Raw genomic sequence first — 52,831 nt, forward strand, 5'->3', positions numbered from 1 at the left:
GTATTTTTTTTTTTTTTTTTGAGATAGGGTCTCTCTGTGTAACAGCCCTAGCTGTCCTGGAATTAGCTCTGTAGACCAGGCTGGCCTTGAACTCACAGAAATCTGCCTGTCTCTGCTGGGTGTGCACCACCACTGTCTTGTATTCTTGCTGAGGTCAATTCAGGTTTAACTAGGATATCAGCCTTCCTCACGCCATAGCCCTTTAGTACAGTCCCTTGTGTTGCGTTGACCCCAACAGTAAAACCATTTCCATCACTACTTCATCACTGTAATTTTGATATTGTTATGAATCAAATGTAAATATCTGGATATCTGATATTTGATCCCTATAAAAGGGTCATTTGACTCCCAAAGGGGTTGAGACCCCCAGGTTGAGAATGTCTGAGCTAGAATCTAATCTCCTTGATGGAGAATCCTGATATGGGACAGAAGAAAAACCAAAATTAGGGATTATCTATTGCCACTATCTCATAATTCTTTGGTTATACTTAGTTTTTAAAATTTTTTTCATAAGGTATGAATATTATCTCAAAATTTGTGATTAATGCCGGGCGATGGTGGCGCACGCCTTTAATCCCAGCACTCGGGAGGCAGAGGCAGGCGGATCTCTGTGAGTTCGAGACCAGCCTGGTCTACATAGCTAGTCCCAGGACAGGCTCCAAAGCCACAGAGAAACCCTGTCTCGAAAAACCAAAAAAAAAAAAAAATTGTGATTAATATATATTTTAAGCCTTAATATATATATTTAAACTGTGTGTCAAGATATTAATGATCATATAGAGTACTAATTCTAGAGAAAGGCTTTATCTAGCTCCCTGTACATGATTTCAGGCTTGAGTCTCTATCAGGTAACTAGGAATTAAGTTTGTGTACCATGGATGTCCCTGGCAAATATTGATCCTTTAACCTTGTTGAGATCTGCGCATATGACTTTTAAAATGTTTAAGTTTTCTGTAGTGAACCAAGACCAAGTCTAACGGTGACCTTTGAAGACTCCAAAAAAGGATGGGGCCCCACAATGACAATTCCACCAGGACTGTGACAACACCAGTAAGCAGACAAATATCACCTAAAGATCGGCTTTGGGCTACACACTGCTCAGGACAGTTTCAAGGTGGCTGGCTAAGCCCATCCAGCTTCACTGACTACTCTAGTCAGGGCATGAGACAAACCCTGCACTTCCCCATAACACAGACACCAGACACAAATGATACAGCTACCCCTCCCAGGACTTGACAATTAACTTAAAATTTTCTATTAAGGATCCCCTAAAGATGCTATCACCCCCAGACATAGGAAGTAAATTTAAGAACACAAGGCTCACATTCCCAAGAGGTGGGGTGGTGGGTTTTGGTCGTTCAGTGGGTTATGGATATTTGTCATAGTTTAGGGGAGCTGGTTACAAGTTGTTATTGGTAATGATCAGGTAAAAACAAAGGAGATTAGATTCAGAATTCTTGTTTTGAAAAGAGAAAAGGGGGCTATATAGATATAATAGGGTATAAGAGTAGATTGTTGAATCTACTTTTAAACAAAAAAGCACTTAATAGTCTTAAATATTTTACATTGATATGGATTTTTGTATGTTGATACAAATGTCAGGTTATTTTTGCTAAAATATACTGTACAACATTTCTAATTTTGTTAAGCTATTATACCTATACAGTTCATTTAACAATGCAATGCAAATTTCTAGCCCTCAAAAGGTATTATTATAACCTATTTAGGAAAATAAAGAAATGCAGGTTAGTAGTTAGTCACCTATTACAATTAATGTTGTAGTCACATTAGGTATGTTTTCAAGGTCAAACAGACATTTTAGGTAGACAAGTGGTCTTCAAACACTTTAGAGATCTACAGAATAAGGCATTTAAGATGCTTTAATAACATAGGTTTTTTTTGGTTGTTGTTGTTATAACAGTGAGATATGTCTGCTCTTGGTGGCACCAATCTACTTCAGAGAAGATAATGGGCATCGAAGAAACTCCACAGGGAATTTGCTTTCTTTGTGGCAAAAGTTAGCCACTGGGCAAGAGTGCCTTGCCTCTAGGGCCTGGTTGCTCTGCTTCTCTGATCTTTCATCATTACCCCCTAATATCTGACTCTGGGTTTTTATTGATAAGACCAATTAGCACTGCAGAATCCCTTGGAAAACTACCAACTTTATTCTAGGAACCAAAGGTCAGGACACCCTAGCTAACCCATCTCAGCTCAGCTAACCAGTTGTACAGACTGCCCTCTGGCTGTTTATCTTAGCTACCTGTCCGTGAGGAACTCCCTACAGCTGGATAACCACTTATCTCAGCTTCTGTTGAAACAGCTTCAAACTGCTTACTCAGTGAACTCCCCCTGCAGCTGCTTGGACAAAGTCTCTGCCCTTAAAGACTCCAGAGCCACACCTCAGTGGGTAACTGCTGGCTGGAACAAAGACTTTCACTTGCTATTCACTGAGTCTGAGTGTTCAGCTCTTTGTAACAAAGGAATGTGTCTAAGAAAGAGGCGGTGGTAGCTAGTTGTAGTGGCAGTTCATTTGTATTATAATAAATAAACCCAGCGTGAAGGTCAGAGATTAAAACAGCCGCACTGGTCAGTCTCACAGACCAGGCAGTGGTGACACATACCTTTAATCCTAGTAGCCACAATAGTTGCCATAGAAACTGGGCAGTGCACATCTTTAATCCCAGCCCTAGAGAAGATTATAAGACTGGAGAAGGGCTGGAGAGATGGCTCAGTGGTTAAGAGCACTGTCTGCTCTTCCAGAGGTCCTGAGTTCAATTCCCAGCAACCACATAGTGGCTCCAAATCATCTGAAAAGAGATCTGGCGCCCTCTTCTGGCGAGTGGGTATAAATGGATGCAGATAGTTGTATATATAATAAATTAATCTTTAAAAAAAAAAAAAGAAAGAAAGAAAAGACTGGAGGAGACAGCTCTCAGACAGTCTCATTCTGAGATTCCTGGAGGCAGGATCACCATTTTGGACTGAGGTAGAGGTAAGAGTCAGTGTGTAGTAAGAGGCTGCTAGTGTGTTCCTGGCCACTCTCCACTTGTTCGTTTCCTGGCTACTCAGACTACTCAAACTCCCAAAATAACCACACAGAAACTGTATTAATTAAATCACTGCTTGACCAATTACTTAAGCATATTGCTAGCTAGCTCTTACATCTAGAATTAACCCATCTCCATTATTTTATATTTTACCATGAGGTTCCTGGCCTACCAGCAAGGTTTCAGCATATCTGTCTCTGGCAGCGGCTCCATGGCTTCTTTTCATTCTGCCTTCTTCTTCCCAGCATTCACTTTAGTTTTCCCCGCCTAGCTCTACTCTTTTGCCCTATCACAAGCCAAGCCAGTTTCTTTGTTAACCAATGGTATTCACAGCATACAGAAGGGAATTCCACTTTATCAGTGGATGGCTGTTTTGCATTTTGGATCTTCAAGTTGAACCCCAATTTCATTTTCTGAGTTTTTATTCAATTGGCACCCAATGTGAGTCTCAAACCTATGACCCTGAGATTAAGAGTCTCATGTTCTATTGACTGAGCTAGTAGGATTTGCTAGAGGCAGAGGCATGGGGCTAGAACTAATGCTGCTGACTTTGCCTGTTGGCTTCACCCCATCCAACATGGCAGAGGTACGCTCACCACCAGCTCTGTGAGCCATGCTCACGGCCCAGCTCCAGGGACGCAGAGGGTCTTAGGCTTGCATAGCATGCGCGTCGCTGACTGAGTCATCTCCCACCCCTCCATAGCACATTGAAGACTATGGTTTGGATGAATGTCCCCAAAGGTTTACGCATTGAAAGCTTGGTCTTCAGCCCACGGCGCTGGCTGTTGGGGGTGGTGGTGGTGGTGGTGGTGTATGTAGCAGAACTCCCGAGAGGCGGAGCTAATAGGGGATCTCAGAATATTGTGTTGTGTTCTGGAAGGGGACTTTGTGGCTCTCCACTTCCTGGATCATGATGACGTAAGCAGTCTGTTGTGCTACACCTTTCCACTGAGATGTGTCCCGTTTGCCAGAGGCCTAAAGCTGTGGGGTCTGCCCAGTCTTGAGAAACAGGAGCCCAAATCATTTTTTTTTCAAATCAGCTAGTTGGCCCAGTTATTTTTGTTACAGTAATATGAAGCTAAGACCCAGAACTTGTAAAGCCTTAGCATCCCTACCTCATTGTAGAATCAGAGAATCAGCTCCCACCCATCTACACCGCCCTCTCATGGTTAGTCTTGGGAACTAACCGCTTGTCGAGTAAATCAGTGCTGCGTCTTCCAAAGTCTTCCAGTTGCCAAGGGAACACCAAAGCCTCAGAAGGCCTGGTCCCCAAGTGTCCTTCTCCAAGAGAGAAGCTGAGTACGTGTGGGTCTGCAGAGCCATCAAAAGGACGTCTGCTTGTCGGGCAGAGAGGGTGTGTGAGGCTCGGCCGTCGCTCCTCCTTTCGCTTCTGGAAGCTCCACTCCGTTTCTCTTGGCGAAGGCACAGTTGATCTCCACAAATGTCTTGCCCTTGGTCTCAGGGATTATCATGTAGACGTAGACAGCAGTGAGGAGGCAGAGGGCAGCGAAGATGAGAAAACTGTAGGCCCCGATGGCCACCTAAAGCAGAGAGGGGGCGAGGGGGGAGACCCTTCAGGCAACACACTTGGTGCCTCTGCGAGTCACAGGGATTTTCTTCATGGTCACTTTTATTCCACTCCTAGAGGGAAAAACAGCGGGCAAACTGGGCCCATCCCTAACCTCCAAAAGGGACCTTTAGTGTTGGGCTCCCATGGACTTCACAGGCTCTGGGTCCTTCCTGCACTGGAAGACGAGGTCTGGTTGACCCAGGGGAGGGAAGTAGCAGGGGTTTGCTCCTCTTCTGGAACACTACCATTTTTGATCTTTAACAAAGAACCATTTCCAACTCTGAGGGGCAATCCCCTCTGTAAGAGGGGCATGGCATACTAAAGGATTTTGAATTGGGTGCCGTGGTGTGCACTTCTAATTCCAGCACTATGGGTGCTGAGGCAGGGGGACTAAGAGTTCCAGGCTGAGGATACCATGTAGTGGGGAGGCACGGTAGGTTCTGGGTTGAATCGCCAGCCCAGGAAAACAAGCAAATAAAAAGAACCGGGCCGAAGCGAGTCTCATACCGAGCACTTGAGAGCTCCTTATGGTAGCTTTGAGTTGGTAGACGCTGGGGGGATTGTCGCTGTTTTGAGATGAGAGTTCACATATCCCAGGTGGGCCTCAAACTCTCTATGTAGTTAAGGACGGCTCTGAACGTCTGATGCTCCCATATCCACCTTCTAAGGGTTGGTTTTACAGCCCTGTACCACCGTAAGCAGGTTATGCTGTGCTGGGATCCAACCCAAAGCCTTTTGGCAAACTCAGCAGAAACTGAACTACATTTCCCAGCCCCAGGAGGTACTTTTCAGAAAGGAGGAACTACTCATCGTCTTGAGGTAAGGCAGGGTGGCCAAGGACGGCACGAAGGGCCACTCACCTGGATGGATGGGAACGCCAAGCCGACGATGAAGTTGGTGAACCAGTGCACGGCCCCATCTACCGTGAAGGCAGCCGTCCGAGAGGACTGCAGGACGATCTCTGTTCTCACCACCGAAGGGACAGGACCTGGGTGGAAGGAAGGTTCAGATGGCCCTGAAGGGCTCCTAGGACCTCACTTTGAACCTCAGACCCTCGGAGCACCTTACCTCCCTGTGTGGATCACCCTTGCTGGGACTGGGGGCTGAAAAGAAACCCCATTTTACCCTCAAATTACGGCAAAGGGTTGCAGAGTAGGGAGTGATAGCTGGCGCTATTTCTTTCTTTTTTTTTAAATATTTATTTATTTATTATGTATACAATATTCTGTCTGTGTGTATGTCTGCAGGCCAGAAGAGGGCACCAGACCTCATTACAGATGGTTGTGAGCCACCATGTGGTTGCTGGGCATTGAACTCAGAACCTTTGGAAGAGCAGGCAATGCTCTTAACCACTGAGCCATCTCTCCAGCCACCAGCTAGCGCTATTTCTTCAATTGGATGCTAGTGAAGGTTTGTAGCAAAACCCAGCAGATGGAAACTTCACAGTGCAAACCCTCTCCAGCCCTTGCTCCATATTGGCCCCCCATCGAGGTGTGCAAGATCTCACAGGACCCCATGGAATGTCCCCCATCGAGGTGGGCAAGAGCTCACCGGGCCCTATGGAATGTCCCTGTTGAGGTGTGTAAGAACTCACTGGGCCCCAATGGAATGTCCCCATTAAGGTGTGCAAGAACTCACTGGGCCCTATGGAATGTCCCACGATGTAGGCGAAGACACAAATGATGCCAAGGTAAGACAGCTCAGGGACCGTGCTCTGTGGGAGAAGCAGCGCTGTGGGCCTCAAGCCAAGAGCCTCACAGGAAGCTGAGTCCACCCGTGACTCCCACCCTCCTGCTGCAGGAATTCTGAGCCCCACGGAGGCCGCAGAGATAGGATGGAACCAGAACGTTCCCGTTCATCAAGGTTTCCACAGCCTTACCTGACAGTGGTGGGGTTGGAGGGAGAGCTGCCTCTCTGTCATGTTTGAGTCAGGTGGGTTTGTGTTTTAGCTTCATGTCGCCCTCTCTGAGTGTGGTTAGCACTGTTTCTGCCCCACAAATCTTGTCACCCTCTGAGTGTGGATAACTTTATTTCTATCCCACAAATCTTCATGTTGTCCTCTATGAGTGTGAGGGATTTCAACTTATTTGACAATTGTCTGGGGAGAATCCTTATAGGGGTCCCAAGGACAAGGGAGTCCTAGACCTTCTCTCTGTTCCCTGCTCTCGATGACCAAGACAAAACCAGGTTAACAGGCTTAAACTGAACTATATGGCAGGCTCCAAGCTAAGTGGCTAGCTAGTGAGAATTAGGATGGATGCTGAGGGGAGCCACTGATGGCGGGGTAGGATGGATGCTGAAGGAGCCACTGATGGCGGGGTAGGATGGATGCTGCACGGAAGCCATCGATGGCAGGGTAGGATGGGATGCTGAAAGGAACCACTGATGGCGGGGTAGGATGGATGCTGCACAGGAACCACTGATAGCAGGGTAGGATGGATGCTGCACAGGAACCACTGATGGTGGGGTAGGATGGATGCTGCACAGGAACCACTGATGGCGGGGTAGGATGGATGCTGAAGGAGCCACTGATGGCGGGGTAGGATGGATGCTGCAGAGGAACCACTGATGGCGGGGTAGGATGGATGCTGAAGGGAGCAATCGATGGCAGGGTAGGATGGATGCTGCACAGGAGCCACTGATGGCAGGGTAGGGTGCCATGGGGGGGGGCAGAAGATGGACAGTTGCCAGGGCTTCTGACAGAGGACATAATCTTTTCCCTTTTATTACTTCCTTCTGGTTTATATGAGTTCCTGGCCAGCCAGGGCAACATAGTCCCCAAGTATTTATTTATTATTTATATTCTTTTTATGTTTTTTTGAGACAGAATTTCTCTGTGTAGCCCTGGCTTTCCTGGAACTTGTTTTGTAGACCAGGCTGGCCTTGAACTCACAGAGATCCACTTGCCTTTGTTGCCTAAGTGTGGGGATTAAGGCGTGCGCCACCACTGCCTGGCATCCCTAAGTATTTTATAGCCCCTGTTACAACTGTTTCCTTTCCAGGTTTATCCAGCTCTAGTCTCCAAGATATTTTGAACACTGGGATTTGGCGCCCTTGACATCTGGCAGGATTCCAAGAGGGGATCTGGGCCCAGCTGTCCCCATTGCAGGGGATTACCTCAAGACTGCATTTATACGTCAGAGTTCAGGGACTACAGAGATGCCTCAGTGGTTAAGAGCTGTTGTTGCTCTTCTAGAAGACTCCCGTTCCGTTCCCAGCATCTATCAGGTGGCTCCCAACTGCCTGCGGTTCTAGCATCATACTGAGTTACACGCCTGTATTTGTGGGCCCCCGTAGAGCAAAATCCCTCATGGACTTCACATTGGGAATGGGTTTTATGAAGCAGTTGTCCATGAAAGGAGGCAGCTGGAAAGCATTGAGATCCGCCCCTGCAGTTGGGACCTTGAAACCCTATGGCGACACCCCAGCCCACAGGGCAGGACGTGAGAACAGACCTGGAGGAGGAGAGCCACGGTCAGCACCACGCAGGCCAAGCCACAGATGCCATAGCCAGACAGCAGGAGAATCCGCCGCCCCAGACGCTCTACAGCGACTGCCTGCAGGGGAGTGGATGAGGAGGAGGCTCTTAGTACTAAGGATTGACCTCCAACCCCGAACCTCCACCCTCTCCTGCGCGGCCCTTCTTAGGTTCTTCTTATTCACCCCTGCTACATCAGGTGACCTAGTTGGTGTAAGTTACACCTTGGGATTCCACAACACTGTCTTTGTCATTTGCAGACCCCTGCATATCTCCGCTGTCCTTATCATAACCACATTGTGTTTTTATGTGAGCCTGCTTGACTTATGTACTCTATGTGCATGCAGTACCCGCGGAGGACAGAAGAGTTCCTGGAACTAGAGCTACAGTGGGTTGTGAGCGACCCTGTGCTAGAGGGAACTGCTGAGTCATCTCGAGACCAAAATATCCAGTCTCAGCCAGGTGTGGTGTGATGAGTCTTTAATCCTAGCAGTCAGGACGCAGAGGCAGGTGAATCTCTGTGAGTTCAAGGCCGGCCTGGTCTATATCGTGAATTGCAGGACAGCTGGACTACATAGAGAAACCCTGCCTCAAAAAACAAAAACAAACACATATCCAGTCTCTTTTAGAACTCAAAGTCTCTATAAAACTCCAATGTCTTTAAAAAAAAAGTTTAAAGTCTCTCAACTATAGGATAGAGTAAAATAAAAAAAAATGAAGTACTTTATTCCTTCAAAAAGAAAGAAGCGGGTCACAGTCTTCATCTAAACAAAGCACCCCCAATTCCAGCACTGTAAATAACCCAGTGTCTAATAGCTGAGATTTACTCATAACCTTCCGGCTCCTCCATAGGACTTGGTGGCTTCTCTGTCTCAGCCTCTGCAGAACACACAGCCTGTCTTCTAAGCTTGGGCAGGCCTCACTCCACAGCTATCCTGTCCTTGGCAATCAATCATACGACGGTACTGGTACCTCCAAAATGCTGGGGTCACGGCTGCCACTGGGCTGTGCCATCACCAGCAGCCTCTCCTGGGCTTTCCTCATGGTGAAGCCTCGACTTCTCTGCATGACCGCTTCAGTTCTGGGCCTCCAGCTGCTACTGAGGTGGCACTATTGCCATTGGCTTCTCTTGATCTCTCCCAGTGCCAAGCCTCAGCTGCTTTCCATGACCCCCTCGTGCCTTCAAAACCAGTACCACTGCATGACTCTTAACAACTTCAGCTGCTAGCAGGAGGTACAACCTTGGCCACCTGTGGAACACAGCCTCTGCGTGCCGACATTGAGGAAACACTTCCCAGAAGACCTTCACCGCGTTGATGCTGGTCTTTCCTTAACCACAGCTGATTGGTTCAGCTGACCAGAACTGCAGCTTCTCAACCCAAAACAGCCAGCAACTCTGAGAGAGTCAGCAAGTGACTCTCAAGCTTCCCTCTGGAAACGCACGAGCCAGAGGGAAGTCATCTCGAGACCAAATGTCCGTCATCTGCTCTGCTCTCAACATTCTTACCGCCCGAGCTCCCACACAGCTCACCAAGCTTTGAACACTCAGCGGCCTTCCGAGCCCAAGTCCCAAAGTCCTTAGGTCTGTCATGTCAATACCCTACTTCTGGCACCAAAGTCTATATTAGTCAGGGTTCTCTGGAAGAACAGGGTTCTCTAGAATATGGATTTATTAGAATAATCTCACAGGCTGTGGTCCAGCTTGTCCAACAATGACTGTCTACCAACAGAAGGTCCAAGAATCCAGCAGTTGTTCAGTACACAAGGCTGGGTGCCTCAGCTGGTCTTCAGCCTATGCTGGAGTCCTGAAGAAGTAGGCTCTAATGCCAGGAAAGGAATGGACTTGGCAGCAAGGGTGAGAGCGAGCAGGTAGAGAGAGCAAGTTTCCTTCTTCAGTGCCGCTTGCTTACATAGGCTGCCAGCAGAGGCGTGGCCCAGATTAGAGGCAGACCTTCCTGACTCAAAAGATCGGAATTAGAAGTGGGTTTTCCAGCCTGGCAGTGGTGGCGTATGCCTTTAATCTCAGCACTCCGGAGGCAGAGGTGATCTCTGTGAGTTAAAGGCCAGCCTGATCTACAGAGCGAGCTCCAGAACTGGCTCCATAGCTACTAGGAAACCCTGTCTTGAAAAATTATAACACACACAAAAACCAAAACCAAACAAACAAAAAACTCCAAAATCAAAAACAAAAACCCAAAAGCAAACAAACAAAACAATAACAGCAAAACCGAAAAACAAAACAAACAAACAAAAAAGGTTCTCCCTTCAAATGATTTCAAATGATTTAATTAAGAAAACAATCCTTGCTGGGCGATGGTGGCGCGTGCCTTTAATCCTAGCACTGGGAGGCAGAGGCAGGCCGATCTCTGTGAGTTCGAGCCTGGTCTACAGATCTAGTTCCAGGACAGGCTCCAAAGCCACAGAGAAACCCTGTCTCGAAAAACCAAAAAGGAAAAAAGAAAACAATCCTTCATGTGTGCTGATTTGCTTGGGTTTTAGTTAATTCCAGATGTAGTCAAGGGCCAAGAATTGCCATCATAGCTGGCTTTGGAGCATTTGTTAGCTTCTGAGTCTCATGTTGCCCAGGCTGGGACTGAACTCACGATATCATTAAGGATGACTTTGAACTTCTGATCCTCCTGCCTTCGCCTCCCAAGTATTGAGCTGTTAAGTCTGAGCCATCGTGTGCAGTTTGACAGTGGTGCTGGGGATTGAACCCAGGAACTTGTACATGCTAGGCAAGCACTCTACCAACTGAGCTATACCCCAACCCTTGACCACTGGTACTCAAATAGTGCCTCCAGGACTAGGGTCACCTGCATGCTAGCTGGCCTGAGGGGCGTCTGCATTCCAGCTAGGGAGCTGTTTGGAGACCCTGCAATGAGAGAGAGGCTTCTCTCCAGTAACTCACCGAGACGATAGTCATCACTAAGTTGATCACGCCAGAGCCCACTGTCACGTACTGGGACTGGGTGGGGTCCACACCAACCGATGTGTAGATGGTGTCTGCGTAGTAGTTGATCTAAAACACAGACAGGGCTGCGATCAGAGGCCTGAGACTTGTCACTGGGCTACTGCTCTCGCTTTGAATGGTGAACAGTTTGGGGAGCTGGGGTAGGGAAGACTGGGTGGGGAGTCTGGTTTAGGATGGAGGCAGAAGGTAGCAGTGAAATCAGGCATCTTTCCCCACGTGACTTTACACCCTGCAAACTCAGGTTCTCCCTTGTTTGGGGCCAACCCTGGCCCAGTCCTGGGAGGGTCCCTACTGGGTGACTCCCAAGATCATTTGCTAAACAATTCAACTCTTCCTGTTACTTCTCTTAGACACCAGCAGGATCACCTGTCCTTTCTCCAACAGGTCCAGAATGGACATTTGCCATTCTCCAGGTATTTGCCCATCCACAGAGAGAGCATCACAGAACATGACATCATAGTTCCACAGCAAATGAGCCCACCAGGACCTCCTGGCCCAGGATGGACCAATCTATGACCTTTACTGGGACCAGAGGCCAGGCACTTCTCTGCCAGTCAACCAAAACTAGACATACAGATGGTTGTGAGTAACCACGAGGTGCTGGGAATGGAACCAGTGGTCTTAGCTGATGAGCTGTCTACATCTATTTGTTTATCCATCTTTCTTTTGTTTTTGTTTATGAAATTTAATCTCCATTGTAGAAAAGGAAACGATACTAACAAAACAACAAAGACAAAGCAAATGATGCTCAAGACCATCAGAAAGCAGACTGGCAGTGGGGCAGCGGCGGGCAGGGGGCAGCGGCGGGCAGCGGGCAGCGGCGGGCAGGGGGCAGCGGCGGGCAGGGGGCAGCGGCGGGCAGGGGGCAGCGGCGGGCAGCGGCGGGCAGCGGGGCAGCGGCGGGCAGCGGGGCAGCGGCGGGCAGCGGCGGGCAGCGGGGCAGCGGTGGGCAACCGGGTAGCTCTTCCTCTTCCATTTTCTGTCACTCACAAAAGATGCAGATCTAACTTGCTCTGGAGAGGTGGAGGAAGCTTTCTGCCCTGAGGTGGAGGCTTTAAAAGAGGCTGTTGTTCATTTGGTGGGGGATAGAAATGTGTGTGTGACCAAATGTAGCCAGACTTGTGGTGTTTTCACTCGACTGCAACAGAGTCCCGCTTCTGTGCTCTCACCCCAGCCTAGAAGAGCTCCTCAAACAACACAAAACAAACAGACAACCCCCAGAATTTTCACTGTTGTCTGTCAAAAAAATTGTTGAAAAGGTTGGTTGGGAGACTCAGAAGGAAAAGGGACAGAGGTGTTACGGATTCTGCAGAACACAGAGCAGAAGGTAGGGGTTAGCAGTCATTGTATCAGCAGGAGCACAAGGCAGAGTCCTTAAGGTCCATTTGGATGACAGCAAACATTAAATGTCTACTAAGAAGACACAAACATGTGCACTGAGTCTACACTGCCAGGCTGCTGGTGGGCTGGGGAGATGTGAAGGACATGGATCCTCATTCTGCTGTTGGAGGTCCGTGGGTGTCACGCCTCTCCAGCGTGTTTGTGGTCCCCTCATCATGGACCACAGAACGGTGGGTTTGCAGGAAGTTGAGCAGGGGTAACCTGGAGAGGTTCTTCAGACATAGGGTATTGCAAATGACTCCCAGATACCCCAACTTAGCCATAGGTGGATGTCTTCTGATCAAAGAGACAGGGATGGGTGCACTCAGGAGGCAAAAGCAGGTGGGTCTCTGTGAGCTGGAGATCAGCCTGGTCCACAGAGCAAGTTCTGGGACAGCCAGGGTTACACAGAAAGTCCTGCCTTGAAAAAAGAAAACGAGATGTGCCCTCGATCATGCCGCTCTGCGCTATCTGGTGTTTCTGCTCTACTTGGAATTCTTCAGCTCCTGTTTGACCTCATCCACGAAGTCCCCCAGGACTTTCTTTGTAAACCACGGCTCATCAAGTAACATCATTGAAGAGCTTCACGACACTAGTACCGGCGGCAGCTGAGGCAAAGTACAGGGGCAAGGAGAACGTCTCGGCAAAACCAAAGTTCATTTGAATCATCTCCACGTCTGCATCAGTTTTATTGGCCACCAGGTTGTATGGGATCTCCAGCCTGAACTCCTGAAGTTCTGCATACCAGGTACCCAGGTTCTTCTAGGTGATTCTCCTCTAGACATCAAAGACCCCATGCAGGCGTGAACCTTGGGGTAGGAGAAGGCATGCGAGCTCTGGAATTGCTCCTGGTCTGCTGTATCCCAGAAGTCCGCAAGACCGTGTTCTGTGTACTGTGGCTGTGTGCTTATATGGAGTCAAAACATCCATGGACAGATGCTGTGGCTGGAATCACCCAGGAGAAACCTCTACATGAGTTTGGAGGTGCCCACGGCACTGTCCCCCAGCAGGTGACCTTCATGTTATCATGAACCATTCATATTTCTCTTGGTCCAGCTCATAACGCTTGGTTCTGTCTCCTGCTGTTAGCTCTTGGCGGTGGACAAGAGCCGACCTTGGAGTCTTGTCCCTGTCGGCTTACAGGCCACTGTGCTCTGGTAGCAGCTTGGCCAAGTCTCTCCATCTTTATTGTATTCGTTTATTCTCTCTCCTTCCCTTTGCTGCCATCCTGTGTATATATGTGTGTGTGTGTCTGTGTATGCATGTGCAGGCAACAGAGCAGCGGCGGGCAGCAGGGTAGCTGCAGGAATCAGGGTGGCAGCGGCAGGCTGCAGCCTGCACACATTCTATGGCATTTGAGTGGAGGTCAGAGAAGTTGTTTCTCTCATTCCGCTGTGTGGGTCTCAGGGACCAAACTCAGGTCGGTCACTCTTGGCAGCAAGCGCCTTAATACTGAACCGCCTTGCAACCTAGGTCCTGTTTCTTGCACAGGAAACACCCAGAGTAATAACATTCACTGTGCTCCCTGAACCCCTCCACCCAGCCTCAACTTTGCAGCTCATCCCTCCTGAAGGCCAGACTGAGTTTCACAGGCGTCAAAATGCAAAATATTACTCTTGAGCCTTTTGTGAATTCCTTTAAAAAAAAAAAAAAAAAAGACCCAAGGGGACCCAGACTCTGGGAGAGGTGGTCCCGCGCACCGCGTTGATCCCGGACAGCTGCTGGCCCGCCATGAGCACGATGATGGAGATCAGCTGCCAGCGCAAGGGCCGAAAGGTGAAGAGGTTGAGCACCGATAGGCGACCCTCTGCTTGCTCCTTGCGCTCCTCCTCGCGCATTTCCTCCAGCTCGGCCTCCACGTCGTAGCTGGAGCCTCGCAGCCTCCTTAGAGCTACAGGGCAGAGAGGCAGCATGCCACACCCACCCGATGCTATTATTGTACAGCAGCCAGGCCCTTCTCCAGAGCCCAGGCCTCGCCCCAATCGCTCTGTCCACCCAGCACACGCTCTCAGCTCTCAAACCCCGTCCACCGTGACCCTGACCCCGATCGCGATCTCGCCAGATGGCATCTGCCCATTTCGTGCCGTTTTGTGCACTGGGGGCTGATGTGGGTGAGTAGCCCCCAGTACCAGTGTCCCAGTACCTTGCCTCGCTGTCTCTTCGTCTCCTTTCTCAATCAGAGTGTAACGGGGGCTCTCGGGGAAGAAGGGCAGCGAGAGAAGCTGAATCAGTGCCGGGACCCCGGTGAGAGCCAAGAGGATAGGCCAACCTGGACAGGACAAACATGACGGCTTCAGATTTGAATCTGCTGCAGGGGCCCCACAGGGGCACAGATGTTTCCCCTCCTGCCTCGGCCCCCACCTTGCCCAACCAGGTGATAAGCGAGGGTAGTGGGCACCTAGTCCTTGCCAAAATGTGGCTGCCCACAAAGGGCATACCTGTTAAAAGAGAGGAGAGTGCTTGGTGGGTAAGAACACTTGCATAAAGACCCCAGCTGCCTTCCCAGCACCTTCCTAAAAAACTGTGTCTGGGGGGCCGGAGAGATGGCTCGGTGGTTAAGAGCACTGCTTGTTCTTCCAAAGGTCCTGAGTTCAATTCCCAGCAACCACATGGTGGCTCACAACCATCTGTAATAAAATCTGGTGCCCTCTTCTGGCTTGCAGAGAGAATACTGTATACATAATTAATAAATAAATCTTAAAAAAAAAACAAAAACTGTGTCTGTGTATGATCATGACCCCAACATTCCTGCTGGCGGTTGGGGTGGAGGAGCTGTGACAAGCAGATCGAGGGAGCTCATTGACTGGCCAGCCTAGCCTCACTAACATCTGAGCCTTCTGCTATCTCTAGGGCTCAGCCCCACTGCCCTGGGCAAGGTCTTATATCCACAAGCTGACCTAAAGGTCACCAAAACCCGTCCTGTTTGGACCGTGGGTAAGTTTGGGCTCAAATGAGCCAGGGCTGCACTCATGTGCTGACTATTTACCGCTCCCCACCACACCCCACATGCTGCTGGTTACCTGTGGTGTTGCCCAGGATGGCCTGCAGACTGAAGATCTGCGCCAGGAGGACTCCAATGATGACGAATACCTCAGTCATTGTTCCTAAGGTGCCCCTCAGGTTCTTGGGAGCCAGTTCTCCCAGGTACATGGGAAGAGCGCTGTAGGAGATGCCTGGTTCAGACAACACGGGAATTGGGGTCACCAGGAGCTGTTCCCAGGCTCTCAGAACCCCATGCCTGAGGTTGACTCGACCCATCTCTCAATCCTTGAGTCTCACTGGGACAAGAAGAGGGTGGTGTTGATCATCCAGTTTGAACCTGCTACCACCGCCTCTCCCAACCCTCCCCCTTCAGCCCTGCTAGAGCGTGAAAGCTGTCTGCCAGGAAATCCCTTTCTCCAAAGTCTGGCATTCAGACAAAAGCATGAGAAAATAGTCCCTACCCACTAAAAGGAGTGATTCTTCTTCTCTGGCAACCGGGACCTATGGCTCTTCCATTAACCTATACCTATCAGCATATCAGGGTCTCTGCTGGCCTCTAGGTTCCATCAATCCTACTCACAAGTACCTGCTATAGACTTCAACGTCCTCCACACCAGCTCACAGGCTCCCCTCCACCCCAGGTCAGGTACCTGTTCCCTTAAAACCCTAGAAATATCTCACCCCCACCTCCACTTACCACCATCACCCCCCACCAGTACCCACTACTACCTACACCACCCACCACCCCTGCTGCTGCGGCTGCTGCCACCACCATCACCCCCCCCCCCACCACCCCAGTTGCTTCTCTCTGCTTTCCCTGAAAGAAAGCCTTGGCAGTTTGGAGTAAACTTTCCTTTTCACCCCCAGAGTAGCTATTTTGGTTTCTTTAAGGCAGCATTCAAAAATGATACTGTTACCTTCCCGGCTTCTGGACTACTGTTGATTGAAGGGGTCTATGCTGTGTGGTCACTCTTTATGTGAACTTAAATATTCAAGTCTTATTTTGGTTGATTTCTATTATTTCTTACAAAGCCTTTTTTTGTTTTGTCTTGCTTGTGGTATATATGCACGCAAGGCAAGTCCTCTACCACTGAGCTGTGCTCAGCCCTTTCTTTTGTTATTCCCTGTGGGTGTGGTTCTGGGGATTGGACCGAGGGCTTTGTATGTATACAAGGTAAGCACTCTACCACTCAACCACATTGCCAGCCCTGGCTCTCTCTGCTTTAAGAAATAAGAGAAAGCACTATAGTTAACAATGCTAACTGCCAGCTTTCGGTGGAGGCACACGCCTTTAATCCCAGCACTCTGGGAAGCAGAGGCAGGTGGATCTCTGTGAGTTTGAGGTCAGCCTGGTCTACAGAGTGAGTTCCAAGACAGCTAGGACTGTTGAACAGAGAAACCCTGTCTTGGGGAGGGGGGGAGGAAGAGGGAAGATCCTAACTGTTGCCTGAGACAGAGACACTAGATTTTGTAGTCTTTTCCTTTGAAGTCACTCATCCTCCTTGGAAGATAGCTGCAAAACTGGGTTGTTATATGTTCTTCACAGTAAAATGTCTCCTTCCTCTCCCCTCTTCCCTTCCTCCTTCCCTCCCTTCCGCCCTCCCCCTTCCTTCTGTTTCTTTCTTTCCAGACTAGCTCTCCTGATAGTTAGGTCTCAAACCCTGGAGAAATGACTGAGGTGCTTATTTAACATATCAAGGCAGACTCTGGCTGCCAGGTTCTCCCAGGTCCCCCGCTTGTTACGGGGTTCCTCCTGGCCGACCTGTGCCGCCTCCTATGCTAAACTTCTCCAGCCCAGGGACTGAGCTGGCCACTCTTGGTACCTGCACAGATTCCCACCAGCACGCGAGACAAGATGATCAGCTCAAAAGCCCGGGCCACTTTGCTGACCCCCATCAGGATGGCAGGGGTGATAGCGAAGACATTGTTGATCAGCAGAGTTCCTTTTCTGCAAGACAGCAGGGGACAGGGGTGACCAGTGCAGGTTTTTCACATCAAACCCAGTGTTCCAGGCTGTCCCCTGCAAAGGACCTACACTGTGCCTGAGGAGGGCTGGTGGACGGGACTGGGCCCCGGAGTGTCCCCCAGGGTTGTGCATGCGTGTGCAGCGATCCCTGCCCCTCAGGGCCTTCAGATGACACGGGTACTCCTCATGACGGGACTAGTGCTCTTATAATACATGATGCTCTCTCCGCGTTTATTGAAGAAAGCTCAAGCTGACCAAGAATGGAAGAGCAGTAAAGGAAGTGTGTGTCGAAGTTCTAGGAGCAGAGGGCTCACTAGCAGGAGGGGGCGGTGTGTTCCCAACAGGGCAGCTGCCCTGGGTTCGAGCTTGAGGGGGCTGGGGGTAGTCCAGCCCACTGGCGATGTCTAGCATCTCTGATGCTGGCCAGGGATGTTGACCAGATAGATTCCCATAACAGATGGGTGCAGAATGAGACCAGATGACCTCGACCACGAAACCCAATGGTCTGTAAAAGGGGGAGGGGAGGCCTGTAAAGTAGCACCAAGCTGGGTGCCTGCCCTCCAGGCCCCAGAAGCCATCTTTTGTGGCTTGCTTGCTTTAGTTTCTTTGAAATAGGGCCTCATGTATCCCCCACCGGCCTTAGATTTGCTTTGTAGCCAGTGCTCTGGCCTCTGCCTCCAGAGGGCTAGATTACAGCTGTGTCCAGCCACACCCCTCCAGGGGCTGCGAATGGCTCCCCAGCTCAGACCTGTTTGGGGCCCAGGTTGTTGCAGGTGCAGCAGGGCTGATAGGGTCCTAATGAAAATGTCCTCGGGTAGTCAACACACAGATGTGCACTCCGGATTTCTCTGGCTGCTTTTCTCTCTAGCCACAGCCCGCAGCTTCCCCCTGGAACCCCTGAAGACCCAGGAGGATAAACAGCACATAGCAGTCCTATATTCCTGATACCCCCCCTTTCTGATCCCCAAGAAGTCTGTGGGCCTCAGGGAGGCTGAGGCTGATGGGCCCCTACTAGGCAGGCTGACCCCACTCCACCTCCTGGTTTCTCATGGGTGTGATCTTAGTTCCTGGGAGGCTGAGGCAGGTGGATCTCTGTGAGTGACAGGCCAGCCTGGTCTACACAGTGAGACACTCTCTCAAAACAAAACAAAAGGTCTTTAAGTTTCCTCTACAGTCAAAGTTTCATAACTGAGGAGGAGGAGGAGGAAGGAAAGCGTGGGTTTCTAGAACAACCTAAATACGAGTTGGCAAGGCGGTAAGCGTGCATAGCCTGCCAGCCTGACCAGCGGCATGATTGGTTAGAAGCCATTGAATTCTTCCTTCACTCAGGCACAAGAAAGGACAAGTTCACTCTCCACCAATATTTGCAAGGAGACGCTTCTGTGTCCAGTTTTCATAAACAGAGTTTCCAACTGTCTAACGCGTGGGAAGGAAATTGCTATGTCTTAGAGCTGTTTTTATGTTTTATGGGTTCTCCACTCCCATCCTCACACAGCCTAACTTGGTGTGTGACAAGTTCCAATGAGCACAGCCTGCCCAAGCAGAACGCATCTGTGCCCCACCCTGTGACCTCAACTCAGACTTCACCTCCCTGGGGACCTTGACCTGTGCGCCCTCCTTATCTTCAGTCACGCCTCTGCAACCTGGGCCAGTGAGCAGTCAAGCAAAGTGCACAGATATGGGCTTCACGTCCATTGGAGATTTGAGACCAAGCAAGGCCCGTGTGGTGATTCACTCAGCCCTGTTCCCAACTTCAGGACACCTGCTGATCCCATGTGAAGAGCGCTGTTAGGACTGGAAGCCGCCTGAACCCAGAATGAACCTCCTGGAGTGGCCTTTCTGAGCTTGGCCACAGGGCTTACAGGGAGGCACCCAGCTAAACTCCATCAGCACCTTCCCCTCAGAGGATGCAGCCCTCTAGGGCTTCTCCTAGGCATCTGCCTGGCTATGGAGCCCTGATGTCTGCGGCCGTGCCAAAGCTTGCTTGCAGATCTGATTTTGGGGTGTCTCAGCTACTCAGCAGGAGCTCAGTCCTCAGGAGAGCCTGTGGCTTGTGATGAGCTTCAAGTTTGGGAATAACATCTACTATTTACCTGCCCCACTTATCGACCATTGGGCCAACAATCAAGGACCCCAACAAGCCTCCCAGAGGGAACATGGAGACCGTACAGGACCACAGGAGCAGCAGGGAATTCTCGTCCATGAACGTTCCATACCGCTCAAAGTGCGTGTCGTTGTAAAACGACTTGAAGACCTGAAAGACAGGACCCCATCCGTTGCTCAAGCGACTGTGCCACTCACAGAAACGGTGACATGGGTGTTCTTTTGGATTTTTCGAGACAGGGTTTCTCCGTAGCTTTTTGGTTCCTGTCCTGGAACTAGCTCTTGTAGACCTCGAACTCACAGAGATTCGCCTGCCTCTGCCTCCCGAGTGCTGGGATTAAAGGCCTGCGCCACCACTGCCCGGCTGACATAGGTGTTCTTAGCTGTCCCTGGCTGTCTCATATAGGACTGACTGCTCCTGCCAGTACCTGCAGGACACAGTGGAACCTGCTGGTGTCTGAGAGCAAAATCAAACTCTGTGTGAGGAGTAGAGATGGGAAGCTGGACTCAACAAAAACTGCTAAAAAATTCCCTTTCAGAGTCTCATTCTGCCGGAGGCAATGTGGGAAAGAGTCACACTAACTGGGTGACCTTGGGCAGCGAGTGGACCTCCAGAGCCTTCACCTCCTCACCAGTTCCACAGAGCATCTGCTTCTGTTTGAGACAGGCTTCCATAGCTGCGGCAGAACACCGGAGCAGCTTGGGAAGAAAAGACTGACTTCACCCTACAGCTCTCGGGTCACACCTCATCACGGAGGGAAGTCAGGGCAGGAACTCAAGGCAGGAACTGAAGCAGAGGCCGTGGAGGAACGCTGCTCACTGGCTTGCTTCTCTGGCTTGCTCAGCCTTTCTTCTAGCACCCTGGACCACCTGCCCAGGGCTGTGTTCTCTCACGTCAGTCATTAATCAAGAACACGTTCGCCCACAGGCCAATCTAATGGGAGTATTTTCTCAAGTTATGTTCCCTCTTCCTGATGTTGTTTTTACTCTTTTGGGGGTAAAAACTCCCAAATAAACCATACACTGAGGCTTATTCGTAATTATAAAGGCCTGGCTTAGCTTAGCTTGTTTCTTGACATCTTTTCTTTTTTTCTTTGAGACAGGGTTTCTCTGTAGCTTTGGAACCCGTCCTGGAACTAGCTCTTGTAGACCAGGATGGCCTTGAACTCACAGAGATCCACCTGCCTCTGCCTCCCCAGTACTAGGATTAAAGGTGTGTGCCACCACCGCCTGCCCTTTGCCATCTTTTCTTAACTTAAATGAGCCATCTATCTTTTACCTCTGGGCTTTTCCTTTTCTATTCCTGTATACCTTTCTTTGTTTCTTACTCCATGGTTTGCTGTTGAAATAAGAGCGGCGGGGCTGCGTCCCCAACACCCTGGCCGCTTGGCTAGCTTATGCCCGAAATAACAACACACAAACTGTATCCATTGAAAGAACTGCTTGGCCCATGAACTCTAGCTCTTACAGGCTAATTCTCACACCTGGATTAGCCCATTTCTAATGATGTGTGTAAGCACCCCAAGGTGCGCTTACCGGGAAGATTCTAGCCTACATCCATCCGGGGTTGGAGGAGCTTCATTGTGTGCATCTGCCTGGGAGAGCTGAGCATGGCGTCTCTGCTCCAGAGAGCAGATCTGTCGGGTCTCTCCGGGAGCAGAGCAGAGTCTGACCTCACTTCCTCTTCCGCCCAGAATTCTATTCTGTTTATTCCTCCCATCTATGTTCTAAGCTGAGGCCAAGCAGTTGGTTTATTATAACTTAACCAATGAAATCAACAGATTGATATATGACACTCCCACATCAGTTTGCTGTGTAGCTAGCCTCCCCCCAGTCCTTCTCCTTCTCTGGCTAATTCTTTCTTCCACATTTCTCCTTGTATTTATCTTCTCTGCCTGCCAGCCCCGCCTATCCTTGCTCCTGCCTCCTATTGGCTGTTCAGCGCTTTATTAGCCCATCAGGTGTTTTAGATGTGCAAAGAACCACAGCTTCGCGGAGTTAAACAAATCCAGCATAAACAAAAGCAACACACCTTAAAATAATACTCTACTCTTTCTCTTAAGTAACTCTAGCTTGTATCAAGTTGATATAAAATTGGCCAGCACATTAATTATAATAGTGGCAGCACTTAGCCTGTGTGGTACTTAGAGGAGATGTTCAGGGCTGGGCATGCAGCTCAGAGAGTAGAGCACTTACCCAGTGTGCAGGAAGCCCTGGTTCCATCTCCAACCCTGAGTAAGATCAGCTATGGTGGTGCACACTTGTAATCTCAGCACTTGGGGGAGGTAGAGGCAGGAGGATCAGAACTTCTAGGTCAGCTTCAGCTATGTATAAGATTCTGCCTTAAAATGTTGTGTGGAGAGGGGAGGCTGGAGAGATGGTAGCAGTGAAGAGCACTTGCAGCTCTTGCTGCTGGAGTTTGGTTCCTAGCGCCCATGTCAGGTGACACCCGCATCAGGTGACACCCATGTCAGGTGACACCCGCGTCAGGTGACACCCATGTCAGGTGGCTCACAACCACCTGCTTCAGAGACTCTTCTAGCCACTATTGGGGCACATACAGAGAGATTTAAAACAAAACAAAACAAAACAAATCGGATCCCAAACAGGGGGTGTAGCTCAGTGGTGGAGCACTTGTTTATCCTTCCAGGCCCTGGGTTTAATTCTGGACACCACAAAAACAAACCAATAAGCCACAATACTGGACAAAGAGATTTTCTGCTGCCAGGGAGCCAGCCTCCAGCAGGGCAGGGCTCTAAAGGAATCCCCCAGTAGGCCTATGACTTTTTTTTATCCGAGGGGAAAGACCCACACACTCTTCTTCCATTCTGTGTTCTCCATTCTGCATTCTTATCTCTATCCAGAAATGTCCCTCTGTCTTGATGTCTTCCTTCTAACTCACTTTATTTTTTTTCTGTTACAGCTTATAGACCCCAGCAAAATCTTTCAAGCAATGTAAAAATTTCAATGTAGTTTCATTGTATTTTTCAAGTGAATGATTACAATGAATACAAGTAAAAAACAGCATGTTTTTCTTATACAATTAAACACTTTATGTATTACAGGTGAAAAACAAGCTGTCCCAAGAACCCACGTTCATCCGTTCGTTCTTTCACTTGGACCCGAGAACCTTGTTATAGATTAACAGAGTGTGAGCAAGCAGGGTATTTTTCTCAGCTGGTTCTTTTGCTGGCAGGCTGCATATTTCCATTTCGAAGAAAGAATCAATCACTTGATTTTGTATAAAAATCTTGAAAGGTAATTTTATAAGGAATCTTAAAGAAATCGCAAACCTAAACTTTTATGCATGAAAAACAGTCAGCTCTACTTTCAATCTTTTTAGGGTCCAAACTCACTCTGCGATGGCCTTTTATGTTAGGAGACTGAGGGCAGAAATGGGTACAAGGACTTAGTCATCGTCTTTGGGCACTGATCAGTTTTAGCACAGAAAGTGCATTAAGGAGTAATAATTGGGCTGCTTTGTGATTTGACCCCTAGCCTAATAAATCCCTCAGTTCTGTGTCCTTGTGAGCTTTAGATGGTTTTCCATGGTTTTTCGTCTCCAAGTGTTGATCAAAACATCTCAACCTGCCCTGAGGCCGGTTTCAGCTTTGTTTCGGCTGTGATACACTCTGAAAACTGTGGACTATGTCTTTTAACATTAAGGTTTAAAGATTTGAGCCAAGCTGGCTCTTGGGACTCAGTTGTTTTCCTTAATCATTAACCTGAACTCAACTTAATCCTTAACATCTATGCAGCTCCTTAAGTAAAACTCTAAGGCCCTAAGCTGTGTGGTATTTTGTTGTATTTATTTTCAATCATCAGAATTCTATTTAAACTAACATTATTGTTATTATTAATTAGACAGCACAGATTAGGAAGAAATCATCTTCATAATAACATTATATTATTAATTAGACATCAAAGATTAGATAGAAATCACATTCATAATAATCCACAAGTAAAAATGCCCAGTAGAACGTGATATTTCAATGAGATAAATTCTCCCCACACCCATTCACACCATGCCAGATACCAGAGAAAGATGGCAGCAGCCAACCTGCAAAGGCACAGCAGAAGCCAAAGACATTCTCGAGTCTGTGGTCTGGGGGGGGCCTTGCCTATTGGAGATTCACCCATCAGGGATTTTCTCCTCCTGGTGGGCTGACACCTGGAGCTTCAGTTACTACCTGTTGCTTCTCTGACAGGGCCACCGGCAGTGGTTCATGCCTCTAATCACCACACTGGAGAGGTTGAGGCAGGAGGATGGTTCGGGGCCAGCTTAATGTATAAAATATCTCAATAAACCTAGGACTGGGACCGGTGAGGTGGCTCAGTGGTCAGTGCCAAAGCAGTTGACCTGAGCCAGACACTCAAGGTAGAAGCAGAGAGAGGATTCCTGTGAGCTGTCTTCTGAGCTCACACACTCGCTGTGGCAAGTACACGCCCCACACATCCTCAGACACACTCCAGACAGACTGGATAAATATAAACAAATAAATGTGATTATACATGTGTGTGTTTTCCTCTTTGTTCTTTTGAGACAGGGTCTCTCTATGTAGTCATGGCTACACTGGAGCTTTCTGTGTAGACCAGGCTAGCCTTGAACTCACAAGACATCCTCCTGCCCCTGCCTTTCCGGTGCTGAGATGAGAGGTGTTCACCACTATGTCTGGTGAAATAAAATATTAAAAAAAAAAAATCCCCTGGCTGGGGATGTTGCTCTGTGGTGGAGCACTTTTCTGGTGTGCCTGAGGCCCTGGGTTTGATTCTCAGTATTGCAAAATAAAATACCATCAAAACCTTCATAAGATCAAAGATGCTCCATCAATGATAATATATAGTGTATATAAATGCAGCCCATATGCATACAGATTCACCTATGTATATATACTGTGGGGAACTGCTTGCTTTTCTTCCTATAAGCAATGCTATACTACTTCTCATCCTCAGCGTCTGGGGTGACAGGTGAGCCTTGCTGTGCCTGCCTCCTGTGACACCGAGTCTTAAAAAATACTGTGAATTTACACACGTAAGTGAATAGACCACGCCAACCAAGGCGCTTGTCCCCTTTGCCCCTCCAGGGACATCCTTTCTGAATCGGTCCTTGGGAGTCCTGCTTCCTTGGTCTCTCCCTCTGGACCTCAAGTCTCCCATCAGTCTATCCTGGCAGGGACCAGGATCTAACCCTAATGCATGAGGTGACTTGGTGGAGCCCACTCTCTATGGAGAGAGACCTTGCTCAGCCTCGGTACAGCTGGGGGTGGGGCCGGGGCCAGGGCTTGTTCCTGCCTTAAAGAGGTGATGGGACAGACTTAGTTAACTTCCCAAGGGAAGCCTTACCCTCTCAGAGGAGCGGATGAGGATGCGGTTGGGGGAAGATGGGGAAGTGGGAGGAAAGGAGGGAGGGGGAACTGGGATTGGTATGTTTTTTTTTTTTTTTTTTTTTAAAAAAGATGACATTTCTGGGGAAAATGCCTCTAGTTGCCTCTGGTCCTCAGAGGTGGGCATCTAGGGAGTCCTAGGGGAAGATGGAGGTTTGCAGTAGTGAAACAGCAGCTGACTTTTGCTCATGAGACCCGCCTTGTGCCCACCTTGTGAGGTGTGTTGATCACAGAGATGTTGTAGCCATATTGGAAGGCTGAGCCAAAGGCTGCGCTTAGCGTCGTCAGGATCAGTGTGGGCTGGAGGCCCTGCAGGAGAGATTTCCAAGATTAGGGACTCTGGGAGGGTTGGTTCCTGAAGCTTCTAGGATGGGGGGTGGGGCAGGGAGGCTAGGCCTCCATTTCCTCCTTGATGGAAAGGAAGGTCTGGATGGGAGCAGGAGGAGGCAACCCAAGCAGGTGCTGCCGGAGCTGGGGCCTCCCTTTCTGTTTCCGGGCACACGTTTCTCCTGCCTTTGCCCTTGAGGGTGATGGGACAGGGTAGATGAGGATTATGAAGCAGCACCATCTGGCCTCCCCAAAGCTTTGCTGGAGCGTGCTTGCTCTGAGCCACGGCATTTGGGTGTGGCAGTCCCCTTGCAACCTTCTGTGTAGGCAATCTCCCCTCCAACCTCTCCTTGATAGACTGATTCCAAGTCCCTCATCTACATACAAAGGTCTCCAGATTGGTGGGACAGGAGGTTTCCAAAATTGGCACTTACTCCTTTTGTGTGTGGCTTGGGCAGAGGTGTCTCTGTCCCCTTGTTCTCCATCTTCATCAGGTAGGCGAGCAGGCACACTCTGCCTCTCCGAGGCCACCAGACCCTGCTCTGTTCTGGCTTGCCAGCTGATCTGCTGAGTTTCCCCAAGGCTGGCTTAGCATATGATCCTCTTGCCCTCTGGACCTTAATTGCTTTCTACAGGAGCCCATTCTCCTTGATAAGATATATGTTGACGCTTTGCCAGTGGTATCCACGTGCAGAGGGGCTATGTGTTTGCATCCTCCGACTCCCAGCCAGCAGCCTCCCAGTTGCCACAGGGAGAGAAAAGATGCTGCTTGGTCCCCTGAAATGAGTTGTGGAAATCAAAGCAAGCTGCAACTTCAACCTCGCGGACTTCTCTTGTGTTCCTTCTCCAGATGTGCCTCCTCATGCCCTGGGCTAATTGTCTCTTAGGGGAAAGCACCCCAGTTTTTTCTAGTGCAACTTTGCTGGCCAGAGTGGCAAACTCCTATAACCTCAGCACTTGGGGAGAAGGGACAGGAGGACCATGGGTTTGGGGTCACTCCAGGAAATACAATAAGGCCTTGTGTTAAAAGAACAAAAAACGAAATCCAAAGACTGGGGAGGTGGCTCAGAGGTGGATCAGCTGCTTGTGTGTATAAAACTCTGGATTTCAGCCAGGCAGTGGTGGCACACACCTTTAATCTCAACTCTCAGGAGGCAGAGGCAGGAGGATCTCTGTGAGTTCAAGCCCAGTCTGGTCTACAGAGTAGGGTCCAGGATAGCCAGGGCTACACAGAGAAATCCTGTCTCAAAAAAACCAAAACAGCACATAAAAAGACTCTGGATTCCAACCCCAACAATGCAAAACAAGACAAGACAAGGCAACCTTAATAACTTTACATTTTTATTTAATTAATTATCATTAATATCATGATTATCGTTGTGTACATGTGGGGGTTTGCACGTGTCACAGGTCAGAGGACAACCTGCTGGAGACAATTCTCTCCTGTCACCGTGTTGGTCACTGGGCTGGAACCAAGGCTGTTGATCTTGACAAGTGTCTTTCCCAGCTGAGCCGCTCCTGGGCCTTCTGTGTTTGGTTCTCTGTGTGTATTAGTTACTTTGCTGTCTTTGTGATAAAACACGATGGCCAGAGGTCACTTAAAGCAGAGAGAGACTATTTGGACTATGGTTCCGGAGGGATGAGAGTCCATCAACGCGGGGAGACACAGCAGCAGGAGGCAGGCTGCGGAACAGGGGTCTAGAGCTCACCTCTTTAAGGGAGGACAAAGCAGAGAGGGCAAATTAGAAGTCGGGGGAGGATACGTTCTCTCACAGTCCACTCAGTGATACCAAGTGTGCAAATACTGGAGCCCCAGGGGACATTTCTCATTCAAAGCACTATGGTGTGCTGTGTGTGTGCATGTGTGTGTGCATGTGTGTGTATGTGTGTACATGTGTGTGTCATGTGTGTGCGTGTGTGTACGTGTGTGTGCTGTGTGCGCGCGCGTGTGGGTGTGTATGTGTGTGTGTACGTGTGTGTTGTGCGTGTGCGTGTGCGTGTGTGTGTGCGTGTGTGTGCACGTGTGTGAGCGATGTGAACGTGTGACTTTGGACATGCACATGGAGGTCTCAGGACACCGTCAGGGTCTGTTGTCAGCTTCTACCTTGTTTGAGATAGGGTCTATGACAGTGTGGTGCTTCGTCTGCTAGGTTAGGGGCTGCCAGCTTCTGGGAACTTTCCTGTCTCTGCCCCCACCTTGATATAGGAGCACTGAGATTCAGATCCAGGCTACATGTCCAGCTGTGACATGGGTTAGAAGAACTCAGTGTGGCAAGCATTTACTGACTGAGCCATCTCCCCTAGCCTACAGCCTTATTATTCTAATTACAAGGAGAAATTAAAGTATTAGGAATGATGACTATAAGTAATTAGTAAATAATTGTAATTGCTGTGGTTTGGGTTTGGGTACCCCAAAACCTGTGTTCCCAGCTTGCTGTTGGTGGGAAATGGGTTGTTGGGATGTGCTCTTGGAGAGGATTGTGGGGTGCCTGTGTCTTCCTTTCCCTTCTCTTCCTGGCTATGAGGTGAATAAGTGTGTTCTCATCATGACATGCTGACTCAAGACACAAAAGCAAAAGAACAGACTGACCATCCAATGACGGATTCCAAACAGAAACAAGCGCATGCCTGCATGCCTGTTTTAAAGTTGGCTATGGGCCTGGCAAACGGCGCAGAGGGTGAAGGTGTGAACTGCCATGTCTGGTGGTTTGAGTTCAATCCCAGGAACCCACGTGGTGGAGGGAGAGAACTGATCCTCTTTATCAGGATGGTGAATGCTGACTAAGACATGTGTTTAATAAGTCAATAAAACATTGAATAACAGAATGATATTCATGTTAGAATTATCTCTGTTAGAAAAGGAAGGGCAGGAGAAAGGAAGGAGGGAAGAGAGAGCCATATCTCCTGTCTCCACCTCCTTAGTGCTGGGATTAAAGGTGTGAGCTACCACCACCTGGATCTGTTTCTGGGTTGATTTTGAATAGCCCAGGGTAGTCTTGAACTGGCAGAAATCCATCTGCCTCTGTCTCCCAGTCCTGGGATTAAAGGTGTTTGCTACCACTCCCTCGACTCTATGATCTTCAGGCAAGCATTATTTATTAAAATATAAATAAAATATCACTACAGAATAGTCCCTTAATTTTGTTTTTTTTCTTCTGTCTTACCAGGTGGCTCTTCTGATACAGAGATTTTGAATTTTCCTTTAACAAGCACATTTGGGTTTAGAGAAGGAGAGAGCCACACTCTAACTACAAAGCCAGTTTTAATCTTTAACTGCACTGGGTCTGCAAAAAAGGACTCTTTTCCCTATGTCTATGGAGACCAGCATAAACAAATATTTGGGAAGATTTATGAAATTTTATCCTGTTGGAAATATGATATACCGATAGACCAACTGACTCTTTTTCTTGAGACATTTTCTCTGAATGTTTTATTTGTCCCATGTTCTTCAGGTTCCCTAATTGGATGCTTTTATTCTCTTGGAAAGGAGATGACAAAGCCCTGACCCAACCCTAACTTTGGAGAGTCTCCTTTTGGACAGGTTATATCTAACCAAAGGCATTTGTCAGTCTTATAAGTTAGTTTAGACTGAACGGCCATGCGGTTTTATGAACTATTGTCTCTCCTAATGAAAAAAATCTCTCCTGCTTGAATTTAATCTTTATCAATTTTAATGGTATCTATAGATTTCCTTCTTCTGTGGAAACAAAAGCAGAACTTCTTCCCCAATGTAACACATATCCTGGTTTCCATTCTGAGGTCAACACATTCTCGAAGTATACAGGCTGGTTTGATTGGGCAGTTTTCCCCTACTACCCAATGTCTCTCTGCAGCTGTTGTTCCAATCTCATTAACATTTAAAAAATTAAAGTTAATAAGGCATTGTAATCTATCTCTGCTTTTAAAGTGTGTTTAGATCTTTCTTTAACTGTTTGTCATGTAGGATTGTGTGCTATACCTGTAATATGCAAAAAACTGTTTCATTTTGTTAGGGACATATGCCGGAGCATTGTCCGTCTTAATTTAATTTTCCAAACTCTGCTAAAATAAAACACATCCATTTGCCAAATTTCATTTCTTTGAATACCCTTTGGGCTACTTTCTTCAGGTAGTGGAGTTTGGTTATACAATGAACAAGTAGAACCTTTACTTTTAAGTTCCTGACTTGTTGTCAAGTGATAGAAAAAATCTTTTTTCAAACCCTTGCTACTAACATGATATTTCTTAGGAAATTCCAATGCTGCTAGCACATTCCCAATCTATAGCTGATCAATTTCATGAATACCTTGGGTCAGAGGGCCTGGTAGGCCCATATGGGATCTGATATGTGTTTTATGTGAAGGAAGATTTCTATTTCTGATTATTTCTTGTAACTGAGTAAATAGCAAAGTTAATTCTGAATCACTTGGAATAATTTCAGTGGTTTTAAGATGTAAAACAACTCTTTCTGCATATTGAGAGTCAGTAACTATATTAAGAGGGTCTAGAATATCTAATAATACCATGGAGAAGAGCATATAATTCTGACTTCTGAACAGAATAATAATTTCCTGACTTATAACCTGCCTGTCCTGATCTATTTGTGTCAATATAGAATGTAGGGGCTCCAGAAATTGGTGTTTCTTATACATTGTGAGGAAGGATCTAATTATTTCTCTTTAAAAATTGAAGTCTCTTGTTTTGGAGATATTTGTTACTATTCTCTCCCAAGAAATTCCTGGAAGCTCTTTGTCAATGCTCATTTTCTGGCCATAATGAGGCAATTTTAGCATTGGTAAAAGGCACCACAAAACCTGTTGGGTCTTTTCGTGTTAACTGATGATATCTCAATTTTCCTTTCAGAGTCAGTTCAGAAACCTTTTCTACATAGCTCTTTAATTTTTATTCTGTTTGTGTGATAAAGATATTCATTCTAAGATACTATTCTCTCTCTGCATAAGAATTCCCGTAGAGACTGCATAGAGGGTAGTGTGACCAAGATACAATTCATGTGTGCATCCTGTAATTTCTTTTCTACCAGAGCCAATTCTTTCTCAGCATCAGCTGATAATTTTCTTGAACTATTTCAGGCCTTATCACCTTGTAAGGTCTGAAATAAATTACTTAGTTCTTGAGTAGCATATCTGATTGTGGTTTGTAGCCAGTTAGTATCGCCCAGCAAATTTTGAAAACCCATAGGGTTTGCAATTGATCTCTACTCATTTGTACTTTCTGGGGCTGAATATTTGTAAACCTTTCTTATACTCTAGGTGTTTAATAGAATCTTCTTTTTGTATCTTTTTTCAGGACTAATTCGTAATTCCCAACACAGTGAAATTTTCTTTACTTCTTCAAACATTTTTTCTAAGCTACCAGAATCTGAATCAGCTAGTATGATATCATCCATATAATGGTAATTTTTTTTGTTGTTTGTTTTTTGAGACAGGGTTTCTCTGTAGCTTTTGGAGCCTGTCCTGGAACTAGCTCTTGTAGACCAGGCTGGCCTTGAACTCACAAAGATCCACCTCCCTCTGCCTCTTGTGTGCTGGGATTAAAGGTGTGCGCCACTACTGCCCAGCATAATGGTAAATTATAGATTGAGGAAAATGTATATAAATATTTCCAATAGTTGCTATACAAAATATTGATACAAGTTGAAGCTGTTTAACATTCTTGTGGAAGAATTTTCCACTGATAACTTTTAACAGGCTGGGGATTATTATAATTAGGCACCATAAAGGCAATTTTTCTCTATCCTGAGGAGGGGGTCCATGGGGAGAGGGAGTGAGTCAAGGCTGCTTGTTTGTTTCCGGGCTGCCCAGACTCCTGAAATAACCACACAGAAGCTGTATTAATTAAATCACTGCTTGGCCAATCAAGTGTATCCCTAGCTAGCTCTTACATCTAGAATTAACCCAGCTCCATTATTTTATATTTTACCATGAGGGTTGTGGCCTGCCGGCAAGGTTTCAGCATGTCTATCTCTGGCCACAGCTCCATGGCTTCTCCCTGACTCCACCCTTCTTTCTCTCAGCCTTCAGTTTAGCGTGTGTGTGTGTGTGTGTGTGTGTGTGTGTGTGTGTGTGTGTCCCTGCCTAGCTCTGTTATACCCTATCAGGCCAAGCCAGTTCCTTTATTAACCAATGGTATTCACAGCATATAGAGGGGAATCTCACATCAAGTCACATAAACCGTGGACACAGAAAGCTGTGTTGAAGAAGTTTGTGTGGCAGGAAATGAGGGCATGGGGGCTTCCTGAATGACAGCTGCCTGGTGGTGGGTAGCTAACACTGGCAGCATTTGGGGCCCAGCCAGGGATGGGCGGCAGCTGGAGGCTGCTGTAGAAAGGCTGCAATGGGAAACCCCCAGACTCTTATGGAGGCCTTGGGAGAGGGAGGGAAAGCCTGCCATGGTGGTGACTCGTTTATGTTGGATGACAAATGAATGTTTATCTAACTCTCTATCAATAAAAACTCGAGAGTCAGATATTGGAGTAAGAACCCAATTGATCAGAGACATGGCAGAGAAGTGACTAGTGACCTGTCTTTCTCTTTCCTTTATCCAAAAGAGCCAAAAATCTTTATAAGCCCCTCCATACTGCTTCCTTTGTCTCTCTATATGTCCTTGGTTCTCCAAAACATTTATGGATAATTTTGGTCAGCTAGTGAGCTAGCTCTACTCTCTGATTCAAAGTAAACTTTATTGACTGATGTAGGATGCCCCTCTGTATGTTGTGAATATGTTTTATTGCCATTAGTTAATAAAGAAACTGACATGGTCAATAGCCTGGCAACATAGAGCCAGGGGAAAATCCAAAAAGAGATATAGGAGAAAGAAGGGAGAGAGACACCAGCAGCTGCCAAAGAAGCAAGATGTGAGGTAGTAAGCCACAAGCCTCATGGTAAAATACAGAGTAATAGAAATGGGTTAATTTAGTTGTAAGAGCTAGTTAATAAGAAGCCTGAGCTAATAGGTCAAATAGTTTGTAATTAATATTAAGCCTCAGAGTGGTTATTCTGGAACTGATGGGCAGGAGAGAAACCTCCAGATACAATCAGCAATCTTGGGAGTGTCAGAGTGTGATCAAAATATCCCACAGCAATCACCAAGGCATGGGTTCATTCAGACAGGTGCTGGGGCTGAGGCTGAGAATTATGTCCTGATCTATAGGCAAAGAGAGAGTCACTGGGCCTGCTTGGGCTTTACAACCTCAAAGCCCACCCACAGTGACATGCTTCTTCCAACAAGGCCACACCTTCTAAGCAGGTGACCAAGGTTAGTATACATTTTGGTCCATGAAACAGTGTAGAAATTTCTGGCCAGAGGAGATTCGAGGCCGGATTTGGGCTCCAACATGTCTGGTTTGGGGGCTAGAAACCCTTTCCCAGGCCTGCCTTTCCTACCTCTGTTGGCAGCACCTGGAACCCTCCCTGTCAAGACTCACTACACCCGATACATTCCCGTTCTGATTCACAAAACGCCATTTCTAGGGGAGGGGATTGGTTTGGATTTTGGAGATAGATTCTCATGTATCCCAGGCTAACCTGGAGTTCACTACGAAGCCAAGGATGACCTTGAACTCCTAATCCTTCTTTCACCTCGAAAGTGCTAGCATCAGACATTTGCTACCACACCTGGCTTAGCCTTCGGAAGGGTTTGACGTCAAACCTCTACAGTCTGGATATTTATTTCCCATAAGCTCTGACCACACCACTCTGATACCTGTGAGAAAGCACTCAAGCCAGAGGACAGAGAGGTGGAGGACAGGGAGAAAGACCGAGGACAGGGAAACAGAGGAGGGGGAGTCAGAGGACAGGGAGACAGATGGAGGATAGACAGACAGACGGACAGAGGACAGGGAAGCAGATGGAGGACAGGCAGACGGACGGAGGACAGGGAAGCAGATGGAGGACAGGCAGACAGATGGAGGACAGGGAGACAGAGGACAGGGAGAGGTAGCTGTTGTGACCATTCATGCCTTTGAAACAGTCCTTAACCTAAGGACTTACTCTCTGCCCTCACCCCCAACAAACTGTGCCCCTTGGGGTCACTGACCACCAAATCCAATGAGCCTCTTCCTCTCGCCCCAGCAGATGGCAGACTGGTCACTGGATCTTCCTTGTGGCTTCCATGCAACCCCTAACTTCTGTAAACATCCAAGGCACTCTCACACAAATGAAGTCTGAACTCAGTGTCAGAAAAGCTCGAGGGACTAGCTTCCTCCAGGGCTCCCCAACTCTTCTGTGGGGCAGTCGACCAGCCTGGGGATCTTGTCTGCACAGCCCATGGACTGCCCACCACCCTCGAGTCCTCCCTAAGTGTTCAGCGGCCTCTCTTCCCTCCTCCCCGTCTCCCACTCTGTCTGTCTCACTAACCTTCTCCAGCCCCACCTGGAACTGCTGGAAACTCTGTTCTTCCGGCACCAAAGTTACCTTGATCGCTTTGCAGTGCCGGGGATGGAACCCAGGGCCTCGCGTACGCTAGGTCCTACCACTGAGCTACATACTCAGTCTGGAACCAGGTTCTTATCAGAGCGGCTCTCAAGACTAAAGGGTCACTGAGTATGGCAGAGCACCCATTTAATCCCAATCCTCAGGAGGCAGAGGCAGGCAGACCTCTGTGAGTTCAAGGCCAGCCTAGTCTACAAAGCAAGTTCCAATCCAGTCAGGGATATATAGTGAGACCCAGTCCCCTCCTCAAAGAGATTTCTAGGTTCTCTTATAGGCCTTAACTTCCTGGGCACACACACACACACACATGTGCGCGTACACGCACACACATACACATCCATGTCATAAAGACTCCAGTTCTGACATGTTGATGTAAGGGGCAGCCCATCCCTCCCACGTCCCCTTCCTGCAGCTGTAGGCCTCCTTGGCATTCACCCTGTGACTGCGGACAGGCAGAGCCCCTCTCCCGACTTTATACAAAACATCCCACAGCTTTGCAGCTCTTACCCTTCAGCAGAGAGTGTCCAAGAGCCTCTCTTTGTCCGATCCTGTGCTTGAGAGACCAGCCACCCTCAGCAGTGGGGGTCTCCCCTAGGGCCCTCTTCTGTTCAACAGAGAATTGGTATGTCTTGGTGAAAAGTGATCAGATGTGTTTTATTGGCTATACGGAGGTGACACCATGTTCCACTAATACTATCATTTATAGTTAATAACTATAAATAACTCATGCTCAGTGAGTGTCTTCCCGTGGTCTCTTCCCAAGCTCAGTGACAATGCTGGGTCAGGAGAAAGGACGACTTCACTCCCGAGCAAAGGCCAGTGACCCCCGAGGCACACGGGGGCCACAGAAGGGTCACCTTGCTGGTGTAATGTGACCCTCACATCTGTTTTTGTTAGAAAGGCTATGTTACAGGACCCCCACCACAGTCAGCTCAGCAAAGAGGAGGGACGGCGTTGAGGGTGACGAGAGCCTGTGACCGGCCTCTATGCTTAGAGACATCAGAAAAGCACAAAGGGAGAGAGAGGTCAGATGTCCCCACTGGATGGAGGCTGGTGACGGGGCTGGCATTCCCCGCCAGGCTCATCTCACTTCTAATGTCACAGACGACAAGAAGCCAGAACCAAAGTCCAGGAGAAAGGTCCACGCAGACCAGCTCTGTGGGCTCGGCTGCTACTGAACCATGGCGGGTGGGAGGTCTTGGAGTTCCTCCTTGTCTGGGTGGACGTCCGACACCTTGTTCTTCTTGGCGAAGATCTGGTTGATCTCAATGAATGACTTGCCCTTGGTCTCAGGGATGACCATGAAGATGTAGATGGTGGTGAGGAGACAGATTACCGCGAAGATGATGAAGCTGTAGGCACCGAGACCCACCTGTGGGAAGGAGGGACCAGTTGGGGAGGTTATACGCATTAGGAGGTGCTGGAAGGTTCTGGCCTGGCAACTTGGGGATTCGGGTGCCACTCACTTGAATGAATGGGAAGATGAGCCCCACGGCGAAGTTGGAGAGCCAGTGGACGCTGCCCCCGATCATGTAGGCAGCTGGCCTGGAGGATTGTAGGAAGATCTCGGTGATGAACAGGGCAGGGATGGGACCTGAGAGAGGGAAGATAGAGGGATGAGGGAGAGAAGAGGGAGGATGACAGTTAGGTTATAGGGAGACACACTCCCTGAAGGTAGAATGACTCACTAAGGATCCTCGAGCCCATGGGTGTTTTGGCACCATGGTTACCTGGCCACAGGGGCAGTACGTATCTCTAAGGCACAGGACTTTGGGGGGGGGTGTGGCTGAGTGAGGAAGTCATAAGGATGTCGGGTGTGGTGGATGGCAGAGGCTGCCTGTGGCGCTCACTCTGCCAGACTAACATGGCAGCGCCTTCAAGCCTTCGTGCTAATTGCGGCCCCTTCCACTCTGGGCTAAAAGGAGCAAGAGAGAAGCCACTTGGGATGCACCCACCGTCCCTGGGGATTCTCAGAGAAGCTCACGGAGGACCAGGATATGGGGCACTGAAACTATGAAATCAGTTTAGGGATACGTACTGGGCCCCACGGCATGTCCGATGACGTAGACGATGACACAGACGATGCTGACATAAGGCATCCAGGTGATGGTGTTCTGTAGGGGTGGGAAGACAGGCAGTTAGTACTTGGCAAGGCAGAGACCTGCTGGGACCAGGGGCCTTGGGGACCTCAGAGCAGAGGTGGTACTTCTGGGTCTGCAAGGAGCCAGCGGTGACTCTGCTATGCCACTTGATTAGATCTTAGAAGTTGTCTGAGAGAGGCTGGCTCTGCTGAGGGAGGGACACACGGTCCCGAGACATCGACAGACTATACTTGTTAAAGTAGGTTCACTTTTGGTGTCTAGTGCCTTTACTACGGTGAGAACACAGGTGGGGAACAATACGGTGTTGTTCCTGAGCGGGGCCACCAGCATGGCTGGTAGCTGCTGCGGTGGGCTTTTTCTGGAAATACCCTGCAGCTAAGTTACTAACAGGTCTTGAGATCCCTGATGGCTAAGCTGCTCTCCTACTGTGTGTTCAGCCTATAAGCGCTTATTTTCCCATTAATATAGCAACGTCACAGACCTGACTAGACCGTGACTTCCTATACAGTCAGCTCTTACAACCTATGTTAAGTGCATAGCTTTAATCTTCCATGCCTTGTCTTTCCATGACCTTGCATGTCCATACAAGCAGTGTGTGTGTGTGTGTGTGTGTGTGTGTGTTGGTAATTGCTTGTTGAAAGTAGCCAGCAAGCATATTTGAACAACAAATATCTCATATGTTGGAATTAGCGTGGATATAGGTGGATAATATTTACGTGTGATTTTGAATGCTGTTCTGGGCCAGTTGGGGTAAGTAAATAATAGAATTTTCTGTAAAATAGCCGGGTGGTGGTGATGGTACATATCTTTCATCCCAGCACTTGGGAGTTTGAGGTCAGCCTGGTCTACATAGTGAGTTCCAGGACAAGCCAGGGCTATGTTAGGGTCAGATATCAGACACACAGAGATTACAGGTCACAAACTGAAGACAGGTGCAAGACACAGGGAGAGAAGTGGAGAATTCAAATTTGGGTTTCACTCTTAGTTCAAAGCATCCCAAGAGGAAGCCCCCCCCCTTTCTCCATTTCTTGATGTGACACCAGCGCGTTTTAGCGCCTTCTCTGAGGCTTCTTTAAGTTGTAATAATCGCAGCGCTCCTTACCTGCAGCACCAGTGCGACTGTTACCACGATACAGGCGGTGAGGCAGGTGGAGAAGCCAAGGAGGAGCAGAAGTCGCCGTCCCCAAAGCTCTACCACAAATACCTGGAGGTGTGGGAGGGAGGAAGTGAGGTGCTTGAGCCAGTGCCCAGTGTTTCTGTGGGACAGAGAACCCCTGCCTGGGGCTGCCATCGTGGGAAACCTCACTATCCCTCAACCAACTTTTGAGGGGTCAGGAAGAGTGTGTGCCAAACCACTGGTATGTACACAGTCGTACACGCATGCACAGAGCATGTGTCTTTGGGTGGTCCAGCTGAGTCACTAGGGCTCCAGATGTCCCACTCGTAAGTGAGAGCCCAACTTAAGGGCCTCAGTCCCGTGGCTCTAAGCCTCAGGCCTTCTGCAAGGAAGGAGCCAGGCATTGGGGTAAACTTGAGAGATCCTGCCCTTGTGGAGGCCTGGCTGGCTCCTCTGAACAGGAGGACAAGTCTCTCTCTGGTACTACCTAAGAAGTGAGTCATGGGCAATAGCCCCTTGCAGGGCCACTGTGATGCCCTGTGCAGAGACCCGCCCCATTTCTGCTGTGCTCTGCAGCCCCAGCCCTAAGAGGTCAGAGTCACGGAACACAGTGGGAGCATCTGGAGTTGGGTTTGGGCCTCTGCTTCTAGGAATCCATGGCTGCTCCCCATGGGAGTCAGGCACAGCCTCGTGCCAGAACTTTGAGGCTGAGACCTCAGAGCCCAAAGGGCACGTTGCGTACCTCAGGCCCCAGCTCTCTCCAAGGTCGGGACCTTCTTCAGTCCCCAGATATCGCTCCCCTCACCCCGGTGGCTGATGGGACTGCAGACTCACGGACACTCACCGTGACAATGGTCATGAACACATTGACTGCCCCTGTCCCAGCTGTCACAAACTGGACGTCGTTGCTTTTCACACCTGCGCTGAGGTAGATCTCGTCAGCGTAGTAGTAGATCTGGAAGGCAACCGTGGGTTTGGCGGAGGGTGGCCAGTGACCCACCGCACCTCAGCCCCTCAGAGCACCTGGTCACACACTACCTGCTGCTGCCCCTACGCCCGCGGGATGCCCACGGGTACCGTACCGCGTTCACCCCCGACAGCTGCTGCCCGGCCATGAGGGCAATGATGGAGATGAGCTGCCAGCGCAGGGACCGCATCTTGAACAACTTCCACACAGAGATGAAGCCCGCGGCCTTCTCAGCCTCGTCCTCCTTCCGGATCTCCTCTATTTCCCACTGCACGTCGTCCCAACCTCGAAGCCTCTGCAAGGCTGAGGGAGAGACGAACAGGGCGTGAGCTCAGGGCTGAGGAGCCTGGGGACCAGGGGTCAAGAGGAAACCACAGCAGCCCTCACCTTTCTCGGCGGCTGATTCGTCTTTCTTCTGAATCAGCAGGTAGCGGGGGCTCTCGGGGAAGAAGGGCAGAAGAATGAGCTGCAAGGCTGCGGGCACCCCGGTCAGCCCTAGGAGGATCGGCCAGCCTGCAAGCAAAGGTCTCCTGTCACAGAAGCCTGGGGCCTGTGCCCTCTGCCTCGGCCCCTTACACAGTGCCAGGCAGTCCATACCATCACCCTGAGGGTATGCATTGTCCTTCAGGGACCAGCTGGCCCGAGTGGACTGAGGCTAACGCTGTGATCCCACCCCAGGTGTATGTCCAGAGAGGCTTGTGCAGGGGACACAAGGACACCTCAATTGGGGTGGCCAAAGCAGCCCCGATAAACTCAGACACAAAACCAGCAACAGTGCAGACGCCCATTATAGTCCTCAAAGAACGGACACAGCAGCCCTTCTGTGTTTCTAGAATGTTCTTCAGCACTGCAACAGAAACAGCGGTGACCTGGAAACAGCTGTGCAGTGTGACATGGAGCAGAAAAACTTAATGTTCAATGCCCTTGCATCAAGTTCAGAAGCAGATAAACCAACCCTACTGCCTCCAAAAGGGAGGAGCCTAGACGCAAAGAAAGAAAAGAAGGGTGTATGCCAGCCCGTTCCCTGCACCCTGCTTCTGGGAAGGGAGATGTTATTGATGGGTCTGATGCAGCTCTCTCTTGACCTGCAGAATGGTCACGGTGTCTGGTTTCTTTCTCCTTTATGTTTACTGGGAATCATACATGATATGTTCATAATAAAAATAACTAAATAAAGGGGTCGGGGGTGGTTCAGTGGTTAAGGGAACTTGCTGCTCTTGCAGAGATCTGGATTCAGTTTCTTGTGGTGGAATATTATTTCTGGACAAAGATGTGTTACGTTTGTTCATGCTGCTTTTCTTTAGGGATGGGAGGATGTGTGTCTAACTACGTAAAGATGGGATGCATGTGTTTCACCTTGCCTTCCTGAGGCACCTGACTGGTCTAATAAAGAGCTGAACGGCCAATAGCCAGGCAGAAGGATAGGCAGGGCTGGCAGGCAGCGAGAGTAAACAGGAGGAGTGGAGAAGAGAGAGGAACAAGAAAGAGGAGGGGAGGGAAGGAGGGAGATGCTCCCCAGACATGAGAAGCAGTGGAAGTAAGGTATACAGAAGTAAGAAGGGTAATAAGCCCCGAGGCAAAAGGTAGATAAAGAGAGACAGGTTGATTTAAGTTAAAAGAGCTAGCCAGAAAAGAGCCTAAGCCAGGCTGAGCATTCATAACTAAGAAGTCTCTGTGTCATGGTTTGGGAGCTGGTTGGTGGCCTGAAACAAAAAGCCTGGTACAGTTTCTGGCAGCCACATGGTGTCACAACACACATACTCAAGAGAGAAACAACAGCATACTCAAGCGGGGACAGAATTGTTTGCTTGCTTTTTCAATCACTTATTCTTATTTTGTTCTAAGCACATAGGTGTTTTGCCTACATGTATGTCTGTGCACCATGTGTACGCCTGGTGCCTGTGGAAACCAGAAGAGGCCATGAGAGCCCTGGAACTGGAGTTGTATGTTTAAGATGTGTTACAAGGCACAGAGAGGGATGGCGGGAGGAGAGGCTCCGGCCTAGACAGTGGTGAGGCTGGAGGCTGAGGCTGAACTTGTTTCTCTTCCTCTACCATGTGGGTCCTCTGGTCATCGATTTTGCAACAAGTGCCTCTAACTACTGAATTTTTTTTTTTTAAAGAAAATAGAATGTAACTCAGGCTGGCTTCAGGTTTACTCTGTATCTCAAGCTGATTTTAAATTCCTGGGCCTCCTTCCTCTACCTTCTGAGTTCTGGGATTACAGACATGTGCCATTAGCTCTAACTTCCCTGGGTTCTTAGTAGTTGATTCCATAGAAGAGAAACAGGTCCGAGGCACCCTCATTTAGCTGCAATCTTCCTCAAGGCACGTGTGAAACTCTGAACCTTCACCCCATCCCAAATCCATTGCTCCTGGCCAGGAAATTGGCTTCTAGCTTCTAGACTACGAATTCCATCCAACGGTAAGTTCAGCTTCAGCCTCACCACTTTCTAGGCTGGAACATCTCCTCCCACCATGCCTCCGCTGCCCCTTGATCAGAACCAGGCCCCAGATGATCCTGGGACCCTGTGCCTATCCCCCTGCCCTGTCTGCAGCAAGTGCTGCTGTCCTGTCTCTCGTGCGAGCCATAGTCACCAGCCTCTGGGCCCTTCCTCCCAGGCCCTACGCTGCAGCTCTCTGTACGGAGTCACCAAAGATCCCCAGAGAGTAATCCAGATCCGACTGTGCAGCCTTGATACCGGGGTGCCTCTTCCTGCGCCTCCTCTGACTTCATGCCTGCTCGCCATCCCTGTTTGAGCAAAGCAGCTGCTCTATGCCAGTGGGGATGGTCAAGACCCAGCCTTGTACTACAGTAGGGTCACAAGAAGGGCGGAGGGCTAGCATGCCACCCTTTTGAAGTCCCCTAAGAGTAAAATGGATTTTGACACCTTTGGTGTCTCTGCCCAGGTCTAGAATGTTCCCTCCTTGAAGAGGACTGTCCCCGCCCTTCTGTCAATGCTGTGCGGTGCAGACGCTGGCTCCTGGCGACCTGAGACTCCACCTGAGTCCATTCATCTGGGGTCTCAGCTCCTAGGGAGAATGTGGCCCCTTGACAGGGGTGTTCTGGACACACACAGGACTGATGGAAAGATGGGAGGGGGTGGCAGTGCAACCCAGAGCCAGGCCCAGGACATCGGACAAGTTTCCAATCCGCTGAGTCTCGGGTCTGTATCTGTAAAGTGGGCGCATTTAAAGTCCATGATCTCATGGGCTACTGGGAGGAGCAGATGAGCTACTGCAGGAGACATGGTGTCTGGGGCCATCGCAAGCAAGCGCCACGTTCTGACTGGTGTGATCAGTGAGACTGGTCTCCCTCTTAGAAGCCCAAGAATCAGAAAGAAAGACAAGAAGGAAAGGGAAGAAGAGAAGAGATGGGAAGAGAAGAGACAGTAAGAGGAGAGAAAGGAGGGGAGGGGAGAGAAGGTAAGAGAGGAGAGGAGAGGAGAGGAGAGGAGAGGAGAGGAGAGGAGACGAGAGGAGAAGAGAGGAGAGGAGAGGAAAGGAAGTTGGGCTGGGCTCTGTTGTTGGTAGAGATCTCTGGATTTGGTCTTCAGCACTGCATAAACAGCTGTGGTTTTGCACACCCGTGATCTCAGTACTTGTGGAGATGAGGAATTCCAGGCCGTCTTTGACTACAATATGAGTTCGAGGACAGCCTAGGTTGCATGAGACCGTGCCTCAAAAACAAAAAAAAAAGTGGCTCAAGACTCAAGACAGAGAAAGAGGAGGTAATGAGGTCATTTATAAGTTACTGTGTGCTTCTGAGCATGTGGACAGTCACTTAGCAGTTCAAGGGACATAGGCCCTTCCTGTTCAGTCAAGACACCTTGCTGTCTCCTAAAAGGAATGTGTCGCCACATGCTTGTTCAGGGCCCACAAAGTGCATGGCAGGCTATGGACAGAGTGTGGCACCAAGCACTGTCTTCCTGGACAGAGCAGGGAAGTCAGCAAAGTCAGTAGTTTTGGGGTGGGGGAGCAGAGGGTGGGGGCAGGGCTCTGTTCTCACCTTCCTCATTGGCTAAGAGATCCCGAAAGCCAAACAGCTGGGCCACAAGGATGCCGACAGTGATGAAGAGCTGGGGCACCACCCCAAGAGCCCCTCGTAGGTTTTTAGGGGCCAGTTCCCCCAAGTACATAGGGACCACATTGGAAGATACACCTGAAGGAGAATTGAGATAAGAATTTAACCAGGAAAGAGTCGGGGAGACAGATTTAGTCTTTAAGGACCCATCCAACCTTACCAAGCATGCTCTCTAGCCTAGCCCTCCCTTAAAATGGGGGAGAACTCGGCTGGTACTTGCTGTGCAAGAATGACGACCTGAGTTTAATTCCCACATAAAGCTGGATATGGGGATCTATACTGGTAATCCCAGTGCAGGGGGCTGGGGAGGCAGGCAGATTGCGGAACTTGCAGGCCAGCCAGCCTGGTTCAATGAAAGACCTTGTCTCAAAAAGCCATGTGCAGAGCAATATATGTATATATATATATAATCTCCCTGAGAAATTAAAAAAAATGGTGGCTTGGCAGTAAAGAGAACTGGTTGCTCTTGCGGAGAACCTGAGTTCTGTTCCCAGCACCCTCACCAGGCAGCTCGCAGCCTGTAGCTCCAGCTCCATTGGATCTGACGCCCTCTTCTGGCCTCTGCAGGCACCTTCACTCATGTACACAGAGCCAGCCCCTAGCCCCTCCACTCAATAATAAACTAAATATTAAAAGCATAAGTGGGGGACTGGAGAGATGGCTCAGTGGTTAAGAGCACTGACTGCTTGTCCAGAGGACCTGGGTTCAATTCCCAGCACCCACACAACAGCTAACAACTGTCTGTAACTTCAAGATCTGACATGACACCTTCACACAGACATACATGCAGGCAAAACACCAATGCACATAAAATAAAAATGAATATTAAACAAAAAAGACTGGCTGGAACGACGGGAGTATAGTTCAGTGGCAGAGCGCTTACTGGTCTGCACAAAGCCTTGGAAAGTAAGTGGGTTTGTAAATTTGCCCAAAACTGTGGTGTACACCTCTACTTCAGCCCTTGAGCAGGAGGATTACTGCAAGTTCTAAGCCAGTCTGGTCCATATAGCAAGTTCCAGGTCAGCCAGGACCATGTAGCAAACCCTGTCACAAAAGCCAAAGGAGGGCCGACAAGATGATTCATTGGGTAAAGGCACTTGATACAAAATCTAACAACCTGAATTTGCTTCCTGGGTACCATATGGTGGAAAGGGAGAAATGACCCCTCCAAGATATCCTTTGATCTCCACAGACTTGGAGTGGTATACGCATGCCCCTCACACCCACATAATACACACTCAACAAATAAATGTAAAAAATAAAAGCAACAAAGTGAAACAAACTGAAGTCGGGCAGGTGTGTCTCCATTAAGGACACTTACAAGGTGGGAAGCAATCTCTACTTTGTGTATTCTCGGGGGAAGGGGTCTTGCTGTGTAGCCCATGCTAACCTCAAACTAGAGCTCCTTCTGACTCAGGCACCCAGCGCTAAAAAGACAGGGATAGCCCGTGGCTAGCTCTATTGGGGCAGACTCTCCAGACCAAGCTGGGAAGACCCTAGAGTTGGAGCTGGGGGTTTGCAATGTCTGTGTTCATTCCTTCTGGCCAGGGAAAGCCTTCAGCCTTGTCAAGGGGTTGATCAACAACGAACCCTTGATCCGTGAGCCTCCAGAAGGCAAGGCTCAGCTACCTTTGCTCCTCACCCACAGCAGGGCTGTGTACTTCATTCTCAGTGAGCTATGTGCTTGGTGCAGGTGGTCCAAGGGGCAGGACACCTGATCACCTGACTGACGTCTAGGTGTGAGTGAGAAGCAGAGCCCAAACAGAGCGGTACCGCAGCACTGGGTCCAAGTGTGAGCTGAGAACGTTCCCAGGGTGTCTCTGAGGTTGGAACTACTTTTTCTACTGTCTCGAGGTGTTCTTTACCCTTTTATATCTTGAAGCACAGTGTGGGGTTTCCCGGAAACCGCAGCCATCTACTGTCACCACAGGGGCAGATTTGAAAATCCAGCTGGGCCTGTGATTAGGCAGCGGTTTACAAGAGGCCTTCTGACTGTGGCCCCATCCCACGGCCACTGGGCTCCTTCCTCCCACGGGCCAACAGCACACATCTCTGTTACCCATTGCACTGGTCACAAGGCCTCTGGCCATTGCCGTGTGTGCTGCCCATGCCACCATGCCCTTCCTGCATGAGATGTTTCTTGGTCCTAGGGTTTAGGTTAGGGTCTGAGTTTGTACTTTTGCTGACTTATTTCCTGTATAAATATCATGTGTCTCATGAAAACAAAAAGGAAATCCAACTGTCTGCTGTTAAGACATTGAAGGGAAGTGTGAGCATGTGGAGCAAGCCTTTCTTCTTACAAAACTTGTGTGCTTGTACACGCCTAATAATCCCAGTATTTCCAAGCTTGGTGCAGGAGGATTGCTAAAAGTTTGAAGTCATCGTGGGCTACAGAGGAGACCTTGTCTCAAAAGCAAATATGAACAAATGAAAGAACAATTGAGGTCTTGCCACACATACACAGTCCAGGCTACCTCAAACTGGTAATCCTCCTGCCTCAGCACGTCAAGTGTTAGAGTATAGTGAGGAGACCCCATCTCCACAGGCTGGAATTTATTTGTGTGTGTGCTGTGAATGAAGCCAGGCCCTTGATCTTGCCAGGCAAGTGTTCTACCACTGAGCTGTATTCCCTGCGGTCTTTTATATTTTGTTTCATTTGGAGACAGGGTATGTGTGAGCTAATTGAGACCTTATTCTGTAGCCCAAGCAGATCTTGAACCTGAAATCCTCTTACCTTTGCCTATTAGGTGGCTGAAATCATAGGTACATGCCACCAGGTCCAGCTTAGGTTAAGTTTTTTTTTTTTGGAACTTTTTTTTTTACTCTATTTATTTATTAAAGATTTCTGTCTCTTCCCCACCGCCGCCTCCCCTTTCCCTCCCCCAATCAAGTCCCCCTCCCTCGTCAGCCCAAAGAGCAATCAGGGTTCTCTGCCCTGTGGGAAGTCCAAGGACCACCCTCCTCCATCCAGGTCTAGTAAGGTGAGCATCCAAACTGCCTAGGCTCCCACAAAGCCAATACGTGCAGTGCAGTAGGATCAAAAACCCATTGCCATTGTTCTTGAGGTCTCAGTAGTCCTCATTGTCCGCTATGTTCAGCGAGACCGGTTTTAACCCAGGCTTTTTCAGACCCAGGCCAGCTGGCCTTGGTGAGTTCCCGATAGGGCATCCCCATTGTCTCAGTGTGTGGGTGCCCCCCTCGCGGTCCTGAGTTCCTTGCTTGTGCTCTCTCTCCTGGTGCTCCTGATTTGGACCTTGAGATTTCAGTCCGGTGCTCCAATGTGGGTCTCTGTCTCTGTCTCCTTTCATCGCCTGATGAAGGTTAATATTCAGGAGGATGCCTATATGTTTTTCTTTGGGTTCTCCTTCTTATTTAGCTTCTCTAAGAACCCGAATTATAGGCTCAATGTCCTTTATTTATGGCTAGAAACCAAATATGAGTGAGTACATCCCATGTTCCTCTTTTTGGGTCTGGCTTACCTCACTCAGGATAGTGTTTTCTATTTCCATCCATTTGCCTGCAAACTTCAAGAAGTCCTTGTTTTTTACTGCTGAGTAGTACTCTAATATGTATATATTCCATACTTTCTTCATCCATTCTTCAATTGATAGGTTAAAATTTTTAAATTACATTTATGTGTGTGTGTGTGTGTGTGTGTGTGTGTGTGTGTGTGTGTGTGCTTTTGGGGAGCTAGGCTTCCATCACGCGGGTTCCTGGGATAGAATTCAGGTGGTCAGGCTTGGTGTCCAGTTGCCTCCACTTGGTGAGCCATCTTTACCGGTCCTAGGTTTGCATTTTTAGCTGTGATTTATTGATCAGCATTTTTAATATTTTCTTATTATTTTTGGAAACCCATCCTGGATGCTTATGATCAGTGGGAAAGAGACTGCACTAGCTTACAGCTGACAACGTCTAGAAGTTTCTGCAGGGAAAACCAAAGGCAGAGTCAAGCCAGGTGAGGCCATGATGGCAGGGATGGCTTCCCCGGGCACTCTCAGGGATAGGGGTGGGGGGGATGAGGAGCAAGAACTCAGTGCTGAGTGAAGTTTGTCCCATGGCTAGTATTCTAATGTGGCCATTCCCCCCCCCCCCACCCCACCCCCCGCCACACTGCCTGGCAGTTCTTCTCTCTGGCTAGCCTGAGCTAAGTTTTGTACATCAGGCTGGTCTCAAACTCACAGAGCTCCATCTGTCTCCGCCTCCCAAGCGCCTGAATCCAAGGTGCGCCACCTCTGCCTCACCAGCCTGTGGCCTTCTCTGCCTGCTGAGGAGCTGCAGGGATTTCCTATGTCAGCCATCCCTACCCCACATCGGGAAGGAAAGTTTACTCTGAGACCCTCTGGAAGGAGATGGCTGAGGGCGGAGTTCAGGGGGTACCCACCCTGCTTCTGGAGGACCCTGAGAATTGGCAAAGCCACTCCTGACTGGGCACTGGGAAAGGCTGACGGTTGGGGAAGCCGCAAGTGTGGCTTTCAAATGTCCTAAAAGTGTCTCCATTTCTAGACAGGGAAGAACTTTCTGGAACCAATGTAGCAGATCCCAGGCAGCCACAAGCCAGTTTCACACACCGTCCCCACACCTCCTAAGAGGGTTTCTATGTCTAAGCCTGACTGTCCTGCCCCTGCCTCCTGAGTGCTGGGTTTAAAGGCACGCACCACCATTGCCCAGCCCAAGTTCCACAACTTTTTAAAACTATATTTAAGTATAGTTAAAAAATAAAACAAAACAAGCCGGGCGATGGTGGCACACGCCTTTAATCCCAGCACTCGGGAGGCAGAGGCAGGCGGATCTCTGTGAGTTCGAGACCAGCCTGGTCTACATAGCTAGTCCCAGGACAGGCTCCAAAGCCACAGAGAAACCCTGTCTCGAAAAAACAAAAAAAAAAAAAAAAAAAACCAGAAATCTATTGTTCCACTTGGTTCTCCCAGATGCACAGATGAGCAAAGACTGAAACAAAATTTCATTAGCCCTTTTTGTTCTCGTGACGTAGGTCAGTCTATTCTCAAACAAAGGAGCTGTTCACTAAGTAGACGGCACTATCCTCGCCCGACACTACCCCCCGGCCGACACTACCCCCCGGCCGACACTACCCTCCAGCCGATGCTACCCTCCCCCCCTCCGGCCGACACTACCCTCCAGCCAGCACTACCCTCCGGCCGACGCTACCCTCGGGCCAGCACTATCCTCCGGCCAGCACTACCCTCCGGCCAGCACTACCCTCCGGCCAGCACTACCCCCCGGCCGACACTACCCTCCGACCAGCACTACCCCCCGGCCGACACTACCCTCCGTCTGACCATTGTCATAGCCGATGCTGAGATTCTGATAAAGGGACGAGACTGGAAGGACCATTCTAAACTCAGGCTTTGTAGTTTTTCTTACAGAGAACGGCTTTCTTTGGCCGGGAATTGTGGCTCAGGGACAGAGTGCTCATCTAGCTCTCGTGGCCCTGGGTTCAATCCTCGCCTTGGAAAAACAAGCCAAAGACAGCGTTCCCTGCAGGAAGCATTACGGTGAGGGTGTGCCCAGTGCCCACTCATGAGGACAAGGCACAGACTCAGGTGCCTATGTAGGGTCCGTTTCAGTCCCTGTGTTCCTGAAGCCCCAGACTGCAACAAATCCCTGGGAGTTGGCTCCGCCTCCCCTGTGCTGAGCGGCACTGCAGGGCAGGGCTCCTTACCTGCACATATTCCAACCAGAAGTCTGGAAGCAATGATGAGCTCATAGGTTTTGGCAACTTTGCTGCACCCCATTAGGATGGCTGGGATGATGGAGAATATATTGTTGAAGAGCAGGGCCCCCTTTCTGTAGCGAGTGTGAAAGAAGGCAGGTCAGCGTGAGGACTCATTCATTCACATCCTCCTCACAAATTCACGCAGTCAACACACACTCAGCGTCTGCTCAGAGCAGTGGCCGCTGGTGACAGCAGTGAGTTTCCCCGGGACCTGAGACTGACAGAACAATCCTGCTGTGGGCGCCGAGGACAGAGGGCATCGGTGACGGGAGCAGAGGGAACAGACTTGTCCTAAGGTACAGTAAAATCAGTCTGCTATGGCGTCAGTGGGCTGCGGTCGTGGATCCCCGGAGCCCAGTGGCTCAGACCAAACCTGGTGGCACATTGTGGAGATTGTCTCAAAAACAAGCGAGTCTTGGGGGTGTGGCTCGGCGGGGGAGTAGCTGCCCAGCCTGTGCTGAGGCCCTGATTGAGTTCCAGCATAACAACCAAAACACCAAAAACAGAACATGCGGACTGGAGAGATGGCGCCATAGTCACGACCGGTCTGCTCTTGCAGAGGACCCGAGTTCAATTCCCAGCACCGACATGGCGTGGCGGCTCACAACCGTCTGTACCTCCAGTTCCAGAGGAACTGATACCCTCTTCTGGTCTCCTTGGGCATCAGATTCACATTCAGGGAAAACACCCAGACACATAAAATAAAATGAAGAATAAAAAATTAAACAAACAAACAATAAAAATGAATCTAGATACGGATTTTGTACCCCTCACAAATAGTAATTCAATAAGATAATAGACAAAAAAGTAAAACTGGAACATTCTAGAAGTCAAATCTAGGTAGCTTCTCAAGGCGTTTTAGATACGGCACCGAGCATAACGCAAGAGTAAAAAACACTGTTTACACTAAAGAAGAAAGAGCTGAGCATGTGCACACATACACATACTGCTTAAGAAATTTTTTTTGTTTGTTTTGTTTTTCGAGACAAGGTTTCTCTATGTAACAGCTCTGGCTGTCCTGGAAATCTTTGTAGACCAGGCTGGCCTTGAACTCACAGAACTCCACCTGCCTCTGCCTCCTGAGTGCTGGGATTAAAGGTGATTAAAAACAATCTCACTATGCCGTATAGGCTAGCCTACAACTTTAGCCTCTGCTGCCCCGGAAGTGCTAGGACCACAGGAGTGAGCTACTCTGCTCAGCTATGAATACATCTCTTGAAGTGCTTTGGGTAGTGTTTGGAACACAGAAACCATCCATAAACTAAGTCACTGTTGCTGTTTTTAAAATACCTGCAAATATTTAAGGTAGCTGTAAACAAATGTGTGCACCCTGATTAAATTCCAAGTGGACAGCTCAGTGAGCAATGCTGGCCCCTCCTGAGCAAGTGCTCACTAGCATTGACCTGCATTCGGCAGATCTGACTCATACCGGGGCCCATGGAGAGACAATGGGTTCAACACTAAGCTCACAGGACAATCTTAGGGCCTCAGATCCCCAACCAGAGGTTGTATACTTGAGAAAAAAAAATTAAAGCTTTATTTATATATTTAATTTTATGTGTATGAATATTTTGCCTGAATGTATGCTTGTGCACTGTGCATGCCTGGTGCCTGTGGAAGTCAGAAGAGGGCATCAGATCCCCTACAGTGCAGTTACAGATGGTTGGGAGCAGCCATGTGAGTGCTGAGAACCAAACCTGGGTCCTCTGCAAGAGCGGCAAGTGCTCTTAACCGCAGAGCCGTTTCTCCAGCCCCAAGACTCTTTCCAAAACTACTGAAGAAGGAAGGTTCCAGATTCTGGTCTTGATTCGAGATCATGACTGGGTTTTACTTTGTAGACCAGGCTGGCATTGAACTCAAGACCCTTCTGCCTCCACCCACCGAGTCCTGAGATTGTAGGACGCACGCCTGCATATGTGCACTTAACTCTTCCAAAGAGGAAGTAGTTTTTGGTTTAAGTGAGGGAAAGGACCTGACTTGTGTCTTCTCTGGCACACAATGCTCATTCCTGGGGGTGTCCCCAGCCATCGCTGGGACCTAGGTCTCTTGTCTAGGTTCCCAAACATTAGTTATTTGAATAACCCCCAAAGAAGATAAGATTTGCTATCCTGGTCACTACCTTCCTCTCGTGACAAGGCCTTCAGTTTTAGGCCCGTGTTTAAAAGCGCCAGGACCTATCCCAGGGACATGAACTGGCTTTTTGGAGCCCATTCCCTATGGTGGGATACTTTGCTCAGCCTTGATATATGGGGGAAGGGCTTGGTCCTGCCTCAAGTTGGTATTCTACACCTTGCTGACTCCCCAAGGAAGGCCTTACCCCCACTCTGAGGAGTGGATGAGGGGATGGGAAGAGGGAGGTGGGGGGCAAGAGAAGGGTAGGAAGGGGAAACTTGGGTTGGTATGTAAAATGGAAAGTTAATTTTTTACATAAAAAGATAGGAAAGTCATGGAATGTGACTGATGAAATGGATTATCTAACAATAAAGGATAATATTCAGGAGGGAAAAGCTGATGATAAATAAGTTTGGGGTAATAAAAATCTATCTGCCCTGATGGGGCATGCTAGCACATGACTACAGTCCCATCGATCGGGAGCTCAAGATCACCCTTGACTACACAGTGAGTGGCCCAGCCAGTGAAGGGCCTGCTGGACAAACGTGGAGACCTGCATTCTGATCTCTAGAACACATTCAAAAAGCTAGGGACAGTGGCACGTGGCTGTGGCCCCAGCAATGGAGGTAGAAGGGATGGGGGCAGGGGCCACAGGGAAGGGGAGGCAGGAAAACTGGCAGAGTTCTGACATACATTGAGCAGCCAGCTAAACTGAATCCGGCAGCCTCGAGATTCAGGGAGGTGAACAAAGGTGGGGCTGTTGTGGAAGAAGGCCTGTAATCCCAGCACTTGGGGAGTAGCCACAGGGGGATGTCTGTGAGTTTGAGGTCAGCCTGGGCTACATAGTGAGATCCTATCTTTTAAAAAAAGATGGGGAAGAGGATGGATAGATAGCCTAGTGGTTAAGAATTCTTGCTGCTCTTGCAGAGGTGCTGTGGGATAAGGCTCTGTACCCTGTAAAGATTTGTCACTCATATTGGTTTAATAAAACACTGATTGGTCAGTAGCCAGGCAGGAAGTATGAGTGGGGTGACCAGACTAGGAGAATTCCGGGAAGAGGAAGGGTAGAGAGGCAGTCATCAGCCAGAAACAGAGGAAGCAAGTTGAGAATGTCTCACTGATAAAAGGTACCAAATCACGTGACTAAACATAGATAAGAATTATGGATTGGGGGGAGGGGGGAGGCCGGGAGGGGAGCAGAGAAAAATGTAGAGCTCAATAAAAATCAATAAAAAAGCAAAAAAAGAATTATGGATTAATTTAAGTTGTAAGAGCTAGTTATAATAAGACTGAGCTAATAGGCCAAATGGTTTATAATTAATATAAGCCTCTGTGTGTTTCTTTGAAACTGAACAGCTGCAGGACCGGATGGGACAGAAACTTCAATTTACACAGGGGACCTGGGGTTCCCTTCCCAACACTCCCATGGCAGCTTACACAGCAGTCCTTAACTCCAGTTCCAGGGGATCCAGCGCCCTCTTCTGGCCTTATCAGGCACCAGGCACACAAGCAGTGCACATACATACATGCAGGCAGGCAGAACACTCACACACATAAAAAAAAAAAAAAAAAAAACCAATGTTCTTCTAAAAGGGGAACTCAATAGAGGAAAGACAGTCAACATTACTGCTAGCTTCCTCAAGCACACATACATGTTTGCACTTGCACAACTATGCTTACATGCACACACCAACACCAGTAAGTAATACACCATAACACATACATGTATGCACACATGCACACATGTACATGCATGCACACACACATGTTCACAGGCATGCACACGTAGCCCAAGACAACCTACTCATCTCTTACCTGCCCAATTTATCTACCAAGGGTCCAACCAGGAGAGAGCCTATGAAGCCCCCAAAGGGGAACATGGACACCGTCACGGACCACAGAAGTGTCAGGGTGAAGGAATCAAGGAAATCCCCGGTTCTTTCGTTGTGGGTGTTGTTGTAAAATTGTTGCATGAACTGGGGGCGGAGAGCACAGACCGACAGAACCAGATGAGTTCTTTTTGCAGAAAGAATTAATGGAGGTGTCTAGCCAGATGCAGACAGCCCTTCTGGAGACAGGGACAGAGCTGCCTGGGTAGTACCTGGGTTGGAACATCCATGGGAAGAACTCTGACAGACCAACCCCTGCCCTCCAGGTGACTCCACACACTGCCATCCCAGAAGGTACCTGAGGTCTGAGGACTTGGTCACTGGCTTGGCCTGGGTCCTGACGGCCAAGTGTCCATAAGGGGTAGGCTGTGTTTGCTCTCTGGGGACCACATGCATCTCTAAGCCCCTCCCTCTGTCCGCAGCTGTGGCTCACTTACCACAGTGGCCTACGTACCTCTGATGGTGAGTTGACAGCAGATACGTTGTACCCATATTGGAAAGACGAACCGAAGGCAGCTATCAATGTTGCAAGGGCCAGCACCAGGGTCAATTTCTGTGAGAGGTAGGGTGGATGTCAGGGAGCAGACATGGGAGGTCTCCTGCTGTACTTCTAGCGTGTGTAGAGGGAGCTGCGGGCAGGCCTGCTTTTCGTCCCACCCGGCTCCTGCATGGTTAGCTTTACTCCCGATATCTGTCTTTGGGCTTTTATTTTTCATGCTACAATTAGTTGCTAGTTGGGCGGGTGACTAGGTCGATGGGTGGGTAGTAGATGGATAGATGGATGGATGGATGGATGGATGGATGGATGGATGGGTGGATGGGTGGATGGATGGATGGGTGGGTGGGTGGATAGATGAGTGGATGGATGGGTGGGTGGATGGATGGGTGGATGGATGGATGGATGGGTGAACGAGTGGATGGATAGGTGTATTAGACATTGACTGGCTCTTGTACATGCTAATCAAGCTCTCCACCATCATTTAGGTTTGGTTTTTGTTTTTGTTGTTGTGTTTTGAGGCAGGTCTTGTTAAGTTGCCCAGGCCTTGAATTTTTGATCATCTTGCCTTAGTCTCCCTGGATTCTAGCATTGTAGATGTGTGAGGTGTGAGCTACATGCCTGGCTGGCTAGCTTGCTCTCTCTCTCTCTCTCTTTCTCTCTCTCTCTCTCTCTCTCTCTCTCTCTCTCT

The 52,831-nt window shown here is 49.0% G+C and overlaps 2 protein-coding genes and 1 pseudogene across 3 annotated transcripts in view; all 3 read right to left on the bottom strand.

The window, feature by feature from the left end:
• Nucleotides 1–3,200: 3,200 nt before the first annotated feature.
• Nucleotides 3,201–25,696, bottom strand: Slc2a7 (solute carrier family 2 member 7). Of its 2 annotated transcripts, none has more exons than XM_050153321.1 (12): nt 25,646–25,696; nt 25,095–25,193; nt 19,491–19,651; nt 17,255–17,379; nt 15,470–15,622; nt 14,593–14,718; nt 14,150–14,340; nt 11,007–11,117; nt 8,073–8,174; nt 6,256–6,331; nt 5,478–5,605; nt 3,201–4,588 (listed from the first exon to the last, which is right to left on the bottom strand). In XM_050153321.1, the coding sequence occupies exons 1-12, from the start codon at nt 25,694–25,696 to the stop codon at nt 4,370–4,372; spliced, it is 1,542 nt and encodes a 513-aa protein (XP_050009278.1). In that variant the 3' UTR covers nt 3,201–4,369. The 2 variants fall into 2 exon arrangements, with proteins under 2 accessions (XP_050009278.1, XP_050009277.1); XM_050153320.1 differs by having other exon boundaries at nt 19,491–19,676; nt 25,084–25,193.
• On the bottom strand, nt 12,935–13,632 carry LOC126508222 (rab-like protein 2A; annotated as a pseudogene).
• An 8,573-nt stretch (nt 25,697–34,269) lies between the features above and the next one.
• Nucleotides 34,270–52,831, bottom strand: part of Slc2a5 (solute carrier family 2 member 5) — a 24,383-nt gene continuing 5,821 nt past the window's right edge. Inside the window, exons 3-13 of the mRNA XM_050153404.1 lie at nt 52,099–52,197; nt 51,571–51,731; nt 47,590–47,714; nt 41,835–41,987; nt 38,214–38,339; nt 37,942–38,129; nt 37,704–37,814; nt 36,845–36,946; nt 35,679–35,754; nt 35,107–35,234; nt 34,270–35,012 (exon numbers count right to left, since the gene is read on the bottom strand). Of these exons, the coding sequence (XP_050009361.1) occupies nt 34,812–35,012; nt 35,107–35,234; nt 35,679–35,754; nt 36,845–36,946; nt 37,704–37,814; nt 37,942–38,129; nt 38,214–38,339; nt 41,835–41,987; nt 47,590–47,714; nt 51,571–51,731; nt 52,099–52,197 (1,470 nt within the window). The 3' untranslated portion in view covers nt 34,270–34,811. The remainder of the gene's footprint in view (nt 35,013–35,106; nt 35,235–35,678; nt 35,755–36,844; nt 36,947–37,703; nt 37,815–37,941; nt 38,130–38,213; nt 38,340–41,834; nt 41,988–47,589; nt 47,715–51,570; nt 51,732–52,098; nt 52,198–52,831) is intronic.

This window comes from Alexandromys fortis, unplaced genomic scaffold, assembly GCF_014885135.2.
Source record: "Alexandromys fortis isolate MF-2015 unplaced genomic scaffold, M_Fortis_MF-2015_v1.1 scaffold_88, whole genome shotgun sequence".
NCBI lineage: Eukaryota > Metazoa > Chordata > Mammalia > Rodentia > Cricetidae > Alexandromys > Alexandromys fortis.

Bases quoted from the DNA above. Each gene is read 5' to 3' on its own strand.
- Slc2a7 (XM_050153320.1), bottom strand. From the start codon at position 25,696: ATGGAGAACAAGGGGACAGAGACACCTCTGCCCAAGCCACACACAAAA. The intron at 14,341-14,592 runs GTACTGGGACAC...TCTGCCCTGTAG, and splicing joins CGAAGAGACAGCGAGGCAAG to CTCTAAGGAGGCTGCGAGGC. The intron at 4,589-5,477 runs GTGAGTGGCCCT...TCTCTGCTTTAG, and splicing joins TGGCGTTCCCATCCATCCAG to GTGGCCATCGGGGCCTACAG.